The following is a 55113-nucleotide window of genomic DNA, read 5'->3' on the forward strand; positions in this document are numbered from 1 at the left end:
TCTAACTTTTAACGTGAGAGCTCTGTTGCGTTACTATAATTACGTAACATAAATAATTTTTAAAAGATCTCATCATGAGCAGGTCCATGTCACTACCTAGTATTCATTAATACCAAATCACATAACTAAACTTGGTTCTCTCACTGCAATCTTTCATTTCATTTTTTTCATGTGACATAATGAAATCTTCATCAAAATCTAAAAACTACAAATAAAAACAAAAGCAAAACTACAAATGCCTAACTTCTTGTTTAGAATAAAAAGTAGATTTCAACAACATAATTAAAAAATTCTAAGAAAAAACCCAAATCGGTAATCAGATCTCGGGTTTTAAAAATAGTTTTTTATTAAAACCCAAATCAGATTTACATATTGGCTTATCGGATTTACCAGTTCAACCACATACATGTCATGTTTCAAAACACTGCTTGTTAGAGAAAATTAGTCAATAAATGTTTTTTTAACACATCTTTTATTAACTAAACTAGATGTTTTGCCCGCACTTGCGGGCTTAATCGTTTTACACATATATATTAGTTTCTATTTTATTAATTCAAAAATTAGCATGATAACTTATTATTTATGTTTTCAAAATAAAAAAATCAAACATAAAATTATATATATATATATATATATATATATGACGTAAATTTAATTAAAATATATATGTTTATTATTGTGCTGAAATTTTAAAAGTAAACATTCACATATTAAAAATATTTTAGTAAATATGTACAAATTTAGTTGATTAATGTTTAATTATAAATTTTTTATTTGTTATTTTCTAAATTTTATAATTGAAAAATAAATTTTAAGATAACAACACAATATATAAGAATTATCTTATTTAAGAAAACTAATATTATTAATAAAAGTTTGTTTGTAGTTATATAATTAATTATATATAAAATTCATTAAGGGTAACAATGACTTTAACCGCTTAATTATTAAATGTTTTAAGATAACAACACTATGTAAAAATTATCTTTCTGAAAAGAAAATTAATATTATAAGTAAAAATTTGTTTTTGATTATATAAAATATGTTTTAAGATAACAACACAATCTAAAATTTATCTTTTTGAAAAGAAAATTAATATTATAAATAAAAATTCGTTTTTGATTATATAGTTAATTATATACAAATTCATTAAGGGTAGTATAGATATTAACCGTTCTAACTTTTAACGTGAGAGCTCTATTGCAAAATTTACTTCGCAAATAATAGTATAGATCTCTTCGCGAACTAATTATGTTAAAAATGCTTATAAGGATAACAAATTTTATAGAAGGTTTTCCCTATAAATATAGAAGATTTAAGGAAATTATTTTCTCGATAAATAATGAAGGCTATATATAGGAATATATGATTAGACAAAAAAAAGTTAAGTACAGAAATTAATTAACTTGGGAAACAAGAAAGGCTTAAAAATAAGTAAATTTACATTTTTATAAATGAATTTAGTAGATCGGTTGATTGAATCCGAATATATTTACATTGCAGGAAATTTAGTTAATTCGGTATTGAAATAACATTACAAATTGCTTTCAAAAGATAAAATTGGTGGTTTGATTTAGGTTTAAGAAATTTCAAGGCCATCATGTGCATACCAAAACATTTCGTTAGGCGAAAGTAAGAACACATAAACACTATTCTTCTTTTTGTTTGTTTGTCTAGATTGACGTGAAGTTGTTTCTTTGTAGGAACATTGATAAGAGTGGTACCAAAGAGTGAGTTAGGGATTGATTCATACTAAGATCGATGTATATTAGCTTTGTTTAGGGCGTTGATCGTGCCTTTCATTGAGTTCTTGGATAGGATTAAGTACCTGAGAATGATGGGGAAAGAAGGGGGGAGTTGGCCGGAGATTTGGTTCATCTTTAGAGGTCTAAATGGAACAAGGGACTAGACACATGTTTAAGGTTATTGGATGAATTGGTTTGAAGCTAAAACAAGGACTTTGAGACGTGGAAGTGTGGTTAGAAAAGGAGGAAGAGAGCTGGTTATAGCTAAGGTCAAGAGTATGGAGGTATCAGAGAGATGAGAAAGAATTGGGTATAGGTCCGGTAACTAAACCAGAGCAGGGAACAAGTTGTGTCAAATAGGTTAAGTTGGAGACACAAGGAGATAGCAAACCGGAGAGATTAGGGCCAAGAGATAAGGTGGCAACGCGGCCTAGAGATGTGCAAGTGAGACTAGAGGAGGAAGAAGGGTCAGGGACAAGTGGTTACTAAACGGAGCATGTCAGTTAAAGAGTCTCTGATGGATTAAGAGCGGCCCGGTCCATAGGAGCTAATGAAGAGAAAGTAGAGTGAACAAAAGTGAGACATAAACCTTACAAAAAATCACATTAAAACAATTCAAATAAACAAAAGACATACAAGGTTTGAATAAAAAAAAAAAAAAGACATACAACAACTTAAAAGAAAAACTGATAACAGTAGCCTTGCAACAGTTCACTCAATCTGAAATTCTAAAGGAACCGAGTCCAAATTTGGAACATATGCACAGTGAGAAAACCAACCATCCTCGCCATAACCTATCTGAATCTTATTGCACCTGTCTCCCTTCACAATATGGATGCAAGGCTGACTACTTCCATCGCCACAACACATGAATAAGGTCTTATCATAGATGAAGTAACTAACCCCATACATTTTATTACACAAGTATGGCAAGTTAGTTGCTGTCAAGGTCATCAAGTTTATCCACACCACTTCTTTTTTATCATCAGCCTTATCCTTAGTTACCCAAATTCCAATATTCCTTGTTAAAAAGCATTGCTGTAACAACGAAAACCGATCTCCTTTCCAAACCGCAAGGAGATGTTCATTCCAAGAATGGTCATCTTCAAACGGAGGAAGAAGACAAACGGGTTTGAAAATCTCATTCGAGAAATTAAAGCTTTGGATGAAATACTCACAAGTCTGGCGATTGTAAGCAATCCAATACAAATTTCCATTCAAGGACACATGTGGCCACCCTTTGGCTTCGTTAGACATGTCACATATGTACATGTCCTCCTCAAGTGTATTAATATACCTCAACACGTGAGAGGCACACTCGTAAATTGCAACTTCCTCGGGGTGGGGGTAGTACAGTAAAATCTTGTGAACCTTTTGGGGTCCACTATTGTCGTATCCTAAGCCAAGAACAGTGAAGTCTCTGTCCACAGACAACTTGATCAAGTTTAACTGTCTCGAGCATGGATTCCAAAGCGCTGTCTCCTTCTTCCAGAGAAATGGATATTTACAGAACAAGAGATCATCGCAAGTACTGATGGTACCATATTCCGAATTTAACTCCCTGCAAGAAGAGTGCAGCTCACGCAAATGTATCTTTTGATCGATGATGTCTATCGAATAAATCTTTGATTGGGTTAGGAAAATGAACTGGGGACGGGAGTGAGACAAGTGCTTGTTGATGAAACTCTTGTTGTTGAAAAGAGAGTTCCATCTCTTAGACACTGCTCTGAATCGAACAAGAGATTTAGGTGGAAGACGATAGAGTATTTCTTCCTCCAGTTCCCATGGAAGCATAACATGCAGAACCATTAGATATTCTGATTTTGATATTAAACTTTGATGTAATAGGGTCTTATATATCCTTTTCTCCCAAAGGAAACAATATATCATATAAGATCCAATATTTTTTTTTTGGTAATGCAATATATCTTTCTCTCTCAACAGGGAGTAATATATCATAGAAGATTCAGTATATCTTTTTTTTTTGTAATACAAATGCTCTAATTGGTGACCATTAAATATGAATAAGAATGAGCATGCATGAAAAAAATGAAAATAAACAAAATAAAATGAATAAAAATAAATATTTATTATTTTTGTGTCATATCAATTTTGATAAGAAATATTATTTTTCTATAGTTCTTTAAAGTTTAAATAATGATAAGAAATCATACGCAACAAATATTCTTAATAAAATTGTGTAAATTTTAAAGAACGAGTAGGAATTGATTATTCTTTTTAATTCCTTACGTCACCATTTATATCCTATTATATCTTTTTTCTCCAAAAAGAAAACAATCTATTATATACGATGTTGTTTGAGGCTAAAACAAGGACTCTGAGACGAGGAAGTGTAGTGAGAAAAGGAGGAAGAGAGCCTGAGAGTTGGTTATAGCTAAGGTCAAGACTGTGGAGGTTTGAGAGAGATCATAAAGAATTGGGTATAGGACCGGTTAAGCTGTTTCTAGTCAAGGAGATTAGTATAAGGAGAGGGATGAGATCGAACCGAAAAGGGAGAGGTCCGGTGACTAAACCAGGGTAGATAACTTTGAAGATGGATGAGATTCGGTTTTACCATTTTGGGAGACGACTAGAAAAAAACATTCGACTTAACTCCTAATTCCCTTTTGTAAAGTTTTGTGAAGATGATACATATAAGTTATACTCTATTTAGCTAATATTAACAGACGTTTAACAACTTTAAATTTCAACATATCATGTGTACTATCATCCAAGGAAGATCTTTTGTTTAATCTTTGTATCAAACTGAGACATCATAAACCTTACAAATCACATTAAAACTTCAAATAAAACAAAAGACATGCAACAACTTAGAAGAAAAACTGATAACACTCTACTTGCAACAACTCGTTCAAATCTGAAATTCTAAGGAACCGAGATCAAATTTGGAACATAGGCACAGTGAGAAAACCAACCGACCTGGCCAAAATAACTAAAGCCATAAATCTTATCAAAAAACGTTGGCAAGTTACTTGCTGTTAAAGTCGTCAAGTTTTACCAAACCACTTTCTCTTTATCATCAATCTTATTCTTCATTACCCAAATCTCAATCTCTCTTGTTAAAAAGGATTGCTTTAACAACAAAAACCATTCTCCTTTCCAAACCGCAAGGAGATGTTCATCAAGACAAACGGGTTGGAAAATCTCCCAAGTAAAAATCAAAGCTTTGGATGAAATATTCATGAGTCTGGCGAATCCAATACAAATTTCCATTCAAGGACACATGTGACCGTTTAGCATTTTCAGATATGTGCATGTTATTGTTAGGTGTTTCAATAAACCTCAACGCGTGAGAGGCACACTCGTAGACCGCAACTCTCTGGCGGTCGTAACCTGTGTAGAGTAAAATCTTGTGAAACTTTTGTGGTCCACGTATTGGTATCCTAAGCCGACAACTTTGAACTTTTGGTCCACGTACAACTTGATCCAGTCAACCTGTCTCAACCATTGCACAAGGCTGTCTCCTACGAAAAGAATGGATATTTACAGAACAAGAGATCATCGCAAGTAATGGTTCCATATAACGAATTTAAACCCCTGCTGCAAGAAGAGTGTAGCTCACGCACATCTATAGTTTGATCGATGATGTCTATTGAACAAATCTTTGATTTGGTTAGGAAGATGAAGTGGGGACGGGAGAGAGACAAGTGCTTCTTGATGAAACTCTTGTTGTTTAAAAGAGAGTTCCATCTCTTAGACACGGCTCTGAACCGAACAAGAGACTCAGGTGGAAGACGAGAGAGTATTTCTTCCTCTAGTTCCCACGGAAGGCTGCTAACATGCAGATCCATTAGGTCTTCTTTTTTTGATTTAGCTAGTTACTAAATTATTTCTCTGATAATAGGATTCGATCTATATATATTTCATCCTTGTTAAAAAAGGAAACAATATTTAATATATATATATGATCCCATATCTCTTTTTCTTGTTAGGGAAAATCAAACAATATATGTTTTTTTTGTAAAAATTCTTTCGTTTCATTAAACTAAATCTTTTCACGAAATTTGATTGTAAAAAAGGCTTATAAAAATAAAGAATTTTATTACTGCCCATGTGATAGGAAAGGAAGTTTTCCCTGTAAATATAGAAGAGAAATACGGAAATTATTGTCTGAGGAAATAACGAAGGCTATATATAGGAATGTGAATTGACAACAAAGTTTAATATAGAAACTAGAGTAACTTGGCAAACAAGAAACTTGAGAAACAAACTGATAAATTAATAGTTTTCATCAATGAATATAATAGACCGGTTGATTCGATCCGAATATACAGTAGTTTTAGTTAATTTGGTATTAAAATAACATTACAAATTGGTTGTTTAAGAAAAACTTGCAGGTTTGATTTCAGTTTTAAAAAATTCCAAGTCGATTTTCATGTGCATAAATAGAATGACAACCATTACAACGAAAAGAACATGTCCCAACCAAAACATTTCATGAGGCGAAAGTAAAAACACAGACACACACTTTTCTTTGTTTGTTTTGGCACTGTAATAATAAGCTGATTAGATTCGTTCAGACGGTCGAGTCTGAAATATCTCTGGAAGAACCTTCGTAGTCAACGTCTTCCTCTATGAGCGGCCGCAGGATCGTATCCCTAAACTACGAGCACTGACGCAGTGGTTGAAAAATCCGACGACGAAAACAAACCTCCAACTGGTCCTAACTCCGGACAATCCGTACTGCTAACCAACGACGCAACCGCCGCGTTTCTCCCCACGATGAAAAGATTGCATTTGCTCATCGCTTTAAGCGTCGCGTTGACATCATCTCTGCTCTCAACGACTCTCTCCTCGTAAGCCAACGACTCATTCCCTCTCGGATCGTTCAAACGAGCTTTGTGAACCATAGCTATCGCTGATGACCACTAAGAGAGCTCCATTAGACGCATAGCGTAGACGCAGAGACGTCCTCTTTGTCCTGTCCCTCTTGATGACTCGATCATATTGATCAACGTTGGGATGTTGCGTGTACTGTTGAAGCAAGCGAGTATCCGTAGCTCGGAGTCATGATCTTTTCTCTGGATTGTTCTATGCTTGTACGGTGCTCCTCTCCTCGCAGGCTTGTAAATAGCCATCAGAAGTGGAGTTGTGATGAAGGTTGTGACCAACGCCATTATGGCTAAGATCGCAAACGCTTGATCATTCAGCACCTTCTGGTCCTTGCCGATTTTTAGAACGATAAGCTCTACTAAACCTTTGGTGTTCATAAGGACTCCAAGCGACATGGCTTCTCTGAAAGGAACCTTGCAGAGCAGCGAGGCCACAACGGTTCCTCCAATCTTCCCGAAACAAGTGGTGAGTATGACAAGAAGTAGAAGTCCCCACGATTGTGCTCCTCTGATCGTTGTTACATCGGTTTTGAGAGCGCTAGACGCAAAATAAAGGTCTTCTTTAGGAGTCACTATAGCTACAACAAACGCCCCGAACAGCGCGTGTATCCCAATAGTGTCCGTCACAAAACTCGCCGCTAAAACCAAGGTTAAAGTGACACAGACATAGAGTTCCTTCACAGGCTCTCCTTCGGGGGACAGCGTCTAGCCATATAACCAAGGAGAGGTTTGATTGCCACAACTGCAAATATCACAAAACCAGATCCAGAGAGAAGAACCCAAAGAGGTACAAGAGGAGAACTGTCATCTCCCGAGAGAGCAATCGCAAGCGCGAGGAGTATCCAAGCCGCGATATCGTTCACTCCCGCTGCAGACATAGCCATACGTCCAATGTCGGTTGTTAGAAGCTTTAGCTCAGCTAGGATACGAGCAAGCACAGGGAAGGCGGTGATTGATAAGGCAAGCCCATGAAACAAGAAAAACAGAAGACCGATGTTTGCGAGAGTGTCTAAAACGGTCAGGCTCTTGTCTGGGAAGATGGTGTCAATGTACACCTTGCTTCGTCCCAGAGCAGTATCCCTCCCTACGGAACCATTGCATTGCCAAGCGAGGGATGAGACTTGGCCGGGAGGAGAAAAGGAAAACAAAATCTATTCTGCTACGTCTCTGTAATTCATAAACAGAAACCACTTCAAGAAGTTAGGATATAAAAGAGAGCAACAGAATACTATTTATGTCGACAGTGCTAATAATAGGAAGAAGAGACTGAGGACATACCAGCTCCAGGGTAAGCATACACCTTGCACCTTTTCTATTTATAGACTATCAGTTACTTAACTTCCAACCACATTGCATCTCTCCTTCACAGACATGAACTCCCTACACTCCACCATCTCTGTTATGTCAGCTTGTCCTAATTTTACAAGCACTTGAACATGTCTCCTGAAAAAGGGCAATTTGATGTCTTTACCCCCTTCAAAGATTCCTAAACATCAACCAGTTTCACTTACATCAATGTATATGCATTGGATAGATGATATGAAATACACAATATTTCTTGAGATGCATTAAAAGGGGTAAGAACAACTCACAACATTGTGGAGAAAGAAGTCAACATTGTTCCTAGCCGTTTCATCTACATTCAAAATTGGTGATCCCTTTCTCAACGCAGAATTTTGCTATAGTTTCTCCAACTTTATTTGCACCTCCTAATCAATTCCAAAGGCAGTTTAACTTTAGACAATGTTTGTCTCATTCACCCATACAATATGTAAATCTAACTGAAGCTAAAGGTCTCATGCTAAATCAGCGGGTATATTCTGTAGACAGGCAGGGGTAATGAAGAACTTACAATGGTGGGAGTAGCTCTTTTGTCGCCAAACTCCTCAGAGATCAGAGTCTGGTTTTAGTGACCCGAAAATTTAAAATCTTCTTAAAGCAGGAGATTCAATAATGTATGATCAAGCATGTGGTTTAGTTTGTCAAACTATCAACATATTCATTACGCCAACACTATTCGTAACTTCACTATAAAAACATAGTTTTTATCTTCCTGTAAGCACTTAATTTCATCAGAAAGATTCAGTGTTTCCCTAGAATTAGACCCAAGTACAAGAACATTTACTTGCAATATAGACCCATACACATAGAACCAAATCTTCAACAACAGAAGAGAAGAGACAGATTTAAGAAACACCACTAAGCTCTCTAGTCATAAGCTAATGCAATGAACGACCCAGCTTAAGCTTCATTCACAATTCTTCCTCAGCTCTAAGAAAGCTCCAGAGATTAACTAAACCTCTCTACTCTCCGACGCCGCAGCTCATCTAAAGGAAGATCACTAGAAGAAGATGAAGAATGTGCCTGTCCCTGGTTCACTGACCATCCGTTTCCTCTACTCCTCCCCGAGCCACACATCTCACAAACACTCTCCCAACCAGAATTGTCAAACGTACACGACTGGCATCTCCAGATACCAGGTCCTGCAATCCCATTCTGTCCTCTCCCCACTCTTCCTCTCCCCGTAATCCTCCTCCTCCGAGACCCAACCATACTGCTCACAAACCTCAACGGCCACGTCACCGCTCTAGCGACACCTCTAACCACCATAGCCACATGATCAGAGCCCGAGTAAGACCTCTTCATCTTCATGTAAAGAATCCCAGCAAGAATCCCACCTAAATGCCCAAGAAACGAAGCCCTCGGCACAAACATCTGCACCAGAACCAGCTCAGCCCAAGCAGCATACTTCGTCGGCACTAGTACCCCGTACACGCTGGTGTAATCCTCAGCCTGAGCATTGAGAACAACCTTCAAAGCAAAGAGTACTCCCGAGAATCCCACGGAGTACTCGTGGTAATACGCTCTCCTGTAGTCAAATAAGACATGCAGGGACTTGGCTAACAGCAATGTGACTCCTTGTGACATACCGAGAAGCGTAACGACCATAGAAGCAAACTGTGTGCTTCCCATGGACGTCTCCAGCTTGATTCCTTTCCAGAGAAGAGACATCATGTTGTAGACTAGGTGAGGCTCGTTGAGATGGTACAACGCTGATAGAAAGAAGCGTTTCAAGTCCTTGTGCTGTTCAAAAACAAACAAGACAAGTTATTTTATTTTATTTTTTAAGAAAAATTATTTCCGATTTTGAACCCGACGTGAATCGAACACGCAACCTTCTAATCTGGAGTCAGACGCGCTACAAGTTAGCATAGATCACAATCCCTAATTCTCCAAACAATCGAGATCGATGGAAACTGCAATCACGTGTGTGTAATCGAATTGAGGAGGTATACCTTGAGGATGAGGTTTGGATTGAACCAGACCTCGCTGATGTGAGGGATAAGGGGATCGAGAAACGCGGGCCGGAGATAGACGAGAGTGTTCGCGGCTAATAGACCTGCCGTCACCGGCGGTTTCCACGGCAGTCTGTAGTATTCTGCGACGGTGCTAATCGCTAGAAGCGGGAGCATGCCTCCGGTTCCCCTTCTTCTTCCTTCGCCAAAATTCGCCATTTCTTTCTTTCCTTCTGATCTTCAAATGGTTATTAATCTAAGAGTTATTTACATTGGGAGGCAGTTTCCAAGTTATTGTATCACTTAAAGGCAGTTGTTGCTAGTGGGGCAGTTTCAATGGGAAATGACTTAAATTGCCCTCCAGGAAACCGTAACCAGAATCAGTATTCTCTTCCATTAGTTAGATGGGCTTTTGAAATTTGAAATTCAAAATTCCCAGCTGGGCCCCGTCGATTTTAAGTGAGCGGTTTAATTGTGTCGTAAAATCTTTTATTTTTCACTCTTGCTTTCACGTTTAACGAGGGCTGGTGTGAGAAAACCTAAAAGCGATTGAAAGGGTGATTTCCGGGGGAGAAAAAGTGAACGGCACGATGTCGAAGCGGCGAAGTATACGTGGGGAAGAGACGGGGGCAGCGAACGCGAGCGCACGGAGGCGGAGCCTTCGTGGGAAAGAAATTGCTGAGGGTAAATTTTTTTTTTTAAACGCACCCCCGCCGCTGTCAAGTTTCCTTGGGTTTGATTTTTTACTTTTTTCTTTCTCACTCGGTACAGATTCGACGGAGGTGGAGGACGTTAAAGAAAGTCTACCCGGAAGGCTATTTGCAACAGACCGCTTTCCTAGTGAGAGGGTTAATACGTATTCGACCACAGATTTCCTGCTTTGTGTCAGGGATTTGCTTAAGGGTAGTGTTGAAATGGGGCAAATATTGGGCTCTTGCTTCGGGAGGCTGTTTAGTTTGCCTGTACGCCGGATGTTGGCGGGTAAAGTGGTTCACGGGATGTTGACAAGGCAAGTCGTCACGAAGAAGAAGTACGAACTGTGGCCGGTGTTTGGAGGGAAACCTTTCAGGTTCTCGTTGGTGGAATTTGGGGAAGTAACTGGGTTGCCCTGTGGTGAGTTTGAAGAAGGCTACAGTATCGACTACGAGTTGCCTCAGACAGAGGAGAACTACACGTACTGGGAGAAATTGATCGGTCCAGACCGTGATTTACTAGTTGAAGATCTCGTTAGGATGGTTTCAGACGAAGCAGAGATGCCGGGTTGGAGGAAATTGCGTCTGTGTTTGATTATAATTGTCGATGGTGTGCTTGTTCCGAACGCGCAAAAACCGAAGCCTAGTCTGAAGCATGTGAATTTGGTGAAGAATCTTAAGAAGTTCTTTGCTTTCCAGTGGGGCAGGGAGTCTTTTCTGGCGGCTATTAGAACGATGTTGCCAGGCCCGAAGGTAATGGGGAAGTGCGAGGACCCCAATGGTGATTTCTGTAAGAAGCTCAGACAAAAGACTGTCAGATTATTGGGTTTCCCCCAGGCTCTTCAGTTGGTTGCTTTCGAGGTGATCCCACGACTTCTTGTCCAGGCAGGTGGCGATGATAGTGTAACGCTGATGAATTTTCCTGGGAAGGTTTTGCCTCAACACTCCGGTCTGAATGTCTGTGATTTGCGGGAAGCTGAGCATGATCCCGCGGTATGTTTTTTTTTTTAGTTGTACGCAAGCACACACTTTTGTGGACATAGCTTATGGTGTACATTGCCGTGTGTACGCAGTCAACTGATGACAATTCACTAATTGCTTTGATTTGTGTAACGTATTTTGCAGCTGATAGTACAGCCAATGATGGAGATAAGTGGGGTTCACGAGGAGCGGTGGGGAGTTTGGGATGACGAGAAGTATGATAAGAAGGTGGATTATTTGACGGGCCTGATCAGGGAAGGGCATGTGTTTAGCAAGTCCGACTGGGGTGGTGGCGATTCTGGTGGACCTTTGTTTGTTTACGGGAAGAAAAATGACAAAAAGCGGAAGGGAAAAGCTGTTGGTGGGGTCACGGCAGGGCCGGTTCTAAAACAGAGACGGCTCAGTGGCTATTTCAAGCGGGAAATAATGGTGGATGGGGAAGAACACGCTAGGATGGTATCGCGGGTGGAGGAACTGGGCACTGAGGTGCTTAGGCTGAAAGAGGTCGTTGAAAAACAGGGAAGGCAGTTTGTAAAATGGAAGACTTTCATGAAGGGGAAGAGTGCAGCGAAGAAGTTTGGTAGTGTGAGAAGGAGAGATAAGAGGAAAACCGACGGCGGAGCTAGGGATGGCACAGAGGATTTTTATAGTGATGGGGGCGGGGCTGGTTACCGAAAAGAACAAATGAGTGGGGAGATTGGAGAAGACGATTTTTCACGAGAAGAAGGTGCGAGGACATCGTCGGAGGAGCGGCCGGCTTTGTTGGTAAGGATGAAAGAAGGCGACGGGGTCCCGTTGCAATGGGTCGAACCAGATAGCGGGGATAATGTTCTCTATCGTGCCTTGACCTCGCAAACTTACTTCGTCAGTGAGGAGGAGGTATGTGTAGGGGTAATAACTATCTGATGTTAAGGCCAAGTAGATTTCGGTGCTAATGTATGTTGATTGGACTGGATTTTCAGGGTAGCAGCGTTGACGGAGGTAGACGGGATGATGGAGGACAGGGCGACGGTTTAGACGAAAAAGTAAGTTTTCAGAACTAATCATATAATTAGTGATAGAAGCTGAATCGGTGTGTATTTTAGGGATTGAAAACATTGAATGCTTTGGTTGAGGATGTGGTGAAAGATGCGACTGTTGATGGTGGACACTGCAAAGGTCAGGTAGGCAGCTTGAAAACTGTGGTATTGTAACTCATAATATTGTGTGAAGCTGGCTCACTTGTGTGTTATGAACTGGTGTGCAGACGGGGAAAACAGGTGCGAGTGTCCGAATCAACGACGGGGATGAAACAGAGCGAGAGGTATAGTGACGTGGACAATCCTTTTATGTCCATGTGGAGGAGACGAGAATGCTTCTAACATGTGTACAAACATTTACAGGAGGACAGGCCTGGTGAGACTGAGTGTGGGCTGGGCGGCCTAATGACAGAGGGGGAGGTATGATGTACATGTTTAGAATGTTTATTATGCTGTACATGTTAAGAAGTTGATTTTGTGGTGAATGATCATTGTGGACATCATTTACGTGTGTACGTTTCCTAGTTGTTAATTTAGGTGCTAACAAAGCTACATATAATTGTTAATGTGCAGGATGGAAAGGCTAGGGAGACAGAGGGGCGTGAGGAAAAGGAAGAGGGAGGCGTTAGAAACATGGAGGTATGTTAACTTGTAGAAGTAGTGTATTTGTAGCTTTGGGTTTTCCATGTACAAACATTTGATGCTTTGTAGGAGGGCGGTTCCGAAGTCTGCGTGGACGATCCCAATACAGGTTTGGAAGGAAGTAACAATGAGGTATGGAAACGTGCATAAGTTTGTGTTTATAACTCTGGAGGAGGTATAGCAGGTGTTAATTTGTGATCAAACATATTTCTACTGGACAGGAGGGCAAGGTAAGGGAGACTGAGGGTGGGGTGCGTGATGAGAAGCAAGAGGAAGAACCCCGTGAGGTATGCTTTGGTAGATGTGGATATTTCTGGTTGAATGTGCACTGGGTTTTTTTTTTGATTGTACACGTGGACTAGCAACGCTAAATGTAGACGTGTGTACATGTTGAGTAGTTGTTAACGTGGTGAAAGAGCGTTGGGTACATCTTCTAGGTTGGTCCATATGCGAGTAGATGATTTAGGTGCTAACCTGCGTGCATACATTTGGTATTGTGTAGGAGGGCAAGGCTAGTGGGACTGAGTGCGGGAGGCCTGAGGAGAAGAAAGAGGGAGGCGCAAAAAACATGGAGGTAGGTTGACGTGCTGAAGTTTTGTTGGCCATTTGTGCGGAGGTTCAATAGGTGTTAATTTGTGTTTAAACTTGTGCTACTGGACAGGAGGGTAAGCTTAGGGAGACTGAGGATGGGGGGCGTGATGAGAACCAAGAGGAAGACGCACGTATAACAGAGGTATGTGAAAGTGGACAATATATGTTTTGTGTACTTGTGTACAAGTATTGTTGTACACGCGTACAAGTAAACGCCAAGTTTAAATTTGTGCTACTGGACAGGAGGGTAAGCTTTGGGAGACTGAGGATGGGGGGCGTGATGAGAACCAAAAGGAAGACGCACGTAAAACAGAGGTATGTGAAAGTGGACAATATATGTTTTCTGTACATGTGTACAAGTATTGTTGTACACGCGTACAAGTAAACACCAAGTATACATGTGTACAAGCTAGACTGGATGTACATGTGGACAATTAACTGAAGGTGTATTATCTGAGACGCTATTTGACTGTTGTTGTTTTTTGAGGCGCAGGTTGATGTATTGGATGGGTCCGGTGAAGACACAGCAGATGAGGAACCGTCCTCTGGGAAGATTATATTGGATGTAAGTGACACATCCGATTTTGGCGTTACATCCAGGCACGAGCCAGTGGAACAGGAAGGGGAGTTGGCGGCGTTGTTGTTAGCTAAGGATCAATACGTTGTGCCGGAAATTATTCCACTTGTTGAAGATCCTGATTATGCCTTCTTTGAACGGGTTTTAATGGCGCATTCAAAAGTGTAAGCGTAAATTTATTTTTTATTGTTTCGTGTTTGATGCATGTAGACTAATATGTTTTTCCTGTGATAGGTTGCATATAAATGCGCGTGGATATGATTTGGATAACGAGTTTTTCATTGACCTGGGCACACCATGTAAATGGGTGACAAGCACAGTAAGTGTTTTTGGTAATTTTGTTGTGGAGTTGGATTATGTACATTTATAGTTGGGTTGCTATATGTTCTGAAAGTTTACATGTGGCACAGCATATGGATGTTATGATGGAGTACGTGGGTAGTCTACATGCGGAGACTTTGAGAAAGAACCGGGCGATGTTCGTCGACCCTTGGTTTTCGGCCCATTTGCAAGGGAAGGGGAGATCTTTTAGAGCGGCTAGACGGAAAACACTCATTGCGGCTGATTCAAGGGCGACAAAGTTTCTGACAACTGAGGGGAAGCAGTGGGGTGTGGATGTAGACACATTGTACGCCCCTATGATTTGGGATGGAGACCACTGGGTAGGGCTTTGCATAAGGCTGACAACCTGGGATGTTCTTGTTCTGGATCCGCGTCCCGGTTATAAATCTGTTGAGGAAGTGGCAACGCTCATGGCGCCAGTTGTAGAGATGCTTCCGTATCTTGCGAAGAAGGTGTGTCCAGCGGACGCTATTCGGGAGCATCAGCTTGTGCCTTTTCATGTTGAGAGGGTAGCTGGACTGTACGAGAACCGACGCAGTGGGGACTGCGGGCCAGTGGCAGCCAAGTTCATGGAAATCCATGCTACGGGGGATGGTATAGCAAGGATGGCTGGCTTGAATGATGATCTTGTTAGTATATTCCGGAAGCAATATGCGATGGAGATTTACAAGGACTGGGTCTTGCCTTTGTATATGTGATGATTGTGGTGATGGAAGGGGTATTTTGGTTATGGATGTACGCGGCATTTGGTTGTTTTGGTGAAGTGTAGTAAAAACGGTTCATTTGTATTGCTTTCATACTTCGAATATTCAGAAGTTGTGTTTAACTGATCGTATTATTATTAGTTATAAGGAAATTGTGTTTTGTTCAATTGATTTGGTCATGAATGTTTTCCATTTTTTCTAGAAATGTTATAAAGAAGTTGTGTTCATATAGGTTAAGAGGTTAGCGTATGTTGACGTTGTGTGTTGTGGTTGCATAAGTGGACGCAGGAGAATGGAACGCAACAGACATATATTTCATGAAAACTAGTTGTGGACACATATATACTTAATAGGAGAGCGACATTTAACACAAAGCTGTGTACAATTAATATCAATGTACATGTGAGAAGTCCTTGTACACCAATAAATTAAGTAAGGAGTCGAGAGATGCATGACATAGATTATATATGAACATGTGGACGTGAGGTATGTTAACGGGTGCGTGTACACAATATAGTTAACAGGAGAGCGAGATATGACGTTAGAGTTGGGTACAATTAATATAACTGTACATGTGAACGTGAACATGTTAACAGTAAAGGTAGGTGTAGAGAGTATATGTACATGTGGATGGGAGGAAAATGTGGGCGTCGAGGGGACACATATATACGTAATAGGAGAGCGCCATATGACGCCAAAGCTGTGTACAAATAATATCAATGTACATGTAAGAAGTATTTGTACACCAATAAATTAAGGAGTGGATAGATGCATGACATATATTATATATGAACATGTGGACGTGAGGTATGTTAACGGGTGCGTGTACACAATATAGTTGTGTAAACAGGAGAGCGAGATATGACGTTAGAGTTGTGTACAATGAATATCACTGTACATGTGAACGTGAACATGTAAACAGTAAAGGTAGGTGTCGATAATATATGTACATGTGGATGGGAGGATAATGTGGAGGTGGAGGGGTCTGAAAAGTGGAAGTACTGGTACACAATTTATTGGTGTACAAGTAAGTAAGAAGTGGGAGAGATTCCTGTAATATATTATATATGAGCATGGGCACTGAAACTGACAGTGCGTGTACACAATAAATCGGTGAACAAGTAAGGGGGGAGTCGAGAGATGCATGTCGGATAATATTAGGAGTGGACATGAAAGTATGAGAAGGTGAAATTAAGAGTCAAACCATAAAGCGTCTTCCATAACAGCTCATACATGTTTACAAATGTTTGAACATGCAAATACATCCAAAAAACAAAAAAGGGCTAAGTGAGCTGAAGAGAGGTGAAGGCGCTATCCAAAAGTAGAATTTTCTGGATATAGAATTCACCAGTCGTTAGATAGGGACTTTGCAGTTGGTCCTATTGTGGCCAGAAACACCACAGCGACCGCACCTGTTGATTTTGGTTATCTTTGGGACCTGAAAAGTAAAATTTTGCAGGTAAGATCAGAGGTAAGAGAATATGACAGACATAAGTTGTGTTTATTTACCTGAATCTCTCCTGTAGAAGGGATTCGGTTTTCTTTGGGACGACCAGAGGGCCTGCGGGTTTTGGGAGGCTGGAGGGCTAGACTATCGATGGCAGGAGGTATATCATGGTCCCCTAAAGGGGCTTCAGGGTAGATGACCCCAGAGTAGGTTTCTCTCCATGTCTGTGTTTTGTAGCAATCTCCAAAAAGGTTGGAATGTGGGAGACCAATCGAGTCAGCCGCTAACAAAGCGTGGCCGCAAGGGATTTTCAGTTTTTGGAAAACCTGGCATGTGCAAACTTTATTATCAAGAGAGACGGTGTTGTTGTGCCCAAATACCCCCTTCACTTGGTAGCTCCAGTTAGTAATGTTTGATATGTTGCTCCCTTTTGTAAGCCTAATGTGTGTCTGCATAACAGCTTCTACCTCTGGTGTTGCAGATCCCCTGTGTTTTGCTGATTTTGTTCTCCTAGCTGAAAACCAACGAGTCAACATCCTTTGGATGAACATGAACAACTCAACGATTGGTGAAGGCCTAGCTTTACGTAATGCGTTGTTGAGTTGCTCAGCAACATTGCTAGTGAGAAGGTTGTATCGGTTGCCACTGAAATATGTGCGCGTCCACTTTGCAGTCCCTATGTCTTCAAGGTATTTTGCACAATCGGCATTAGCGACCCTGATTTTACCGAAGTGGTCGTTGAAATCTTTGCGTCTATAAGAGAAAGCCGCTGCGCAAACCATTTTAGCCAACCCTTTGTTCTTGTAACGGGAGACAACGTTCCGCATAATGTGTACAATACATGCCCCATGGTGTGCTTTGGGGAACACGATCTGCTTGGCTTTTAGAATAGAGGCATGACGGTCAGAAATGATGGTGAGGGTGTTAGAATCAGCAATTATCCTTTCCACTTTAGTAAGGAACCAGTGCCAAGCCTCGTCGGTCTCCCCGTCAACAACAGCGAAAGCCAAGGGGAATACCTAGAAACGTGTACACCCAAAATAGAGTGATCAAAAGACGGATATGTGGACTACGTAGATGTTGTACATATGACGAGTGTTTTGTGTACAACTTAGACGAGTGGACAATGAAAAACAGATTAGTGTATCTACTAGGAGGGGATACCTGGAAGTTGCCATCTTGGCCACTAGCCGTGAGGAGAACACCTTTGTATTTCCCGGAGAGATGTGTGCCATCGATGATGAGAACAGGTCGGACTCGACGGAAACCATGGATGGAAGCTCCAAAAGATAGAAAAGCATAAAGGAAACGAGTCTGATTCAGGTTATCTAATTCTGTTTCAATGGCTGTGACTGTGTCAGGGTTTGTGGCTTTCAGACGTTCAAAGTATGAAGCAATGTCCAGATAGGATTCCTCTGGATTACCGATGGTGTTTTCTATGGCTTTTCCTTTTGCCCTGTGGCACTTCATATATGAAGCAGAAACACGTAGGTCTTCCAAAACCATCTGCTGCAGCTGCGCTGATTTGGGTCCAACATTTGGTTCTCCATAGCGGGAACGATAGACGTGGGCAATAACTTTGGATGTTGCTCGTCTTTTGTAAAGGTCGCGAGATTCGAACGGGCAAATATGTACAAGGTTCGCCTTTTTGATAGTGTAGTACCCACAAGTGGTGAGCTCTTGTGCTAATATCCGCCAGTCACAGTGAGTGTCGTGGCAACTAAGAACAAATGAATGCCTTGTGGTGCGAGTTTGCCTGAAGTGGAAACGTTCCTTAATTGCGTAGATAGCTAAGGCAATTTGACAGTCCTGCTTAGATGCATATAGCTTGCCCACTGTTGGTTCTTCGTCGGGGTCGTCGAAGTTCAGGTCAGGGACGTCATCAGCTTCGTATGAGATGTCGTCAAAGAGAGGAGGTACGTCGAATTCCTCATCGCTAATTTCAGAGAGTGGGCGTGTCTCGCGCACTGGCGGTATGGGGGTGCTTTGTTGAGGACGATCGGTGTACATAGAATAAGGTGTACGCGTGGACCCATCTGAATGTGGAGTGGATGTGGACTTGGATGAAGATTGTCCATGTGGACGTTCCCTCTGGTGTACACCGTGAAAGTTTAGATCTTTCTTCCAATCAGTAGTCTCCTCACCAGATAAAAGGACTGTATGATCGAAAGCATTGCCAGTGGTGCAGTGTATTATGTGGGGGGCAGTTTTGGGAACTTGAATCCCGGCCATTACCTCAGCTACATCTGATGCGCCGAGGTGTTCATCTAATAAAGGATCCCAAAAATCGTGATCATAGGCTGCAGGCGGAACACCATCGGTGTCGGGGGGTTGGGAGCTTTCTGAGGGAGTGTCCTCGTCCTCGACTTCTAACCAACTATCGGGGATGTTATCAGGGTCTTCCTTGAACATTTGTTCCAACATCTCATCTCCACATGAGAGAGTCTCATCGTTGAGAGAAAAACGATGTTTTTTGGGAGGACCAGGGTCGTCCAGAGAGGTACCTCCAAAATGTGGGGGGGGGGGTGTTGTTAACAAGGGGGTGATAAGTGGGTGTGTCTGCAATGAGGTCGTCGTCTTCAAAAAGGGAGAATGATGGGATTTTGGAGGATGCGGTGGAAGGGGGACGAAACGGGTTGAGGTTGCTTTTGATAGGTTGATTAGGTGTGGTGAAGGGTAAGGGATTCTCGGCCACTTGACTACGTTGTTGGGTGACTGCTCTGGCTTCGAAAGTGACAAACATGTTCATTGTTCGGTGAGCTTCCAAGTGAAGAAAGAAATATGCAAGAGCACCATCATTTGTCATTATGACTGGCGGTGTAGTTACCCCGGTGACAAGCTCTTTGGTATTAGGAGGCCAGTAACTCAAGACAGGAGGAGCTCCGATCTCTGTTTCCGTGAAGAACTCCTTCGTAACGTTGGTTTTTAACTCCGACAGATTCATGCCGGGACGTACCGGGACGATCCTAGACATCTTATCCTTGTCAATTATAAAATTCCAACGACCGTCGGCGGAGGACCATTCGCCAGGAATGACCATGCAGTGAGACGACATTTGCGAACCCTGAAACAGAGTAAGCAAAACTATTATAATGTTAACGTACGTGCTTTATTTGTAAATGGCGTGTTATCAGACTAACCACTAAATTAGCGCTGATTGTTTTGTTAAGGATTCGAGAAGAGAGTTTTGCAGAGATAACAACGGCTGAAGATTACGGCCTCTGTTCTCTAGAAAAAAAAGATTACAAGAGTGGCCTAAATTAGCGATGATGGAAGGAGACACAGGAAAGATAAATCTGGACCATTGAAAAAAAAAAGAAAAAGGTGGATCTAAGGGTGGAAAAATTAGACAGATATAAGTCTTGTCATATGTGTCAGGATGAAGCTGGGCCGTCGGATGATAATAAGAGATGGGCGGTTGAGAGGTGTTCCCGCCAGTAAACTAGTTAGAGAAGTTACGGTTAGACTAAACTAGTTAGGACAAAGTGGAAAAAGGTAAAGAAGTTAGAAGAAAGTGTCCTAGTAGCAATTTGTGGCCCATTGTGTTAATATAAACTCATAAACTGTCTTGGGGTGTAATTCTTTCTTAATCTAATTTCAGTTACATATGTTTATTTATATAGATAGCGCAGCTTGGTCTCTACGAAAACAATTCTCGAGACGCTTCTTTTCAGACAACACGTGGGACCCACCAACCATCACATTTTAAAATATCGCTTAATCAGAAGCCTAATTAATTAATCTCTCTTTAAGGCCTAATTACTTTCTCTTACTCGCACACAGGAAATGCTCAAACCGAATGTTATGATAAAAAAAATGTTATACAAAATAAAAAATAATCAACACAACATTTGATTAAGTAAAAGGAGGGGCTCTCTTCTCAGTGATTTTCATCGGCTTTAGGCCTAGTGTTAATAAGCATTTTGCGAAGCATTGTGTTCTCGTTCATCAAAGTAGAGATCTTCTCCTCAAGTTCATCATTGTTGTTCTGCAACTCATTAGCTCTTGATTCCAAATTACTCACATACACTTTCTTCCTCTCCCTCGCTTGTTGTGCAGATACTCTATTCCTCAACAATCTGAAATGTAAGGAAAACTCACACTCATCATTTTCTTTTCTATCACATTTCAACGGCATCATAGCTTTAGTAACAAAGGCTAAGTGATTTACCTCTTGAGGCTTCTGTATTCTTTATCGACTGGGTTGCGTCCACGGGGGCGTTTGGCGTTTTGGGTCTGGTCCGTCTCCGGATTATTGGCTCCGTCATCGGCACTGCTGCTTACACCACCTGTTGATCCAGCTGCTTCCATGTCTGGAACCATCAACTCCTCCTCCTCGCTCTCCTCTGAAGATTATACAAACCACTTTTCTCAAAACCAAGATAAATTTAGAAAAAAAAAACAATTTTTGCATTTAAAAGCCTACCAGTTTTTTGCTTCTTGGGGGAAGGAGAAGAAGAACTCGAGTTCCCATTGGGTCGTTGAAGAGACATCAATATGTTTTTTTTTATTTGTCTTTGAGATTTTGATGAAGACCAAGAGTAGAGAGAGTAAGACGTTACTTTAGAATATCGAACCATTTTCTTTGGGACCACTGAAAGTCTGAAGCCAATCAACCACCATACAGTTCTCCAACTCGTTTTGACGAAAACTCTTGAATAAAAAGTTTTGGTTGGCTTATAAAAGAACACGTAGGTTCATGCAAGGCCACAAGTGCAAGAAAAGAGTTCCAATCCAATGGTCAAAACGTGCAGGTGCCGAAAGCCTTTTTCATTTTCTTTTCACCACTATACCTGATTTGGTATGTTTAATTGACAGAGCGTGTGGTTTTAAGACCCATTACTACTCTCTAGGATAATACAAACGTACTTGAAGACAAAGTCGAAGATGGCATAACTACCTGTGTATCTGTTTTGCATGGCGTAGAAGGCATGCATGACAAACTCATCATGTATTCATGTAGTAGTGGAAATTTCAGGGATCGTCATTCAAGAAGATAGTAGTGCTGACTGCTGATTGAAAATTTTATTCTTTAGCACGTTTACAAAATATAATTCAAAATTAATAAGAACATATTATTGTACTATTTTTCGTGATTCAGGACTCAGACGGATCTGTATATCTTCCCGGAACCATTACCGAACTTTGGTTTGTGCTTTTGTTACTCGTTTTCTTTTTTAAATTGGATCATGGCTAATGAGAGATGGGAATTTGTATATCCCTCAAAGAGACCACGTGCCTTAAAATCAAGTAAAATCATTGGATGTCACTTTTGGGCGATGTGCTATCCAAATGATTAATTTTCATCAGCAGCTAGCAGACGGTCGTTTTGTTTGTCAGACTATACATATATATGATTTGATTGTATCAAGTTGTATTCAGACGTGGAGATATGATTGCAATCCCCTTCGCCACAAAGGTCTTCTTCACATCACTACTATGTTTTTTCTCTGTTTTGTGAGATCACATTTGTATTTTGATGGTTTTTTTTTTATATTACAGAGTGACAAGCCAAGATTGGCCCCCTATAACACTAAAGGGTCTTCGTCTTCACCAGCGCGCGCGATTAGGACACAGATCTCTTTGTTAAGGTTTATATGGAAGGTGTCCCCATCGGAAGAAACCTTGAGAATCTCTCTCACATGTTCGATACATACTTCAGTTATATCATTATATGTAAGTAACTAACAAGTAACAGCACAACATTCTTGAAAAACAACTACATTCGGACATTTTGCAGAATGTTCATACATTGTCTTTGGTTCTAACAGACGATAACCGAGATAGAAAACAACATGTTTTGACGCATCAAGAGAAAGATGGAGATTGGATGATGGTAGGAGATATTCCATGGGAGTAAGAAATCTTAAACCTTCCATCTGACATATTGATAAGTTTCCTTATGTATGTTTATCTCTGACTTAGTTAAATGTTTTTGTCCAGTATGTTTCTTAAAACCGTGAGAAGACTAAGGATCACGAGACTAGAGAGGTGTTGAAACTTGGATCATTCGGTTCAATGACACTGTTTTCACAGTCGTGAAAGATTTAGGCATTGATAAAGAGTCCTCATGGGGGACGTAGCATGGAAGAACTTGGATGGTTGATGCATCATGCATATATATTTATTTGACACTAAGTGTTTTTTTTGTCTGAATAATTAATAATCTCAAGATTTTTTACACGCATATTACAATCGTGTTCCTTCGGATGTGTACATGAACATGAAGAACACGAACCTTGTTGGGTAGCACGAACATGGAACAAGGGAAGAGAATGATTCTCTTTGAAATTTTCCGGCTCGTCTTTCTTGTTAATTCAGTTCATCACCGAGTTACTGGACCCGTTTCAAGTCCAGTATATACTAACTGGAAAGCCCGCATAAAGTCCAAATACAACAAAATACATAGTAACACTATTCAAAAATAGAGCATTTTGCAAAAGCAACTTCACAAATTTTATGTATTCGAAGAGCAACTTCAGAAATTCATAGTTGAAGTTTTATAAATTTCTTCACAACTATATGTCTTTCAAATAATTTTATAATTGTCATTTTACTCCTTATAATATTATTTTCATAGGTATTATATACACATAAAATTTGAGGTAGATAGAACATTTCTTTGTGTTCAAAAAAAAAAAAAAAAAAAAAAAAAAAAAGATAGAACATTTCTGAAATAACTTTCCATCTTTTATGTGCAGCAAGGCAACTGGCTTGTCAATAGCCTTAGTGAAGTTATTCAGCTCTACGTCGAGTATAGTTCGGTAGGTGATTTTCATGAATTTACTTGATGTGTACATTTTCTTAGTGAAATGTCTTCTTGAGACCTGTTGTATGATTGTGTGCTACTGTATAGATTTTTGTAGTGAAATGTCTTGGTGACATATCCTGAGCTTCTGTTTAGATGTACCATGAAATGTCATCTCTTCTTACATTTTGTATCATTTTATAGTAGGTGACAGTGGCGGAAGTACACCTAAGGTAGGAGGGGCAGCTGCCCCCCATGAATTTTTCAAATCAATGTATTTTTGTACTATTTTTTGTAGTGCATCGGTTGATAATTCAAATTTATAGAAGTATTAAACTGTATTTTATAGTTCTCCCCCGGATAACAAATATATCTAAATCTGCCACTGGTAGGTGATCCCATGCTTTGAATATGACCTTTTTAATTGACATGCGATGATGCCAACCCTAGCAAAAATGATAACAAATTCGATTAATAACAAGTGTTGTCCATGACCTTGTCAGGAAAAGGAAAGACTTGGATGTTTATGAACCAGCTGTGGATAACAAATGAAAAGGTTGATGTGGTAGAAGCCAGAGAAGAGAGGCATGCAAGGTAGAGTGTTTTCTTGTACATGTATATGTCTTAGAGAATGATTCAAAATAAAAGGTAGCACGAACTAAAAATATTGTTATATTATGTTAAACTGGATCTTAGGAGAAGTTTTCGTCAATTCAATGACAAATTTGTAACGCTCCTGGAGTTTTCTCCAGAAAAATGAATAAAACGATAAAAGCATTTTAATAATATAGGTCGAGTACTCATTGCATCCAATAAGGTAGTATAAAACCCCGGTGTATGTGTTTATGTATAAAACGTCTGGGCTTTGGTTTAGAAAACCTGGTTAGGTGAAGCACAAGTTGGTGTCGAATGAAAAATCTTAGATATTTTACCTAAAAGGGACATGTTACTATGTTAGGCTTGCAGAGTTGAGTGAGACCGTCTCTTGATTAAGATGTTTCCCAAACTTTGGGCATGGTCTGAAATTTAGACGAGAGAACGAGGTAAAGGAGAAAGGGAGTAAAAATTAATTCTAAATGAAATTAAAAAAAATTAGGACAGAGACTCAGAGGACAAGGCACGTTGTGTGAGAATCAAGTGTCCCACTTGAGAGTTTAATAAGTCCCAATCATCAACCATTAAACCCACTGTCGATATACGGTCGTCATATGCTTGCACAGTGATTGGGTTCCTCTCTAAGCTCAAACCGCTGTCAATCTTAATTATTTCTTTTTATTCGAAGAATAATATTACTATTATTTTGTTGGAAATTTTGTAATTTTGTGTGGATATTATTGATCAGTTTTTGTTGTGTATAAGTTATGAGTTGTACTTGTGCCCCTTAAAATAGTATCCGTGAGGTATATCATCAATTTATTTGGAAAGAATGTTAAAAATTATTTAAACTAAGAAAATCATTTTTACAATGAACGAGCCTTTGGAAATAATTGTGGGGATCTTAATCAAAACACACTTCTATAGCTAGTAGCAAACCAAATACTCATGGCTCCATCATAGGATTGATAGCCCATTCCTTTAAAAGAGGAGACACGCCTGACGATTTGGTTTTTTTTTTTTTTTTGCTAAAAACCTGATGATTTTGTTCACAAGCTTAATCATCGTTACGTCAAATTAATAGGTGAATACTGTACAAAATTTTGTTTATTGTATTAAACTTATGGGTATGTGTTTATCATCATACTCTCTAGCCTTTTTATTTTGATTATATATAGATATTTTTTGGTAAAATATAAATACTTAAAATTTAGTTGGTTTGTCATTTTTTTTCCGACTAGTTATAGGTTTAGCTAGTAAGAACGTGAGCACCGGTTAGAAACTCTTGGGAATATTTAATCATATATAATATTAACTAGATATTTTGTCCGCACATGTATAATTTATTATGAATATTTGTTAGTTTATGTTTAATTAATTCAAAAATCATTATAATAATATATGACAAAAAATTTCATCAAAATATATATGCTTTTTATTGTGTTACAATTTTAAAAACACTTTCATATTAATAATATTTATAAAATATCCTTTCACAAATGTTTTTGCTTACTTAATATTTAATTATAATTATTTTACATCTTATTTTTTAACTTTATCATACAAAATATTATTTCCAGATAACAACACAATATATATAAGAATTATCTTGTATTTTTAAATATATATTTTTTGAATCTTTTATATTGGTATTTAATGACACCTCTTTGTTTTTAACTTAATAAAAAGAAGTAATTAAAAATTAGGTTTGTGAGAACATATTGAAAATAAAAACTGTAAAACATGTTTATCCTAAAAATATAATTTTGTAAAAAAAATCATTAAAATATGTATGACATTATTACATCAGCAGGAGCATTGTGATATACACTAATTATATTTGTTTCTTATAACACGTTTCTGTTTTTTTGTTGATTTTTATTTTTATTGTAAAACTAATGATTAAGCTAATTATTTGTCAAGAGTATTACCAATTTTAACCACTTTAAAATGTGAGAGTTCATAGCAAAAAATCACTTTGCAAATAATTGTATAATAAATATCTTTTCTATTAAATTAAGTATTTAGCCAAATTTTAAATTAAAGGGAAAGCACGACAATTATACAATGACATGTGTAATCGATTTCTCAAAAGAAAATTGAATATCCCAGTGAGATACCTTTTTTGTATTGTTTGTCATTTATTGTGTAGAATTATATTGAGAGACTAGATTTATTGTGTAGGTTTTCTAATACAACTTACAGAAAACTAAAGACCGTTCCACCAATAACCAATCCTAATGGGGTTTCTTAGCAAAAGTTTCTTTAAATATATTTAAAAAAATGTTGAGAAACTTCTAATGGAATTGCTTTTAGAGCATTTGCATGTAAAAGTTGGTTGAGTTTCTAACAAATAATTTTAAATAATAACAAGTAGACAGGTAACATTTGGCGAATGAGTTTTCCATCACTTTGATAAAGTCTCTCCTATGATAGATGCTTTCTTCTCTTCCTTCAAAAAAGACTATTTTCTTCTTTTTCGTTCCATTTTCCATTTTCTATTTTCTATTTTTATTTTTATTAATAAGTCCACCAAGATGCCTTACTGATGATGGCCTTATATATTTTACATTTATTTTCTCTTTGTGATTATTGATAATTTGAGTCTACTTAAATCCTTCGATTCGGTGTCTGTCCGAAGTTAGAAACCTCACACTACAAGAAAACGTAATTTTAACGAGGAAATTTAACGAGGAAAAATAATCCTCGTAAAAAAACGTTGATTTTGCGAGGAAAGTACGTTGAGAAAGAAAAGCATCGTTATTTCGTCGTAAGCTAACGACAAAAAATATTCGTCGTAAAGACGATGTAAATTAACGTGGCTTTTACGAGGAAACAGTTTTTCCTCGTAAAAGCCACGTAAATTTCGCGAGTGCTTTACGACGAAATATTTTACGTGTACTTAACGAGGAAATTTTGAATCCACCAACTTGGTAGGTGGCTCACGTTTTTTTTTGGCCATACAATTAATTTTTGTCGTAATTTCATAGTAAAATTACAACTACCAGATTCGAAATTTTCTATAAATATGGATGTTGGAACATCATTTTAAACACACCAACAACAAAAAACGTGAAAGAAAAAAAAATGGCTGGCTCTGGGACTATTTACGAGTTGCGGAATTGGATGTATATGCATAGAGATGCTAACGGGAGAGTGACGAAAGAATACCTTGCGGGGCTGGAGACATTTATGCACCAAGCAGATTCAACACCGCTCGCCCAAGAAAGTGGTAAGATGTTCTGTCCTTGTCGAAAATGCAACAATTCGAAATTGGCAAACCGTGAAAATGTTTGGAAGCATTTAATAAATAGAGGTTTCACGCCAAATTACTATATCTGGTTTCAACATGGGGAAGGTTATAATTATGATCAGAATGAAGCTAGTAGTAGTAATAGCAATTTTCAGGAAGAACCGGTTAATCATCATTTGCATAATGAACATAGTTACCATCAGGAGGAGATGGTAGATTATGATAGGGTTCATGATATGGTAGCTGATGCATTCGTAGCTCATGATGAAGATGAAGAACCTAATATAGATGCAAAAAATTTTTACAGAATGTTAAACGCTGCGAATCAACCACTTTACAGTGGTTGTAGAGAAGGTCTCTCTAAATTGTCGTTGGCTGCTAGAATGATGAATATTAAAACTGATCACAATCTACCTGAAAGTTGCATGAACGAATGGGCGGACTTGTTTAAAGAGTATTTGCCGGAAGACAATGTGTCTGCTGATTCTTATTATGAGATTCAGAAATTAGTTTATAGTCTTGGGTTGCCTTCGGAGATGATAGATGTCTGCATCGACAACTGCATGATCTATTGGGGAGATGATGAGAAGCTAGAAGTATGTCGATTCTGCAAGAAGCCACGATTCAAGCCGCAAGGACGGGGACGTAATAGGGTACCGTACCAAAGGATGTGGTACCTACCAATTACAGACAGATTGAAAAGATTGTATCAATCAGAGCAGACTGCTGCAAAGATGAGATGGCATGCCGAGCATACTCAGACGGATGGTGAGATGACTCATCCATCAGATGCAAGAGCCTGGAAACATTTCAACAAAGTACATCCGGATTTTGCTAGCAATAGCCGGAATGTGTATTTCGGATTATGCACAGATGGATTTAGTCCGTTCGGAATGTCAGGGAGACAATATTCATTGTGGCCAGTCTTTCTTACGCCATACAACCTGCCACCGGAGATGTGCATGCAACGGGAGTTGCTATTCTTGACGATATTGATACCTGGTCCGAACCATCCAAAAAGGTCCCTGGATGTTTTCCTACAACCACTGATAAAAGAGTTGAAGGATTTGTGGTCAACAGGGGTGAGGACGTATGATTGTTCAACGAAGACGAATTTTACGATGCGAGCTATGCTTTTGTGGACCATAAGTGACTTTCCTGCATATGGGATGTTGTCTGGATGGACTACACATGGGAGATTAGCTTGTCCATATTGTAATGGAACGACAGATGCGTTTCAACTGAAGAATGGTAGGAAGACAAGTTGGTTTGATTGTCATCGTCGATTTCTTCCCATTGGCCATCCTTACCGAAGAAACAAGAATTTGTTTAGGCACAAAAGGGTTGTGAGAGACACTTCTCCACCATATCTAACTGGAGAACAAATTGAAGCACAAATCGACTACTACGGAGCTAACGAAACAGTTCGTTGGGGTGGTAATTGGCATGTCCCTCGTAATATGCCTGATTCTTACGGTGTTCATCACAACTGGCACAAGAAGAGTATATTTTGGGAGTTGCCATATTGGAAGGATCTTCTTCTGCGCCACAACCTCGATGTGATGCATATAGAGAAGAATTTCTTTGAGAACATCATGAATACAATATTGAATGTCCCAGGGAAGACAAAAGACAACATAAAATCGAGGTTGGACTTGCCGGATATTTGCTCAAGAAGCGAGTTACATATTAAAAGCAATGGACAAGTTCCCGTTCCGATATTCAGACTGTCTTCAGAAAAAAAGTCGGTGTTGTTCAACTGGGTGGCATCAGAAGTGAAGTTCCCCGATGGGTATGTTTCAAATCTCTCTAGATGTGTTGAAAAGGGTCAAAAGTTCTCTGGGATGAAGAGTCATGATTGTCATGTCTTTATGCAACGACTACTGCCCTTTGCATTTGCGGAGCTACTTCCAACAAACGTACATGAAGCACTTGCAGGTTCGTAGTGTTTTATATCACAATAATTTTATAACGGTCTAGTTTGCAAAATAATATACGACTAACAATGTGTTTAATTGTTTTTGGAATATAAAAGGCATTGGAGCATTTTTCAGGGATCTGAGCACACGCACTCTTAAAGAAGAAGTTGTAGAACAGCTTCAGGAGAACATTCCCATCTTATTGTGCAACTTGGAGAAGATATTTCCTCCTGGATTTTTTGACGTCATGGAGCATCTAGCTGTCCACCTCCCATATGAAGCATTACTTCGTGGACCTGTACATTACGGATGGATGTATCAGTATGAGCGAGCCATGAAATATTTGAAGGGAAAAGCAAAGAACCTCGCCAAAGTTGAAGGTTCTATAATTGCTGGAAGTTTGACGGAAGAAGTTTCTCACTTCACATCGTACTACTTTGCGTCAAAAGTACGTACCCGTAGAAGAGCTCCAAGAAGATATGATGATGGTGGAGTTGCGCCAACATATGCAGTTGCTGGTGTTCCAGACATCTTTAGCCAGATTGGACGACTCGGTGGGAAGTCTAAAGAGGTTTGGTGGTCGAGTGAACAAGACGCTCATAGTGCACACACCTATATTCTACTCAATTGCGAGGATCCATTGATGCGTTATTTTGAAAGGTAACATATATGGACACTTCAAAACACATATAATTAATTATATAATTGCAAGAGATTCATTCCTATGAAATGTGATTAATTTTACAGCCTATTTGTTTCTCAAGTCGAAGAAACATTTCCTGGTATATCCACAAGTGACGTAGACAAAAGGAAAGATCAGCACTTCATTAAGTGGTTGCGGAATCAGGTATTATAACTCAAACTATTTTTTCATACACGATTTGTATTTTAATGTTCTCTTTATTTTTGCAGGTTGATTATGACGACGATGCAGATTATCCTAAGTGGTTACACGAAGTAATTCAATCTCCACTTGTAAAGGTCACCACATCACAGATGTATTTCACACGAGGCTACACTTTTCACACATATGAGTATGGTAGACAGCGGGCGACCAGTAACTATGGAATATGTGTGAAAGGGGAAACAGATTTCTACGGGATCTTGACGGAGATTATTGAAGTCGAATTTCCAGGGATACTGAAGCTGAAATGCGTCATCTTCAAATGTGAATGGTTCGACCCCGTCGTCAACAGAGGTGTTCGGTCTAACAAATTTGGTGTAGTTGATGTCAACGGTGGACGTCGGTACAACAAATTCGAGCCTTTCATCTTAGCTTCACAAGCAGACCAAGTTAGCTTCCTTCCATACCCTCGGATGAGAGATTCGGGTATAAATTGGTTAGCAGTGATCAAAGTTACACCTCGAGGACGAATCATCAGTGGAGAAGAACCACCATTGCAAGAAGAACAGATAAATGAAGTCGAGGAACCTGAACAAGAAGTTGATGACATCCTTCTCCTTCGCTTTTACGACGAAATTATTTCCTCGCTAACTTACGAAGAATTAGCGAGGATATATGCTTTACGACAAACGTATAACGACGAAACGGGTTTCCTCGCTAATTCGTCGTAACACTGCTTTTACGACGAATTAGCGAGGAAAACTGCCCTCGTAAAACTTGTGTTTTCTTGTAGTGTCAACTCATCAGTGGATAAAGCGTGTGTTTTGTGCCGGCATTATATCGTTATTTTTTTTTTTTGAATTATACAGAGGTATTCTATTTCCACAGAAGTAATTCAGACTAGTCATGTGTTACCACGTGTCAGTCTTCTGTTCTTGACGATGCCAAAATGTTAATTTCCAAGTGACCGCGATTCGAACCCAGGTGGCGGTACTCACAGCTGTAAGCCCTTTACCACTAGATGTAGAAGCTCCGGTTTTAAAGCAGGTGCAACATGTAATCGAACCTCGGTTATGTGAGTCATTACATCGTTATCGAAAATGCAAAGTATTATTAACTTCTAAGAGAATAGTATATTTATAGTCATATTTCATAATCAATCACAATAATGGATCTCTTTTCTTCTTCTGATTAATAATTTAATACATGTGCAACGTCGGTCAATACATGGCTTTTACATTATGGAGAACTCATGAAAAAAAAATGCCAATCATCTCAAGAAAATGATATAGAACTCAAGAAACACAATTTTTTCCTCTCCAAAAAATGTCCCACCATAACATAATCACATGGATTATGAAAAGAGAAAAGAGTAACATCGAAATCCTCGACGATAATTCATCGAGAAAAAAATCATAAGACCATTTAAAAAAAAGCCACGACCGAGGAAGAAGAAAGGATAAGTAAGAAGAGGAGAAGGATGTGATCGCTATGGCGAGCTAATACCGCTTTTAACATATGTACAACAGGAGAAAAGAAAACCATGTTTTGGGATTTGGTTTTGGGGTTAAGAAGTGAGGTTACTGAAGGAGTTGGATTTGTCAAGAATAGACCACATGACGAGAACATCGTCGTATCCACAAGCCATGACTTCTCCTTGAAGTTCTTGTACAGTCCTCCTCTCGTGCTCTTCCCTCGCTTTCGCATCCATTCTTCCACCACGGCCGCAACCCTTTTGTGGCGATTGCTGCGGTTGGTTGAAGAGTGTTGCTGCCTTCTTGAATGGTGTTGCTATTGTTTTCTTCCATGATGCCATTTTTTATTATTCTGTTTACTCGATTCTTGAAAAGAGGAAACCTTCTTCTTCCAATCAGAGAATCGGATTGGTGGAGCTCGAGAACGACTTGTTGTGTGTATTTATACACATACACCCTCTCTCTCTTAAACATATTATAATAGTAGTTATTAATTAAAAGGGATTAGTAATGGTAAAGCAAGGGGGAGAGAGAGGCAAGATCCGCAATAAGAGCTTCCACGAGACATCACTTTGTTTTCTTAAAACATTTTTAAGTTTTTGTTATCCATTTAACCTCCTTTAGGCCTCTCCCTATCCTTCTCCCTAACCTCCCACATGCCTCCCCACGTGATTTTTATCTTCTTTCTTACACACACACATTACAACACAACTTACATTCAAGATCGACAAGTTGTGTGTAATAATTAATATCATATTATCATGTAACCAAACTGGATCAAACTGAACTATCCAAACCAATACATATGAGAAGTAAATGAAGTCAAAAGTTTGCCTTTTCCCACTACTTGGTACTGACAACTACATCATCAAACGCTTAGAACATGATTATTGGTGGTCCTTGCTTTTGGGTCCTTAATACACATATATTTGTATGTATCTATTATATACATACAAATATATGTGTATTAAGGACCCAAGAGCAAGGACCACTAATAATCATGCTCTTACTGCGTTTTTTTTTCCATTCCCATCCACTACCCACAATATTATATGTACCCATCGCCCTTTTTATTTATTTATTTATCATCCATCTTTACATCAATTTCTTTCTATTTGCTATCTTCATCAATAGCTCATCTAGTAAAGCAATAATTTCATGAGCAGAGATAGATGTGTGTTGATTACATTTGATGGCTAGAAAACGGTAAGAATGTATAAGATTGGCAGGCCAATGATTGGAGGATCGAGGTGGGCACAGATTGGTCAGTAATATTCCATGTGATTTCCACATGTTTCTCTGCTTCACTATCTCTTATCCTCTTCCCATCAACCTCTTTTTATTAAAGCTGTATCATATATGTAGTCTATTTCTTATTTTTAAGCTCCGAATGATAACTGCGGTTTAAGCGGTACGGAACAAACGGTTTAACTGCAGTACGGTTTTAACAGTTATAAAAACGTATAAATACGTGATATATGTAGAGATTTTTGTTACTGTTAACTGCGGTGCGCGGGGCGGAGCGGTTCGTAACATTAGAAGCCTTAATATACATATATCACCAGTGTATAGTTCACCCACTTAACATCATAAATATATAAATAATTCATTGTACGAAACTTAGGACAAAAACTGTCTTTCTCAGTTCTTTTGTTCACTCAAGCTTTTCTTTCTTCGATAATCTAAACCCTTACCTTTGATAACTAATTCTTAATCTTTCTCTGAATAAAATTATGAGGAATATTCCACATTAACACATATAATTGTTACCAACTTATCACATTATAAAAAAATAATTTGAAGTTACCAAAATATGGATCTTTCTAAGGGGGGTGTTAATGAGAGTTAGGTTTATATAGAGTTTGTTGATTTGTTCTTATTTGACTATTTGAGATTTTTTTTAAAAAATCAGCCGTATGCGCTCCAGATTACAAGATTCCATTTTCATATGCACGATCCATTCTACATTTATGTTTAGTTTAGGTGTAAGGGAACCCACGTAGTAAAATTAACGTAGCTTAAAAGTAATGCTTTAGTTTTCTTCTTTTGTTATTGGTTTACAAACAATTTTTAAAAACATCTTTTGCCTGAGAGTAACAATGGCAGTGCATGTTTCATCTTCTCGTTACAAAATAATTTGTTGTTTAATTGTAACGAATGAAGTTCTTTAAATAAAATACTTAGTTAATAATAATAAATATGACCACTCTTAATTATTTTCAGTAAGTTTGAAATTAGAAATATATGATAAGTTTAACATAATGTAATTACAACTCTCTTATATTTACTAGGTGAATCTCTCGTGTTCATGCACGGAAATAAATATTTACAAAATAATAAAAATCATAATAATTTTAAATATTCACTTTCGTTGTCTATAATTTTAATGTAAATAATTTATTTTATGATGAAAGATAAGATTGCATTAGGTCTCATTATATTCTAATGCATGGATATAAATATTTACATGTTGCTTTAGTCATTTTAATTTATATTATGCAAAATAGGATTGTATTGAATACATATCATTGTGTTGTCATCTTAGATTTCTTGTATAACAATTTGGATTAGTTCATATTTTTCAAATTAAACAACAATTTTCTAGTTGAATTTTTATTTTCTTAGATTCATTTAGCTTGGTTCATCCTCTTAGATTCCTAAATATATTTTATAAATCTAATTTTTTTTATATACGTTGTTTTTAGAAATATAGAAAACAAAATATAATTTGGATTTGCATTATAAACATAATCTATAATATTTTGAAAATTATTGTACTATGAATATTTATAAAACTAGGTATTTTGCCCGCGATACGGGCTTAAACATTTTCATAATTTTTGAAAAATTATTTGTACACTATATTCATTATACTAAAATAAAGCATAAAATAACTTAATATTATATTTTTAATTATATAATTATTTTTTTTATCTGATTAATATTTAATTATATAATTTATGTTTTAACTTTTTACTAAAATACTTTTTCAGATAACAATACAATATATATATAGAAATTATCGTTTTTTTAATTATATTTTTAGATTTTGGATAATTCAATATTCTATTTTAATTATATAATTAAAAAAATTATTTGATTAATATTTAGTTATATAATTCATGTTTTTAACTTTTTATATGTCATTCATGTTTTTAACTTTTTACTAAAAGACTTTTTTAGATAACAATACAATATATACAGAAGTTATTTTTTTAATTATATTTTCAGATTTTGGATAATTCTTACTATTATTAATTTTAATCAATTATATAATCAAATAAATTAAAATTTCGTTTTTATTTTTTAATTTAATTATACATTTTATTCATTAAGGGTATAAACGATATTAACCACTCTAACTTTTAACGTGAGAGTTCGATTCCAACAATTTACTTAGCAAATAATAGTATAGATAAATAACTCCTATTAACTGGTTAATAACTTGTTTAGATTTGTGAAGACATTTTCTAACTTATATCTATGAAAATCAATTAAAATATTATTTAATATTTTTGTATTTTTTTTCTTAATTTGGCATGTGATTTGAGAAATATGATATTAGGTTATTTTGTTTAATTATATATAAAAACTTATATATTTTGAAAATTTATAGATATTTTATTTTTGTGTTGTTTAATAAAGGAAAATATAAAGTAAGAAAATCGTTTTATATATTAAAATATATAATCTTACATTGCTATTATTTATATTGTTATCTAAAACAGAAATTTATAATTTCAAAATTAATTATTTTTTAGAATAAAAAGGAAATAAAATAATTTTTAGTAATGGCAAATAGATATAATTTTTAATTAAATAAGTTTAATCCTGTAATTTATTTTGTTCATAATTAATATGAACGCGATACATAAGAAATTTACTTTTCAAAATAATATTATAGAGATTAAAGTTTTTAAAATTTTATTGAATTATTAAAAATCTAACTCTCCTTAAATTTGTCTACTAGATCTTGACTTGTACATTTGTGCAGGATTTATTTTTTTATATTAAAATATTCTAATTTATATACATTATTATGTAACAATACTATTTTACATAATTTTTTGTATTTTGTAAAAAAATCATTTGATAAAAATTATTATGTAACAATACTGTTTTACATAATTTTATGTTTCATTTCTAAAATTTAGAATTTATATGAAAATTGAATTAAACAACATAGTTTATTTTTAAAAAGAAACTATAATATTTTGTACTTGCCAATAATTTATAGTTACGATTTTATTTGAGAAATATCCTAACATTTTAGCTTAGGTTTGAAGATTATTGTTTAGGATTTATTATTTTGATGGTGAATTTATAATTCTTATATATTTATAAATGTTTTGGGAGAGTTAATTTTTCTTTTCATAATAAATTTAAGATATTTATCAAAAATGATAATGATTTAAGGTAAATTTGAAAATAGTATCAAATATTTGGTAAAATAAATTTGTTGGAATTATATTATATACTGTAACATTAAACCAATTTGATAAATATGTGTTCTCTTCATATAGAATAATGTTGAAATATTAATCTTTATATATATATATATATATATATATATATATATATATATGTCATTCATGCTATGACACTAGTATGCATATAGATGATAAAAGTGTGTTCATGTTTAATGTATTCGTTCATGTTTATATTAGTTTCGTGTATATATTGTTTGTCCATTTATTGTTTGAGTAGGAGATGTAAAACTTTATATATAGCGATTAATAAATCAATTTGTTATCGTTTTTAAATATTAAAATGATATGGTTTTCAACTCAATGAAATATATATATAAACGCTAATAATAGTTAACTAAAGCTTTATATATACGATATGTAAAGATGTTAAATGTTTCATCTATGAAAGGGGTGTAAATTAAAAAATTTAACCATTAATAAGAATATTAAATTTGTGTTAAAATTTCTTGATATAAATTGTAATTGTTACATGATAAAAACACTTAAATTTGTGACCTCTAAGAAATAGTTTAAATTAAAAAGTCACACATATAATAAGTCATGATTTATGTATTTAATAAATAAGATATTTTTGTTTTAAAATTTAAATAGAAATGGATATTGCTTTCCAGCAAAATCTCTTAAAAATCTTTGTAAAATGTATTTTTGAAAAGTAATAATTTTAAGTTGTTATTATCAGAAGAATTACCAGATTTTGCAACTTATTTGAAAGATATTAAAGTCCTCAAAGAAAGTTTCCTCCGAGCAGAGATCATCCATGTACCAAGAACACAAAATTCAAAGGCGAATAGCTTAGCACGCAGTGTCAGGAAGCAACCGTCTTTTATCGTTAACATGGATCAATATCTCCCGTTCACAGTGTCTGTATGAGTCTGTAGTTGATGTCAAAAAAAAATTTATCATTAAAATATTTTATATAATTTTGAATTTTTGTTTATAAATCAAAACTAAATGAAATTTAAATTTCTGGTTTTATTTTATGATAAATAAAATTTGAATTTATCAATTTCAGAAATTATTTTCAAAATGATTCTGAAAAGATTTTTAAAAGATATTGTTCAAATTTTCTTAAATAAATATTTATTTTATTTTATATTTGATAAACTTTTTCAGTAATAGTCCAACTTAAAATATTATAAATAAAATGAAATTGTGATAGATCATCTATAGCATCCTACATGACAGCTAATTTGGTCGTTGGTGCATAATTTATTTGTCTCTTTCTATCAACTAATAATTGATATTATAATACCAATCTACAATTAATATAAAAATATTTTTGAACTATTTAAAATATACAAATATTGCGGAACATGATTTGGTTCCTGGTTCTATGATCAAACATTTGGAGGTACCCTCGTGACGAGACACGATGGGTTTGATACTTTAATCAGATGGTTAATTATGACATTTTTGGGGATTAATAATTGATTATAACTTTTTTTTTTTTGATAATCCACGTATCCGGACCTCTCACTTAGTCCGACTATCTCATCGCGTCTAACCAGAACTGGCGAGGAAGGTCTTGGAAGCCAAACGGAAACCATGTTAAATCCGCTGTGGCCGGGACTCGAACTCGTGATGACGGACACCTCAGCCGAGGTTTCTTTACCACCAGAAAGCCCGGTTAATTGATTATAACTTATAGATGTGGTTTCTTTCTTTCGTTATCCTATTTTAAGGTTCGTGATGATATATAAAGAAAAACAAGATAAATTATACATGTTAAAACATGTTCTTTTTTTTTCTAACGTCCAATTTTATTACTTATGTCGAATGTATATGATCCATATGCAAAGAAACATGTAAATATTGAGGTACATAGTAGTGAAATTGAAAAACTACTCCATCTTCAATCCTTTTTGCTAACTGATCAGCCACTCCGTTTGCTTTCCTACTAATCCACTTAAAACATGTTCATATTAAAAGAAAGGTACAAAAGTTTTGAATTGTAATGCAAATAAACAAAAACACCCTACTCATCGGAAGAATCGTTCTTTTTTCTCTCGTTAACGTATTCATTTATAACATGCACCTGTGTAATGTTTCCAAAAATTTAAGATAAAATTATATAAGAGCTTGGACCATTGAATAATTTGAATTATATGTTCGCGTTTTCTGACGAAAATAAAGCTTTATATCAACTGATGAATTTTGTTATGTACGTAATGAATGTTTGATATTGATTCTTACTTTACGTACCCGAAACCTTGAAGTGTTTGGCACATTGTACTTGTTACGCCGACATATAAACAATAACTTTGGGTTTGACCATCACTATTCACTAAATATTCTCTCCCTTCCTAAAAGATAGATTTTTAAGTATTTTCACACGTATTAAGAAAACATATTAAACTATCATAATAAATGTATTATTTTTTGTAGTTTTCAATTTTCAATAACTTTTAACCAATAGTAATTCAATAAAGTCAATTATTTTTTTTGAAATTTACAATTTTATCATAGAAAACATAAAAAATATATTTTTTTGAGACAAACGTTTTTTCTAAAAAGTATATCATTAATTAAAGAACGGATGGAATATTATATAAGTGATATAAGTGATATTTGCGAGATGACACACTACAAGAAAACACAAGTTTTACGAGGGCAGTTTTCCTCGCTAATTCGTCGTAAAAGCAGTGTTACGACGAATTAGCGAGGAAACCCGTTTCGTCGTTATATGTTTGTCGTAACGCATATATCCTCGCTAAATCGTCGTAAGTTAGCGAGGAAATAATTTCGTCGTAAAAGCGAAGGAGGATATTTCGTCGTAAAGACCACGTAAAGATTCCTCGTAAGGACGTCGCTAATTTTCCTCGTAAAGACCACGTAAAGATTCCTCGTAAGGACGTCGCTAACATTCCTCGTAATTACCACGAAAATCTTTCCTCGTAAGACACACGTAAATAAATACTCGTAAAATTGACGTAAATACCTTGAAACTTTCCACGTAAAGAAAACGTAAAAACCTTGATAGATTTCCAAACGTTTCCTCGTAAAAACCACGTTAAGCTTCCACGTAAAGAAGCCGCAAAATTAGCTACGAATTTACTTCGTTTCATTATTTTATAGAAATATAAAAAATTATAATTATAAATATAATTTAAATTATTTAAATTATTAATGAAATTAAAATTCTAAAAAAATCAAAACCAAAATATTTTATATATAAATAAGTTTTGAATTCATAATACAATAACCGAAATTAAAAAGAACTTGGGTGGTCGTTAATTAATCGCCTCGTAGAATTCATCACTCCTCGCCTGAACATCCGCCTCGGCATGTGAGTCGTCGGTCGGTGACTGGCCTGGGATAGGATTTTGTTGTCGCATGGTCCTCAACAAAGTCGCCCATTCCGGATTTGTGGCCGCTACAACGTCCAAGAAGCCCTCGAGTCCACCCATACGAGATCGCAGCTGAGTAGAATCTCTACGCAGCTGAGTAGACTCTCTACGCAGCTCTTCGGACTCCCTACGCAGCTGAGAGACTTCATCATCCCGTCGCTGAACATAAGACGATGTCGCTCTCGGAACATCGTTGACGGAACCAATCCCCAACGTCCGTCCCTTTTTTTTAGGGACAACCTTAAAAACAAAAAATAAATTTTGTTAGTAAAAATTTAAAGTTAAATTAAATGAATATTTAAAAAAATTAAAATTTTAGAAAATTTACCTCCTCGTAAAGCTTATCCACTTCAGGTGTGGATAAGGTGACGGGTAATCCATCGGTGGACTGTTGGGTCAGCTGGGTCTGGCGTTCTTCAACCCGAGCAGCCAAATCGTTGTAGATTTGCTCGGACTTGCCATCTATAAATCGGCCCGCCTTGTTCTTGTGGGTCCTCTCGTAAAGTTGCATAAGAGACGGGAATTCTCCCGTCTCTTTGGCCTAAAAAAACATTTAAGAAAGTTGTTAATTAGAATATATATATAAAAATATACTAAAAATTTAATATAATTAAATTTTTAATTACCATTTCCAAACGGACACCAGCGTGGGGTTTTTGGCCCGTAGTGTGAAGCATCGGCCCGTTCCCGTGCTCATCGACTGTGTTACGGGAGTTAGAGCAAGACTGGGCGATTCTAATGGAATCAGGAAGACGCCAATATCGGATGAGGCCATCCCAGACATCCGTGGTGAGCTCAGCGGGTTTGCCACGCTCATACCCCTTCACGATCCAGTCACCCTTCCAGTTGGAGACCGTGTCCAACAAGCGAACTTTCGCCTTCGCTTCAAACTTCTTCCTCACCCTCTCAGTGATCCCGAAGGCCCAATTATATTTTTGCTGTTGGAAAAAATAATTTATAATTAGTTTTTCAGAAAAAAATATATATATAAATAATTAAAAAATTTAAAGATATATATTTAATTAATAGAACTTACAGCGTAAATTTTGAACCACGTCTTTCTGACGTAGTGGGGCGTCATTTTCCAGTTCGGATGTGCCATGGAGAAGTAACCTTTTATCGTGTCGGTTACGTCCGATGCAAGACATCCGTCAATCCCCCACCTGAAAAATACAAATTTAAAATATAAATTATTTTTTAAAGTTATAAAATAATTTAAAAAGAATAAAAAAATAATGAAACATACCATAAAGTTCCGTCCGGTCGGTCGGGGTCGATGACTGGTAAACCTTCTCTGCCTGGCAGACGGAGAATGTCCTCTACGGTGTACTGCGAGTAAGGAGCACTCGGAGGCACCATCAAATCGGGATGAATCTCGGCCGCGGGCATCGGAGGTGCCGGCATCGTAGGAGGCACAGGAGGAGGAGGCATCTGGGGAGCACTAGAAGAAGGAGATCCAATGACTCTCTGAGTGTACTGAGTCTCGGGGACAGTCTCCTGACCCGAAGAACCGGGAGCTGAAGAAGACGACGGGTCTAAACGACTACCCGGCTCTCCGAACATCTCTCTGTAATGGGCAGTAAGTCTACCTTTTCGAACCTGAGAAAAAAATTTAATTTTTTAAATTTTCGTAAACATATACTTCCCAAATTATCCACCTAATCAACACTAAATAACATAAGATCCGTAAACCTATCTAAATTCCCTATACTAACCACCTAATCTATCCTAAACTAATCAAACTAGAGAGGAATTAGAGAGACTTACCATTGCTACGAATTAGGGAGGAAGTGGAGAGGAAGTGGAGAGGAAAGACGGAGCGAGCTCGCTCGGGATATATATAAGATTACTTGTCCTCGTAATTTCCTCGTAAACTTACGAGGAATTACAGAGGCCCGCGTTTTCAGTTACGACGAAATAGCGACGAAATACAAAGGCCCGCGTTTTCGTTAACGACGTTTTTACGACGAAAAGGGTTACGTGGAATTAACGAGTTAACCAGTTACGAGGAATTAGCGAGCCTTTATTTTCTATAAATACCCACAACTTTCCTTCTCAAACCACACACACAAACTCACAAAACACACCCTATCTCAAATCACACTCCTCACCAAAATACTTTTCAAATTAGAAATATTTGAAAAAAAAAGAAGAAAAGAAGATATTAGAATTTATGTGGGTGAGACTTAAGTCTCGCCACATATAATTCCAGTATCTTTCTTTTTTTCTTTTTTTCTAGTTTTTATACTCCCGCTTTTCACCAATTTAGAAAATTTGGAAAAAAAAGAAGAGAAGAAGATATTTGGAACTCATGTGGTCGAGACTTACGTAAGTCTCGCCAAATGTGATTCAAGCATCTTTCTTCTCTTCTTTTTTTTAGTATTTTTAATATTTTCGTCGTAATATCGTCGTTATTTTACGACTCTTTTACGACGATTTTGGCTTACGTGGAATTAGCGTGCCCCGCTTTTTTAATTTCGTCGTAAAGTCCTCGTGGCCTTACGAGGTGTTTACGACGATTCTGTCCTACGTGGAATAAACGAGTGCCTCCTTCGTCATTTACTTTACGTGGCATTTACGTCAATTTACTTTACGAGGTCTTTACGACGATTCTGTCCTACGTGGAATAAACGAGGATTACGTCGTACATTCGACGTCAGGTTACGAGGAATTAACGAGCAGTACGTTTAAATCCCTAAAATCCGAAACCCCAAACCCCAAAACCCCATATTCCTTATCTTCTACTTCATATATTCCAAACCCCATCTTTATTTTCATTCCAAACCACAATTCCCACATTTACTTATTTATAAAACAAACTCCCACAATTTCTTATTCATAAAACAAACTCCCACATTACCTTATTCATAAAACAAACTCTCACATTACCTTATTCATAAAACAAACTACACAAAATCAAATACATCAATCGGATACATCGACATTCTCGTCATCACTAGAAATATCATCATTTTCATTAAACTCGTCTTCTACAGCTTCGTCTGTGGCATCATCGGTAAGATCTTCGTATTCGTGATTATGCGGATCAATGAGAAGGATGTCATCAACTTCTTGTTCAGGTTCCTCGACTTCATTTATCTGTTCTTCTTGCAATGGTGGTTCTTCTCCACTGATGATTCGTCCTCGAGGTGTAACTTTGATCACTGCTAACCAATTTATACCCGAATCTCTCATCCGAGGGTATGGAAGGAAGCTAACTTGGTCTGCTTGTGAAGCTAAGATGAAAGGCTCGAATTTGTTGTACCGACGTCCACCGTTGACATCAACTACACCAAATTTGTTAGACCGAACACCTCTGTTGACGACGGGGTCGAACCATTCACATTTGAAGATGACGCATTTCAGCTTCAGTATCCCTGGAAATTCGACTTCAATAATCTCCGTCAAGATCCCGTAGAAATCTGTTTCCCCTTTCACACATATTCCATAGTTACTGGTCGCCCGCTGTCTACCATACTCATATGTGTGAAAAGTGTAGCCTCGTGTGAAATACATCTGTGATGTGGTGACCTTTACAAGTGGAGATTGAATTACTTCGTGTAACCACTTAGGATAATCTGCATCGTCGTCATAATCAACCTGCAAAAATAAAGAGAACATTAAAATACAAATCATGTATGAAAAAATAGTTTGAGTTATAATACCTGATTCCGCAACCACTTAATGAAGTGCTGATCTTTCCTTTTGTCTACGTCACTTGTGGATATACCAGGAAATGTTTCTTCGACTTGAGAAACAAATAGGCTGTAAAATTAATCACATTTCATAGGAATGAATCTCTTGCAATTATATAATTAATTATATGTGTTTTGAAGTGTCCATATATGTTACCTTTCAAAATAACGCATCAATGGATCCTCGCAATTGAGTAGAATATAGGTGTGTGCACTATGAGCGTCTTGTTCACTCGACCACCAAACCTCTTTAGACTTCCCACCGAGTCGTCCAATCTGGCTAAAGATGTCTGGAACACCAGCAACTGCATATGTTGGCGCAACTCCACCATCATCATATCTTCTTGGAGCTCTTCTACGGGTACGTACTTTTGACGCAAAGTAGTACGATGTGAAGTGAGAAACTTCTTCCGTCAAACTTCCAGCAATTATAGAACCTTCAACTTTGGCGAGGTTCTTTGCTTTTCCCTTCAAATATTTCATGGCTCGCTCATACTGATACATCCATCCGTAATGTACAGGTCCACGAAGCAATGCTTCATATGGGAGGTGGACAGCTAGATGCTCCATGACGTCAAAAAATCCAGGAGGAAATATCTTCTCCAAGTTGCACAATAAGATGGGAATGTTCTCCTGAAGCTGTTCTACAACTTCTTCTTTAAGAGTGCGTGTGCTCAGATCCCTGAAAAATGCTCCAATGCCTTTTATATTCCAAAAACAATTAAACACATTGTTAGTCGTATATTATTTTGAAAACTAGACCGTTATAAAATTATTGTGATATAAAACACTACGAACCTGCAAGTGCTTCATGTACGTTTGTTGGAAGTAGCTCCGCAAATGCAAAGGGCAGTAGTCGTTGCATAAAGACATGACAATCATGACTCTTCATCCCAGAGAACTTTTGACCCTTTTCAACACATCTAGAGAGATTTGAAACATACCCATCGGGGAACTTCACTTCTGATGCCACCCAGTTGAACAACACCGACTTTTTTTCTGAAGACAGTCTGAATATCGGAACAGGAACTTGTCCATTGCTTTTAATATGTAACTCGCTTCTTGAGCAAATATCCGGCAAGTCCAACCTCGATTTTATGTTGTCTTTTGTCTTCCCTGGGACATTCAATATTGTATTCATGATGTTCTCAAAGAAATTCTTCTCTATATGCATCACATCGAGGTTGTGTCGCAGAAGAAGATCCTTCCAATATGGCAACTCCCAAAATATACTCTTCTTGTGCCAGTTGTGATGAACACCGTAAGAATCAGGCATATTACGAGGGACATGCCAATTACCACCCCAACGAACTGTTTCGTTAGCTCCGTAGTAGTCGATTTGTGCTTCAATTTGTTCTCCAGTTAGATATGGTGGAGAAGTGTCTCTCACAACCCTTTTGTGCCTAAACAAATTCTTGTTTCTTCGGTAAGGATGGCCAATGGGAAGAAATCGACGATGACAATCAAACCAACTTGTCTTCCTACCATTCTTCAGTTGAAACGCATCTGTCGTTCCATTACAATATGGACAAGCTAATCTTCCATGTGTAGTCCATCCAGACAACATCCCATATGCAGGAAAGTCACTTATGGTCCACAAAAGCATAGCTCGCATCGTAAAATTCGTCTTCGTTGAACAGTCATACGTCCTCACCCCTGTTGACCACAAATCCTTCAACTCTTTTATCAGTGGTTGTAGGAAAACATCCAGGGACCTTTTTGGATGGTTCGGACCAGGTATCAATATCGTCAAGAATAGCAACTCCCGTTGCATGCACATCTCCGGTGGCAGGTTGTATGGCGTAAGAAAGACTGGCCACAATGAATATTGTCTCCCTGACATTCCGAACGGACTAAATCCATCTGTGCATAATCCGAGATACACATTCCGGCTATTGCTAGCAAAATCCGGATGTACTTTGTTGAAATGTTTCCAGGCTCTTGCATCTGATGGATGAGTCATCTCACCATCCGTCTGAGTATGCTCGGCATGCCATCTCATCTTTGCAGCAGTCTGCTCTGATTGATACAATCTTTTCAATCTGTCTGTAATTGGTAGGTACCACATCCTTTGGTACGGTACCCTATTACGTCCCCGTCCTTGCGGCTTGAATCGTGGCTTCTTGCAGAATCGACATACTTCTAGCTTCTCATCATCTCCCCAATAGATCATGCAGTTGTCGATGCAGACATCTATCATCTCCGAAGGCAACCCAAGACTATAAACTAATTTCTGAATCTCATAATAAGAATCAGCAGACACATTGTCTTCCGGCAAATACTCTTTAAACAAGTCCGCCCATTCGTTCATGCAACTTTCAGGTAGATTGTGATCAGTTTTAATATTCATCATTCTAGCAGCCAACGACAATTTAGAGAGACCTTCTCTACAACCACTGTAAAGTGGTTGATTCGCCGCGTTTAACATTCCGTAAAACTTTTTTGCATCTATATTAGGTTCTTCATCTTCATCATGAGCTACGAATGCATCAGCTACCATATCATGAACCCTATCATAATCTACCATCTCCTCCTGATGGTAACTATGTTCATTATGCAAATGATGATTAACCGGTTCTTCCTGAAAATTGCTATTACTACTACTAGCTTCATTCTGATCATAATTATAACCTTCCCCATGTTGAAACCAGATATAGTAATTTGGCGTGAAACCTCTATTTATTAAATGCTTCCAAACATTTTCACGGTTTGCCAATTTCGAATTGTTGCATTTCCGACAAGGACAGAACATCTTACCACTTTCTTGGGCGAGCGGTGTTGAATCTGCTTGGTGCATAAATGTCTCCAGCCCCGCAAGGTATTCTTTCGTCACTCTCCCGTTAGCATCTCTATGCATATACATCCAATTCCGCAACTCGTAAATAGTCCCAGAGCCAGCCATTTTTTTTTCTTTCACGTTTTTTGTTGTTGGTGTGTTTAAAATGATGTTCCAACATCCATATTTATAGAAAATTTCGAATCTGGTAGTTGTAATTTTACTATGAAATTACGACGAAAATTAATTGTATGGCCAAAAAAAAAACGTGAGCCACCTACCAAGTTGGTGGATTCAAAATTTCCTCGTTAAGTACACGTAAAATATTTCGTCGTAAAGCACTCGCGAAATTTACGTGGCTTTTACGAGGAAAAACTATTTCCTCGTAAAAGCCACGTCAGTTTACATCGTCTTTACGACGAATTTTTTTTGTCGTTACCTTACGACGAAATAACGATGCTTTTCTTTCTCAACGTAATTTCCTCGCAAAATCAACGTTTTTTTACGAGGAATATTTTTCCTCGTTAAACTTCCTCGGTAAAGATACGTTTTCTTGTAGTGACAAATTTAAGGTAGATGGGAAACTATTAGTATGTACTCCAAGAAGTGGTGATAATACTGTTTCAGGATGTGTTACGTACTTCAGATGCTATTAATAAAGCATGTAATACTTTCAATGTATCAAAGCTCTGATAACTTAGTAAGAAATCGTCATCAACATCTTCTCCTAATATACACTTTATACTCTCAAAAAACGAACTGGAACATACGTAACTTCACACTCTACAGCTTTAGAAGTAGTTGAGATCTGCTATGTGTATCGGTGTACATAAATGGTTACAGCAATTAAAGTCATTCCAATGTGATGATATTTTCACCAACCTTCTTAGTTAGCTTCCTACTCTTTTCTTTTCTTCCTTCATTTTTGGTATTTACACATAATTATGCAAAATTCGCCAGGATCGTCATAAAGAATAGTGTAATTGAGTAAGATCAACAAAATCTTCTTCCAAAGGTAAAAAGAGTTCAAGAAGAACAAAGAAAAGCCAGCTACTCTGTTTAATAACTAAATATTAAAAAAAAAAACAGTTTGATTATTGACTTAATAAGCCAATCATCTTTTTCTTTTGCAGCAAGGATTACTCTGACTTGTCGGAATTTGAACCAAAGTCGGAACATAACTGAAGAGACGTGGAGCAACACGTGATCGTTGCTCCTGTAGAACCTCTCTATAGACATTTTTATACGTATCCTCTCCAACAATGTAAATTCTGGTCCTATATTCATGGTCTTTATAACAACACAAGACTTTTTTATTCTCCTCGTCCACCAAGAAACTCTTCATCCTTGTCATATCATATATCACAACCTTACATACTAAGAATTCACTCCACGACAAATCTTTGGCCTCATCAGTCTTAGAATTGGTCAACCATATCTTCATCTTTAATGAACCAGTACTATCTGAGTACTGGCATAACAACGCAAGTTTCTCATCTCTGACAGTCGATAGAATTACAAGCCTATTATGCTCATCACTATTAGAAGGAAGAGGTAGACGTTCAAATTTCTCTGTTATGAAATCAAATCTGAGTATGCTAGGGTTTTCATTAGTCTCTGAATCTAGCCAGTAGGTATCTCCCTTTAAAGACATGGCAACGTCGGGCCAAAGATATAACCAATCATCACTAATAGCATCAAGAACCCTCCATGAATCAGAGTTAAACTCATATATTTCATATTTACCAACTCTGCTACTGCCGCCATAATAATAGCTGCAGCTCAAGATTTTGTAGTTATACCCTGACTTTTTCTTGTTTTCGTATCCTAAATAATTGTAGCTCAAGATGTTTCTGACTGGATACTTCTAGTTTGACCAGTACAAGGGTTCCAAAGAACACGTCTATTGTCTTTGGTCGTGCATAACAATAAACCTTTACAGTGAAAGATTTTAGATACCTTGAATGGTGACTCCCAATCTCCCATGGGAATTGGAATCAGAAATACTTTCTAGGGTTCCACCCACATCTGTAAAACAGCTTCGATTAACTTGCAAACGATGGCGGAGGTCTACATTCTATCGGTGTTTGGTATTGTTTCTGTCTTCTTTTTCTGCAGGTCCAGTGGGTGTGGCAGTCGCTCTGGCTATCTCCTTTCCAAATAAAGAGCTCGGTACAGCTAATGGACTTCTTTGGTTTGAGATGTTGGAAGGCTCTTCTCTCCGATTGGTGGTAGTAGTGTATCTCCGTACTTTTCCAGCAAAGCTGTGGTGTTTCTTCATTGTGGCGGGACTGATGTGGTTGTAGCATCGTACTTTCCGACGAGGCTGCGATGATTTTTGTTGTGGCGGGTCTGATGTGGTTGTGGCTTCATACTTTTCCAGCAAAGCTGCAGCGTTTGTCGTTGTGGCGGAACTGATGTGGTTGTAGCAATTCGTACTTTTCCAGCGAGGCTGCGGTGAATCTTATTGTGGCGGGTTTGATGTGGTTGAAGCTTCGTACTTTTCCAGCAAAGCTGCGACGTGTCTTCGTTGTGGCTGGACTGATGTGGTTGGAGTTTTCTACTCTTTAGTCGAGGTATAGAGATTTCAGTGGCATCTCGTTCTAAGGTGATTTTACTGGTTGTGGTCGTAGTGTTTGTTCATTTTTTTTGTAGATTTTGGTTCTTCTAATTTCTTTGTTGTGTCTCTGTATTTTTGTCAAAAATTAAAAGTTGGTATAAAATTTAATATTTTACCAAAAAAAAAACAAACGTGAAGGACAAGCATTCAGTTATAATATCTTGTCTACTTATTTTTGTTTATAAACACACAATCTTTGTGTTTGATAATATGATTTACAGATAAACACATAACATTGGTGTGTTTATGCGTGGCGTTTCACAAATATAAACTGTCTTAGCTCTCATGAGTTCTCCGCCGGAACTACATCTTATTATTAAAAGAGAAGTATCCATATAAATTACCTCTTAGTTTTCAATTTATTTACAATCATATGCCACTAAAGTAATATATTTACTTGCTTTTTAAAATTCTTATCTTTTACAGTTTAATTAATGCATATCCTAAATCTAATTTTAATTTAAAAAACGAGAATAAATGCATATTTGTAAGAATTTCTATTTTGAATCATGTAAGTAAATGCAAGTGCAAATGCATATTTATAGGAATTTTCTATTTTGAATTATTCTTTCAACCAACTTTGGTAACAATACAATCGGTTTCCATATCTAATAACAACCAATTCAAAATAATTAATTAAATAATTAGTGTTTAAATATATGTTTGTAGAGATTTTCTATCTCAAATTATTTTTCTACTGTTAAATTTTTCATAGAATAATTAAATAATTAGTTAAAAGTTTGGGCCTCAACTAATTTAAGATGACCCAAATTATTATGTATATTTATACAAACTTAAGCCCATAATTAATTTATAATTATTTTAAATTTAATTTATACATTCATTTTTAGAAATCTCAATTTATTATATAATAACCAGATAAAATTTGTAAAAATCGTTAAGTATTACGATTAAATTTTACTCAAAAAAATCGTTAATCCATGATACAAGTTCTCTATTTTCTTCATTTTTTTATTGAAAAAAAATAAAAAAAAATATGAAGATTACAAATGAATCATTTAGTATAAACAAAAACAAACTAAATAAATAAATAAATATCCGTGCGGGTTTGGAAATCAAATTCTAGATGATGGCAAGACCTATATGTAATCGGGTGACCTATATGTAATCCGGTTTGGGTTTAAAAAAAAATTATATAAAAACCTGATAAAACTTGTAAAAGTCGTTAAAATCTGGAATCTGACTACCTGACAAATCATTGCTTGACCGAGTAGATAACTCCTAGTTATTTTTTTCTTTAGATTTTTTTAATTGAACTACATACTCGTTATGCTCATAACCATGACATGGAAGAGATTGACGTACAAATTTCTCCGCTGTGAAATCAAATCTGCGTATAGAATTATTCGCAGGGTCTTCATACTCTGTATCTAACCAGTAACTATCTTTAAAGACATGGCAACGTCCCAGAGAAAAAACCAGTCACCACTAATAGCATCAGTAACCCTCCATGAATCAGAGTTGAACTCATATATTTCAAAGGCACCTTGTCTGATACTGAAATTGCCACCAGGAATCTTGCGATAATAATGGCTACAGCTCAAGATTTTCATATCCTAAATAATATCGAAAGGGCTCTGCATAACTGATACTAGATGGTTTCGACTGGATCCACCATGTTTGACCAGTACAAGGGTTCCAAACCACGAGTCTATTGTCTTCGGTCATGCATAACAATAAACCTTTACAGTGAGAGATTGTAGATATCTTGACATCTTCTGAATTCTTTACTCCTAAGTTTATTGGTCAACTCAATAACTTGATCATATCCATTATGGATTCGGTGGAAACTGAAGCTGAATGAATAAACTAAGTCATCATTCTTTAAGATCATCTGCGTTGCTGCTTTGCCCAAGTGGTTCTTGATGAATATAGGGTCTTTGAATAAAGCATACCATCTTTTCTTTTTGATCAAAAGCATACCATCTTTTGCATGTTAATCGCAGCTGTTTTACAGATGTGGGTGGAACCCTAGTATAACTCATATTTAACTGCGTAACATCGTCTTATAAAACTCATATATATATATATATATATATATATATATTATTTTTTTTTATGATCAAGAACTCTAAAATATTTAGAAGAATAATTATACTAAATATTTGAAGTATATTAAAAAGCTCTAAATCTCAGCCTCTTAAGGTAGATAAAATGGAAAATTTTGTTCTTAACATTAAGAAATCTATCAAAATTATAAACGCCTATGATTTTGATTGGTTAATATTGGATTGTTCCCTTATTGAGGAATGCAAATGATCTCAACATGTTATGGTAGATTATTTATAGAATCTTGTTCTGCTTTTTTGTTGTCATCAATCTTGTTCTATTTATTAATGGATATTTTGATAGATTTTTTGTTCATATTAAAAAGTATTTTAATAAACAGTGAAAATATAGAAATAAAAATTTGGATTTAAAAAAAAAAAAAAGTTATGGAAATTTCTGTTTAATGTATCTATGGGCTTGATTTGGTGCTGTAGTTCTTTGTATTTTGTTTTAGAATTTTTGTAATTTTAATTTTTTGTTACTGTGATTTTACACGTTATATGGCTGCCCGTGGAAGAGCCGAGCTATCTCTAAAATCAGTCTCACACCCGGTGTGGAAAATTTTCACCGTAGAAGTCATAAAAGTCAGCTTGTGAAAAACTGTGGTCCAACCAACACTATGGTCCACCACAACTAAATAAATAAATATCATTCCAGACCGTCTGTTTGTTATAGAGGGTTTGCTAAACATTCTAAAACCCTACGCAAAAGCATCCTCCTCCGAGTTCCCGTTTCTTCCTCCACTGAAGCTCGCTTCGCTTCGATTCGAAACCATGGCGGCGGTACCGCGAGGCCTCATCTCTCGCTTCACTCAGCTTCTATCAATCCGGTCCACCACTCCTTCACCCTCACAACCTAGCTTCTATCTCCTCCGACGATTCAGCTCCGATGCTGAGTCGCCTGGATCCGAAGCTCCGACTCGGATAATACCCGGAGAGATGTCTCCGGGATCGAAAAGAACAGGGATGATCGCCGTCAAGTGCGGGATGACTGCGCTCTGGGACAAATGGGGAGCTAGGGTTCCGGTATCGATCCTCTGGGTGGACGACAACATCGTCTCTCAGGTCAAGACCGTTGAGAAAGAAGGGATCTTTGCGCTACAGGTAAAAGAAAGATTCTCTGTTTGATTGATTTTTGGGTGGGGTTTGGGAATGAATCTCATCTCATCTCTCATGTGTGGTTTAAGTTAGATTGGGTGTGGGCATAAGAAGCCGAAGCATTTGACGATGCCTGAGCTGGGTCATTTCAGAGCTCAAGGTGTGCCGTTGAAGAGGAAGTTGAGGGAGTTCCCTGTGACGGAAGACGCGCTTCTTCCCGTTGGCACTGAGCTCGGTGTGCGTCATTTTGTGCCGGGGCAGTATGTTGATGTCACTGGGATCACTCGTGGGAAAGGCTTTCAGGTGAAACTGGATTTAAAGCTCTCATCTCTTTTTCGAACACAACTGTGGATAGGCAAGTAACCATGTGTTGTTTGCAGGGAGTCATGAAAAGATGGAAGTTCAAAGGAGGGCCGGCGTCACATGGTTGTTCAAAGGCGCATCGAAAAGGTGGTTCCACTGGCCAAAGAGATGATCCCGGAAAGGTATGTGTCAAACTGCTTCTTGTGCCCAAAGCAAGAACTGACTTGTTGTTAAACACGTGGAGCAGGTGTTCAAGGGAAGAAAAATGCCTGGGCACATGGGTGCGGCCCAGAGGACAGTAAAGAACGTTTGGGTTTACAAGATTGATCCTGCCAGGAACCTCATCTGGGTGAGAGGACAAGTAAGTATCCCTGTCCTGGTCACTGGGTAGGTGAATAAGATTGTTAATCGTTGCTATTTGCAGGTTCCTGGCGCAGAAGGGAACTTTGTGTTTATTAACGATGCGTGCTACAAGAAGCCAGACATCTCAAAGCTTCCATTCCCTACCTACTTAGCACCTGAAGAAGACGAGGATCCATCAGAATTAGAACCCTTGGTGGCAGATCTAGGAGAAGTCGACCCATTTATGTTGGCAGAGTGATGTCCTTTTCGTTTTTTTTTTTTTTTTAACGTTTGTGCAAGACAAGAAGCTGAGGACGTGGAGAGTCAGTCACAGAGCTAAAGCTGGGAAAAATTGTTCTCTTTTTCTTATTTAGTTGTTTGGATATATGAAACTGAAAACATGAACAGAGTTTGCAATAAGCAATGAAGATCTCATCTTTTGTTTTTCAAAGTCAACAAAAAGAATCAAGTTCCAATTTTTAAGGCTTCTCTATACACTAATAATAGAATACAGATGCTGCGTTCTCTATCACAAAGATCTTGAAACTTCGAGAGAGTTCCCAATCTCGGTTGACTGACTGACTAAGCCATGAATCCGGAGCAAGAAGCCTTCTTCACCTACGCCGTCAGGCAAAACCGGCGACTCTGCACCGACTGTTTACTCAAGGAGCATCGTCACCTCTTCTGCCCTGTTTGTCTCGACGTCCCTCCTCCTCCAGAAGAGAGCATCGTCTGCCACAATTGCCCTTCCGTCGCCCACCTCGCTTGCCCTCCTCCTCCGCCGTGCTCTGACCCCAATTTCTCCTTCTTCCCCACATCCAAGAAAATGATATTGCATTGCTGTTTTCGCTTGGAAACTGAGATAGCACACATTGTTTTTGCTTCTTTTGTTCTATCTTTATCATCAAGATGACGGAAACCGGAAGAATGAATGAATCTTTAGAACCTAAGACTCTAAAAACAAGTTTCACCATCGGCTGAGTAGGTCTGCTAGTAAATAAACAAACCGGAGTTATTAGGTGTAACATTGATGTCGAGAAAATGGTGCAAGGGGCCGACAAGTGTTAAATTAAATTTGTCCCGATGATATTGCCAAGAAGAGAAAGCCGTTCATGGACATAAAAATCTATATATAATAGCGACTGACTCCTCTGTAAATGTCTTAAAATATAAACCCTCATTTCGACATAGAAATCTATATATATATATATATAATAGCAAACCAGTTTTTGGTAATCGATGATGTCATCATTTTTTTTATAGGAAATAAATTTTTTAATCCAACGGTCAAGTTTGTTTGCTTTTAACATCTAACCAATGTGAAGATCTTTTAATCTAAGTGACTTACGTCACTAGAACCATAATGATTGGCATCTTTCTACTAACAGTCTCCTCTCAAACAACACAACCCTTAAATTATGCCTCATTGACTATTTATATATCTATGTTTCCCATCTTTTACACACACTAGATCATTTCTGTGCTGTAAGCACGGATAATATATTTAAATTTGTTACATTTATCATTTTTATTTGGAGAAAATGGTCATTTAAATACCAAAAATATTGGCCAAAAAAGTACAAACTTTCCTTTAATCCAAATAAATCACAAACTTCTTTTGACCTAGCCATATAAGATATACTTTCGGTCAACTGTTTCTGTCGTTAAATTTCTGTCTACTGTTCACGGCTATTCTTACGTCGTCGTTTTAAAAATAGAACATAATCTTACAAAATCACTAAATTGAAACTCTTAGAACCCTAACGTGGAGGCCAATTCGTTTCTTCTTTACGAACTCGATTTCATCTTCTCCTTGAATGTAAAACCACAAATATTTTCTTCTTTATATGATGAGACCCCAAAAGTTTCCTATACGTCGAGGCAGAGCTAGAGAACGTGAAACTCCACTGGTTTTTGAAGGTGATGAAACAGGGCCGAGTGCAAATGATGGAGATGAGCGTGAACTCATACCTGGTGATGATTGTGAGGCTATTGCTGATGATCCTGCTGATGAACTCGAAGAAGAAACGAACGAGGTTGAAGAAGAAGAAGAAGAAGAAAGGAATGAGGAAGAAGAAGATGTCAGAATTGATGAAGAAGTTTGTGAGGTTTTATCATCACACTTTGGAGATGTTGCAAGGAATGATGGAGAAGATAACGATGACAGTGGAGAAGAGGATTGCTGGACAGAGGTTAATATACCTGACCCTATATCATCTTATGATGAGGAAGAAGATGCGCGACGGGAAGCTCGTGAGGATGCAGCATCAGCTGATGAGGTTTTATTCTTGGGAAAGACGTTTTCATCTTCATCTGAGTTCAAACAAGCTCTTCTTAGGTATTCTCTGAAAACAAGATATGATATTAAGCTCTACATATCAACACAAATGAAGCTTGGTGCTGTTTGTTCTGACACTGAATATGATTGCCCTTGGACAGTGTATTGCTCGTATGAGAGGAGGAAACATAAACTGCAAATAAAGGTTTATGTAAATGAACATGCTTGTGTACGTTCCGGTTCCTCGAAGATGTTGAAGCCTTCATCAATTGCGCTGCTGTTTACGGAAAGGTTAAGGTTGAATCCTAAGCTCACAGCTAAGGAAATTTGTGAAGAGATCAAGAGAACCTACAACTTGACTGTTACTGAAGAG

At 37.3% G+C, this 55113-nt stretch overlaps 12 protein-coding genes and 1 long non-coding RNA gene across 14 annotated transcripts in view; 5 read left to right on the top strand and 8 right to left on the bottom strand.

Moving 5' to 3' along the window:
• Window positions 1–1021: 1021 nt before the first annotated feature.
• Window positions 1022–5852, bottom strand: LOC108870494 (protein SUPPRESSOR OF NIM1 1-like). Its single transcript, XM_033292440.1, has one exon. It carries the CDS (start codon window positions 3702–3704, stop codon window positions 2457–2459), a length of 1248 nt encoding a protein of 415 aa, XP_033148331.1. The 5' UTR covers window positions 3705–5852; the 3' UTR covers window positions 1022–2456.
• A 271-nt stretch (window positions 5853–6123) lies between these two features.
• On the bottom strand, window positions 6124–7992 carry LOC103839176 (cation/H(+) antiporter 19). The gene is given in 4 exon segments (XM_033276398.1): window positions 6124–6364; window positions 6402–7294; window positions 7297–7749; window positions 7945–7992. Coding segments are annotated over 4 exon segments (1476 nt in total). The 3' UTR covers window positions 6124–6282.
• Window positions 7993–8554: 562 nt separating this feature from the next.
• On the bottom strand, window positions 8555–20705 carry LOC103839166 (rhomboid-like protein 14, mitochondrial). Its single transcript, XM_009115657.3, has 3 exons — window positions 20476–20705; window positions 9895–10148; window positions 8555–9682 (listed from the first exon to the last, which is right to left on the bottom strand). Exons 2-3 carry the CDS (start codon window positions 10111–10113, stop codon window positions 8888–8890), a joined length of 1014 nt encoding a protein of 337 aa, XP_009113905.2. The 5' UTR covers window positions 10114–10148; window positions 20476–20705; the 3' UTR covers window positions 8555–8887.
• LOC117134266 lies at window positions 10158–12891 on the top strand. The gene is made up of 5 exons (XM_033292436.1): window positions 10158–11579; window positions 11712–12446; window positions 12530–12592; window positions 12653–12730; window positions 12814–12891. The coding sequence occupies exons 1-5, from the start codon at window positions 10485–10487 to the stop codon at window positions 12874–12876; spliced, it is 2034 nt and encodes a 677-aa protein (XP_033148327.1). The 5' UTR covers window positions 10158–10484; the 3' UTR covers window positions 12877–12891.
• On the top strand, window positions 12942–15494 carry LOC108870604. Of its 2 annotated transcripts, XM_033292446.1 has the most exons (4): window positions 12942–14134; window positions 14313–14560; window positions 14631–14715; window positions 14807–15494. In XM_033292446.1, exons 2-4 carry the CDS (start codon window positions 14544–14546, stop codon window positions 15434–15436), a joined length of 732 nt encoding a protein of 243 aa, XP_033148337.1. In that variant the 5' UTR covers window positions 12942–14134; window positions 14313–14543; the 3' UTR covers window positions 15437–15494. The 2 variants fall into 2 exon arrangements, with proteins under 2 accessions (XP_033148337.1, XP_033148335.1); XM_033292444.1 differs by having other exon boundaries at window positions 12942–14560.
• Window positions 12992–14470, top strand: LOC117127102 (high mobility group nucleosome-binding domain-containing protein 5-like). The gene is made up of 9 exons (XM_033276402.1): window positions 12992–13006; window positions 13160–13225; window positions 13298–13360; window positions 13450–13515; window positions 13731–13802; window positions 13890–13961; window positions 14063–14134; window positions 14313–14384; window positions 14420–14470. The coding sequence occupies exons 1-9, from the start codon at window positions 12992–12994 to the stop codon at window positions 14468–14470; spliced, it is 549 nt and encodes a 182-aa protein (XP_033132293.1).
• Window positions 16842–19359, bottom strand: LOC117134265. The gene is made up of 2 exons (XM_033292430.1): window positions 18054–19359; window positions 16842–17908 (listed from the first exon to the last, which is right to left on the bottom strand). Exons 1-2 carry the CDS (start codon window positions 19311–19313, stop codon window positions 16868–16870), a joined length of 2301 nt encoding a protein of 766 aa, XP_033148321.1. The 5' UTR covers window positions 19314–19359; the 3' UTR covers window positions 16842–16867.
• Window positions 20677–21511, bottom strand: LOC103839184 (transcription factor HY5-like). The gene is made up of 3 exons (XM_009115677.3): window positions 21316–21511; window positions 21061–21235; window positions 20677–20968 (listed from the first exon to the last, which is right to left on the bottom strand). Exons 1-3 carry the CDS (start codon window positions 21467–21469, stop codon window positions 20770–20772), a joined length of 528 nt encoding a protein of 175 aa, XP_009113925.1. The 5' UTR covers window positions 21470–21511; the 3' UTR covers window positions 20677–20769.
• Window positions 21512–24764: 3253 nt separating this feature from the next.
• Window positions 24765–26942, bottom strand: LOC117134267. Its single transcript, XR_004458502.1, has 2 exons — window positions 25268–26942; window positions 24765–25230 (listed from the first exon to the last, which is right to left on the bottom strand). It is a non-coding gene; the product is annotated as an uncharacterized LOC117134267 (long non-coding RNA).
• Window positions 26943–31403: 4461 nt separating this feature from the next.
• LOC103839192 lies at window positions 31404–32595 on the bottom strand. Its single transcript, XM_009115687.3, has one exon. It carries the CDS (start codon window positions 32061–32063, stop codon window positions 31815–31817), a length of 249 nt encoding a protein of 82 aa, XP_009113935.1. The 5' UTR covers window positions 32064–32595; the 3' UTR covers window positions 31404–31814.
• Window positions 32596–46588: 13993 nt separating this feature from the next.
• Window positions 46589–50568, bottom strand: LOC103841222 (putative F-box/kelch-repeat protein At3g17570). Its single transcript, XM_033289253.1, has one exon. The coding sequence runs from the start codon at window positions 47682–47684 to the stop codon at window positions 47145–47147; it is 540 nt and encodes a 179-aa protein (XP_033145144.1). The 5' UTR covers window positions 47685–50568; the 3' UTR covers window positions 46589–47144.
• Window positions 50569–51371: 803 nt separating this feature from the next.
• LOC103839203 (50S ribosomal protein L3-2, mitochondrial) lies at window positions 51372–52906 on the top strand. Its single transcript, XM_009115701.3, has 5 exons — window positions 51372–51823; window positions 51911–52120; window positions 52198–52302; window positions 52368–52481; window positions 52545–52906. The coding sequence occupies exons 1-5, from the start codon at window positions 51494–51496 to the stop codon at window positions 52719–52721; spliced, it is 936 nt and encodes a 311-aa protein (XP_009113949.1). The 5' UTR covers window positions 51372–51493; the 3' UTR covers window positions 52722–52906.
• A 471-nt stretch (window positions 52907–53377) lies between these two features.
• The window catches only part of LOC103839211, a 4104-nt gene continuing 2368 nt past the window's right edge, over window positions 53378–55113 (top strand). The window contains exon 1 of the mRNA XM_009115712.3: window positions 53378–55113. This exon is cut by the window's right edge and continues 444 nt beyond it. Coding sequence (XP_009113960.2) covers window positions 54310–55113 — 804 coding nt within the window. The 5' untranslated portion in view covers window positions 53378–54309.

Source organism: Brassica rapa, chromosome A01, assembly GCF_000309985.2.
Source record: "Brassica rapa cultivar Chiifu-401-42 chromosome A01, CAAS_Brap_v3.01, whole genome shotgun sequence".
In the NCBI taxonomy this organism is placed as follows: domain Eukaryota; kingdom Viridiplantae; phylum Streptophyta; class Magnoliopsida; order Brassicales; family Brassicaceae; genus Brassica; species Brassica rapa.

What these genes read in the sequence shown, in the direction of transcription:
- LOC108870494 (XM_033292440.1), bottom strand. Translation starts at nt 3,704, where the DNA reads ATGATATATTACTCCCTGTTGAGAGAGAAAGATATATTGCATTACCAA.
- LOC103839166 (XM_009115657.3), bottom strand. Translation starts at nt 10,113, where the DNA reads ATGGCGAATTTTGGCGAAGGAAGAAGAAGGGGAACCGGAGGCATGCTC. An exon ending in ATCCAAACCTCATCCTCAAG is followed by an intron (nt 9,683 to 9,894) that starts GTATACCTCCTC and finishes GTTTTTGAACAG; the next exon opens with CACAAGGACTTGAAACGCTT.
- LOC117134266 (XM_033292436.1), top strand. Translation starts at nt 10,485, where the DNA reads ATGTCGAAGCGGCGAAGTATACGTGGGGAAGAGACGGGGGCAGCGAAC. An exon ending in GCGACGGTTTAGACGAAAAA is followed by an intron (nt 12,593 to 12,652) that starts GTAAGTTTTCAG and finishes TGTGTATTTTAG; the next exon opens with GGATTGAAAACATTGAATGC. An exon ending in GTGGACACTGCAAAGGTCAG is followed by an intron (nt 12,731 to 12,813) that starts GTAGGCAGCTTG and finishes ACTGGTGTGCAG; the next exon opens with ACGGGGAAAACAGGTGCGAG.
- LOC117127102 (XM_033276402.1), top strand. An exon ending in TGGAAGGAAGTAACAATGAG is followed by an intron (nt 13,361 to 13,449) that starts GTATGGAAACGT and finishes TCTACTGGACAG; the next exon opens with GAGGGCAAGGTAAGGGAGAC. An exon ending in AAGACGCACGTATAACAGAG is followed by an intron (nt 13,962 to 14,062) that starts GTATGTGAAAGT and finishes GCTACTGGACAG; the next exon opens with GAGGGTAAGCTTTGGGAGAC.
- LOC108870604 (XM_033292444.1), top strand. An exon ending in GTAAATGGGTGACAAGCACA is followed by an intron (nt 14,716 to 14,806) that starts GTAAGTGTTTTT and finishes CATGTGGCACAG; the next exon opens with CATATGGATGTTATGATGGA.
- LOC117134265 (XM_033292430.1), bottom strand. Translation starts at nt 19,313, where the DNA reads ATGTTGGAACAAATGTTCAAGGAAGACCCTGATAACATCCCCGATAGT. An exon ending in GCCAAGATGGCAACTTCCAG is followed by an intron (nt 17,909 to 18,053) that starts GTATCCCCTCCT and finishes ACACGTTTCTAG; the next exon opens with GTATTCCCCTTGGCTTTCGC.
- LOC103839184 (XM_009115677.3), bottom strand. Translation starts at nt 21,469, where the DNA reads ATGGTTCGATATTCTAAAGTAACGTCTTACTCTCTCTACTCTTGGTCT. An exon ending in CCCCAAGAAGCAAAAAACTG is followed by an intron (nt 21,236 to 21,315) that starts GTAGGCTTTTAA and finishes TATAATCTTCAG; the next exon opens with AGGAGAGCGAGGAGGAGGAG. An exon ending in GAATACAGAAGCCTCAAGAG is followed by an intron (nt 20,969 to 21,060) that starts GTAAATCACTTA and finishes CTTACATTTCAG; the next exon opens with ATTGTTGAGGAATAGAGTAT.
- LOC103839192 (XM_009115687.3), bottom strand. Translation starts at nt 32,063, where the DNA reads ATGGCATCATGGAAGAAAACAATAGCAACACCATTCAAGAAGGCAGCA.
- LOC103841222 (XM_033289253.1), bottom strand. Translation starts at nt 47,684, where the DNA reads ATGTCTTTAAAGGGAGATACCTACTGGCTAGATTCAGAGACTAATGAA.
- LOC103839203 (XM_009115701.3), top strand. Translation starts at nt 51,494, where the DNA reads ATGGCGGCGGTACCGCGAGGCCTCATCTCTCGCTTCACTCAGCTTCTA. An exon ending in AAGGGATCTTTGCGCTACAG is followed by an intron (nt 51,824 to 51,910) that starts GTAAAAGAAAGA and finishes GGTTTAAGTTAG; the next exon opens with ATTGGGTGTGGGCATAAGAA. An exon ending in AAAGAGATGATCCCGGAAAG is followed by an intron (nt 52,303 to 52,367) that starts GTATGTGTCAAA and finishes CACGTGGAGCAG; the next exon opens with GTGTTCAAGGGAAGAAAAAT.